Below are 72,089 nucleotides of genomic sequence, written 5' to 3' on the forward strand. Positions count from 1 at the left end.
AATATGGTAGTAGTGCCTCTGTGCACGGCTTCAGACAACAGTGTTCAGAGATTCACTAAATCGAAAGCCCCGCGCTCAGGTGGCGCGGCGGGCCCGAGGCGCTGCGCCGTGGCGGCGCGCCGTGGCGCCCCGGCGTGGCGCCGTCCCCTTCATTGTTCAAAACCGGGGCAAATCATGGACGAGTCCTCGTCGTTTCAGGTGGAGGGATTATTGGGTGGGAAGTTCATCCGGACGAGACCCCCGGCATAATCAAGATCGAACTTCACTTGGTAAGTTCGTTTGATCTTTAGATTATGCCGGGGGTCTCGTCCGGATGAATAATATGGTAGATGTTTAAATAATGATTTGCCATATCGGTGTGGATAGCGAATCTAGTAGCTGGTGTTTATATAAAGAATTGATCTTGGCTAGGAACATCAAATGCAGTTTATTATGTCCCGCAGTGGGGTTTTTCTGTGACACATTTGGAGTTGTGTGAAAACGAGAAGTATTAGTAGTATAAAGCATAAGGCGTTAGTCTGACAGGATAGCGTTCGCAAAGGCGTGGGTATCTACTATTGGGCGGTTATAAAATTTTGCGAACGTTCGGGATTCGGCGGACCAGCCCGCTGCTCTCTTGATTAGGTCTACAGAGACGCCTTTTTTGGCCGCGAAGGATGTGGATGCGTGGCGCGTGCTGTGGGCGGTGAAGTTTCCTTCCACTCCGCATTCGCTTAGCGTCTCGCGAATCCACCTGCTTATGGACTGTACGCCTACTGCTTTGTGCGGTCGCTTGAACGAGATGAACAGTTTGTCGCAATTATCTGGCCGTAGGTTTTCTGTGCGACGCAGGAAATGTTCCAAGAGGTTAACGATACAGAGATTGCTGCGTTCCGTGAACCGCGAAAAGGTCAGGAGTGGTTGGCGACGGCCTGGAGCAGACGTTTTAATGCGATCGGGGACCGTAATAATCATTTTTTCCCCCGTGATGGAAATTTGTGAGCGTCTTAACGCTGCTAGTGTTTGACAGCGTTGGCCCGAGCCTAGGGCAAGAAGGAGAACCAGTTTCTTTGTGACTCTTTCCAAGGAAAGATCTTCATGCGGAAAAAATGTTCCGAGTTTCGAGATTACGGGAGCAGGATCCCAGATGTGGTCGTATTTGGGCCGCGGCGGCTTCAGGACGCTTGCTCCCTTGCAGAATCTCTTTATGAGAGGGTCTTCGCCGATTGTGTTGCAGGATAGCAGGGAAATGGCCGATCTCGAGGTGTTGAGGGTAGAGAAGGAGCCCGCTCTTTCAAGTTCTTCTGTCAGGAAGCCGAGAACTTCTGATACCTTTGGGAAGAATGGTGAGGTCTTGTGTATCTGGCAGAATGACCACCAGTCCCGTAGGGGGCGTGTATATTGTTTCAGCGTTGATGGGGCAAGTGACGCTAATAGTGCGTCTAGTGAGGGCTCTGGTACCTGGCGGATCCTAAACGCCTCCCTGATAACCTGGCTGCTCCCAGGGAAAGCGTCCTGTGTGCTGGATGTTTCTTCCTAAGAGGGGCAGACAGGAGGAACTTAGAGGGTGCAAATCTAATTGGTTCGGATATTAGCAGGCGGCGAAAAAGAGGAAACCAGGCTTGTGAGGGCCACCATGGTACCACCAGGGTTCCCTCCGCTTCATCGTCGACGATTTTTCGCAGAACGCGGGGGATTAAAATAAACGGGGGGAAAGCGTAGAAATTGATTTCCTTCCAAGACAGGGTGAATGCATCTACTGCGAAGGAACCCGGGTTAGGGATCCAGGAGACATAACTCTCACATTTAGTGTTGAGCAGTGAGGCAAAGAGATCGACGTCGAAAGGGCCGAAGTGCTCAGAGATGTCATCAAATGCGTGGTCCGAGAGTGACCACTCGGTATCGGTATCCGAGCGCCTGGATTCCTTGTCTGCAATAACATTTTCGACTGAGGCAATGTAAGAAGCGAACAGGAAAATATTCCTCTCTTCGCACCACTGCCAAATATCTCTGGCGAGGGAGGAGAGAAGAGGATATTGTACTGAGCCAAAGCGGTTGATGTAAGACAGGGCTGTGGTGTTGTCAATTCTGAGCAGTATCTCGCAGTTTTGGAGACTTGTGGCGAAACATTTTAGGGCGAAGAAGGCAGCTTTCAATTCTAGCGCGTTGATGTGGAGGGTCCTGTCTGCCTCCGACCACCAACCGTGAGAGCTGTGGGGGCCACAGGAGGCTCCCCAGCCTGACAGAGATGCGTCCGAAAAAATTTCTAGCGCGTAGCTGCTAGTGCAGATACGATTATCCTGGTGTGGCCTGGACAGAGTTCTGCGCCACCATAAGAAATCTTCTTTCAGGACCTCGGAAATACGCATTACCGCCGCGTAGGAATTTGTCTGCGTTAGCGCTAGGAATTTCTCTCTTTCGAATCTTTTGGTGTAAAGAAGGCCGTAGCGCACGGCCGGGCACACGGAGACGAGAGAGCCGATCATCGCCGCAAAGTCTCGAATCGTAGAATGGGATTTTGAGGCAAAACTTGTTAGCATTTTAAGGAGTTTCTCCCTGCGTGTTTCGGGAATCGCGATGGACTGCCGTTCTGAGTCGAAAATGAACCCCAAGTATTTCCTTTTCCTTGCTGGATCTAATTCGGATTTCCTAAAGTTGATTATGAACCCGAGGGATGAGAGGAGGTTAATGTGCGCCCGTACATTGGCCCGGCAATTGGCTTTGGACGAGCCTAGAAGGAGGAAGTCGTCCAAGTAAACCACGGATTCAAATCCTTCTTCGCGGAGAAATGATGTCACTGGCCGAACGATTTTGGTAAAAATGTATGGCGCGGTGGAAAGACCGAAAGGTAATGACGTGAATTCGTAGGTCACCCCTCGCCATTGGAATCTGAGAAATTTTCTGTAAAGAGGGTGGATCGGGACATGGAGATAGGCATCCTCAATGTCCAACGTGGCCATTTCCGTGTTGGGAAGCATCAGGCGCACCACTGTCCTCCAGTCTTCCAACTTAAAGTGAGGAGGAGAGATGTATGAATTCAGTTCTTTCAAGTTCAGGATGAACCGCATGCCTCCTGAGGATTTTTTTCGTAAAAAGAATGGGGATAAGAACTGATCCGCTGATGGCTCTACAGTGACCACTGCGCCTCTGCTCAGGAGGCGATCGATTTCTTGATCGCAATACGCGGCCTCTGATGAAGACAGCTTTGGTTCGTCGAGGCAAGGTCTCATCTGTGGCGGGGAGGAGAAAGGTATTTGGTATCCCTGGGTAGCGCTCAATACTACGGGATCCATTGTTATCTTTTTCCAGTTGTGGAGAAAAAGAGCCAGACGACCCCCCAAGCTTACCGGAGCTATCGGCGGCGGCGAGAGCGAGAGCGGGATCTCCGGGAGCGGCTCGGTGCAAGGCGTGCCCCTGCTCGGCGAGCCGACGAGGTGGTCCGGCGGGCAGGGGCTCTTCCTTTTCCCGAGGTCTTCTTCTGCTGATCCGGCTGCTTCGTGGGCTGTTGTCGTGCTGGTTGCGGGTTGGGCTTCGTTACTACCGGTGCGGGTCTCAGGAGGTCACGCGCCGCTTTCTCGCATGCCTGGGCGTCTTTCAGGCCCTCCGCGAATGCGGTTCCGAAGAGCCACTCGTCGATAGGAGCGTCGTCCGCGACGCTTTTGCCCATGAGGCTGAGCGACGGCTTAATGAACGCTCGTCTTGCCAGGGAAAGGCGATAATGATGGTCTGAGAGCAGGTATAGCCCCTCTGCCAGCCGTCTTAGTACTGGATTGACGCTTTCGGGCAGCTGTTCTCTTACCTCCGGTGCCCGAAGTTCTGCGATGGCAGAGCCAAAGGCGTTCAGAGATGCTGCCACTTGAGTCTGTGCCGAAGCTTGATATTCGTCTCGTTTCACTACCGAGGCTGCCGTTTTCAGAGCCGGGGTCAGGAGTTTATTAAGTTTCGGTGGACCCAGGACGGCGAGGTGTCCCGTCGTCTCGTGCTGTTTTAACAGTCCAGTGCGCTGCTCGTCTGCTAGGCCCGTGCGGACTGTGTTCTGGACAAATTTGAGCAGTGCGGAGGGCCATGGGCAGTCAGGCGGTGGTTTCTCCGACGGACCGAACAGTTCGTCCATCAGCGGGTCATGACCCGTCGCTAGTTCTCCCTGGGCGGTTCGCGACCCTTCCAGGAAAGATACCGAGCGGTCCTGCGTTGCCTCGGGGGACCCTGAAAGCATTAGGTGCGTAAGGCGGTGCGGAGAGGCGCGGAGTCGGTTATGTCCCCCTCTTTGCCAAGAAGCCGACAGCGGCCGGGATCGAGGGTCGGTGAGGGAACATACCTGGTTCGCAGCCCCGGTTACTAAGAACCGTCTCCCCCTCTCCGCTCGGGTCCGTGGCCGAGGGCTGGGCTGCATCGGGCTCGGTCGACACGGTCGTCTTAACCTCGATGGACGTGAGACGTTCTTCTTGCTGTGCGAGCTTTTCCAAAATTCTCTCGAGTACCTGGCTGGTAGGAGGTGACCGCGGGTGCCTCGAGGAACAGCTAGATGATCGACTGGATGCTCGGCTGGGTGATCTGCTTCTAGTTCTCTCGCGGGCGTGACGGCGGGAATGCCGTTCCGTCTCGCGAGATTTGCGGCGTGATTTTCGGTCTCGCTTGCGAGATCGACGGGTCCGAGAACGCTGCCTGTTTCCAGGCGAGCGATCTCTCGACTTACTTTTAGCCATTGATGAAGAATAACGGTGAAAATTATCTAAAACACCAGCTAACGTGTTGTCGTTGCGAGCAACAAAACACAATGAAGGGGACGGCGCCACGCCGGGGCGCCACGGCGCGCCGCCACGGCGCAGCGCCTCGGGCCCGCCGCGCCACCTGAGCGCGGGGCTTTCGATTTAGTGAATCTCTGAACACTGTTGTCTGAAGCCGTGCACAGAGGCACTACTACCATATTATTCATCCGGACGAGACCCCCGGCATAATTGTAAAATAACTACACCAGATATAATTTTAGAAACAAAAAACCAAATTTATACTAAACATGTACAAATGTATTTACCAGAATTAAATATAACTAATACCATAGAAAAAAGTATAACCTTAGACAACAAATTAGATTCCGAAAAAGAAATAAAGTTAGAACCAGTAATCAAAGATCCGTCGGAATTAATAAAATTAAGTTTAAGTCTAGATGAAATTAAAAAAGAAGTGGAAAATAACCAACCCAGCGTTTTTTCGAATAAGAATATTGTATATCCTGTAGGTTCCGCGACCATAATAGTAATAGTAGTAAGCATTATACTTGTAATTATTTATGTAATAAAAAAAAGAGAATCATTAAGAATTTAAAAGGAGAAATCACAGCATACATATTAGCACAAAAAAAAAAATTAGAGTGTAACCTCTCAGGAAAAAGAAAAACACAAATAAATAAATAACGAAAAACTTCGAATACCTCAGTTTTTCTTTTTCCGCGGGGGAAGGGATGTTGTGAGCGCACAACGTATTCGCGATAAAGTATGGCACCTGGAAACACCGAGGGCCGGATTACTTGGTAATCCGACCCTAGCGACGAGGACCGATGACGCGAAAGCCAGCACGCGTCGCGGTAATGACCATATATGGTCATTCGGGATATCACCAGCCCGCTAGGACGTTGATCGCGAAGTCAAAATCGCTGACTGCTAAGTCAGCAATGCCGAGGCGATAAAAAGCCCGCCCTTCCAAGGAACGGCGGGCAGTCTAAGAACAGAGCGCGTACCGCGAGTCAACGAAACGTTAATTGTAACCCGCAAGTCAGGGTAGAGAATATCCACAAGTGCATTAATAAAACTATCTTTTATTAAACGTGACTGCTAACTAAATATCGCCAGTGTTCTCTCTCCCTCTAATCGGCGGATCCAAAGAACTCGGTGCCGGCCCTGATCTCCAATTCAAGGAGGCGGCACAACAATACTTAACGTCCACCGGTGTGCATTTAATTATATGTACGACTTCTCCAGAGATCACTGCCATATATCCGGGTCCTTTCATAATTTGGTACGCAAAATCATCTGGAGCATGGATTGCTAGGCTCAATGCATTCTTTATTACATGTCGTTCCAAATTGCAGCGTTGTGTTAATACGTCTGTGTATAAACGGTTCATCTGTGTGCGTATGTGTTTTTCCACATAAATGAATTTTGAGTTTACATAAGCAAAAATATCTAAATTTTCTACTGATATACGGCGCTTATGCGCGAAAGATTCTCCTTTTTTAATTTCTAAAATTACAAGTTTTGGATGCTCTGTTTTGATTAACGTATTGTATCTCCGCAAAGAAGCTCTTCCCCCATTTGTGTTAACGCAAAAGTTACATCTTTAGTTGACAAGGAATAAATAATTTGCAAATTTTTATCTACATCACTAACCATCTTATTTGCTTTTTCTTCATATAATACATCATAATGATTGAATTTACAATAATCGTTGGGTATTGTTTCCCAAAAAGTATATTTTCCTTCGATATCTATACAGTTTCCATCTGAATATTGACAGGTTGTTCCTGTTTTTAAATGTATCTGATTTGTTTCTATATTAGTTACTGGTTGATGAGAATTTAGACTAATGGTTATTATTCCTTACACAACTACATTTTGCCATGTCCCATAGGGATCTGAATATTGTGTTCCAAAACATTGTCCGTCTGTTGTTACTGATCCTGCAAAAGTGATTGGTCGCGACATTGTATGATTTACTTTTAACCCGTTGATTACATTGTTAACGTTTATAATAAGTGTTCCAGTTTTATGCATATTTTTACATTGATCAACCGTTGTATCGATAATATATTCTGCTTGTGCATTATAGTTACAGTCGCTATGTGTGAGTGCATTCCGCAGTAATAAATTGTTCTTGAAATCGAAATTTTACATTGAATTACATAGATTGTGTCAAATTTCGCAAGTTGTAATAATTGAATATTAGTTTCCTCTACATGTGGTTCTATTAACGGTATGTTACATTCTTCCATTTCTAATAACGAGACAGTCGTCACATTGAAGTTTGATGTCCCGCAGGCATATTATTGTTTTCTATTACCAATACTGTGTTAAATGTTATAATTAAAAATTATGTAACTGTAGTTAATATTAGGATGTAAATTCATTAGCTCAATAAGATAATGAAAGGATATTGTTGCCATGTGGATTATAATGTGCGATCACACAAGAGTGACGCCGTACTACATAGAATCAATCACGACAATTCCGATAATTCCTCGTTACCTATAGAAAAGGTGGCGCACCCGGCCTGACTGAAGCCACCGTTTACGTAGAAATCCGCGTGGCCATTGGGCCTCCATTGCCCCAAAATGCCGGCGTTTGTATGAATTACATCCACAAAATAGGCATCTGTCTCGTCTAAATCCATTGAGCGGTTGCCGTTCATGGAGAAAAATATCGTCGGATCGAGGCCTGTATGCGTGAACAGGAACGCAAAGTATTCGATTAATGTCCGATTCTATGATGAATTGTTATAACCGTCAAGACGTAAAAGGTATTCAATACTTTGCTAGGAGATAAATAATTTTGAATCTTGTAATTTAATAAATATGTTCTTCTTTTTGATTTTGTCTTAATCTCGGTGGGGTAATTATAGTTTTAGGCGAGTTAGCCGCTTTTCTCTTCTTGGTCTTCCTAGATTGGATTACCCAATCATATTGTCTCTTAGGAGCTTCGGATTTTTCCTTCCGTGGGGTTGTGAATTCTTCCTCATCCGTGTGGTAAGACCTCTCCTCCTGTTTCTCTAGGTTTGCAAGTCTAGCCTCGAGAGATTTAATTCTGTTATGCAATGCTTGGTTTTCTTCAGTGAGTAGTGAGCACTTATTTCTAAAGTCCTCCAGCTTATTAAACATCGTGTAGCTCCTGCAGTTTTGAGACTAACGTGTAATATTTTTATTAATTGTCGGGAACTCTCGTCAAATATAATATTCAACGCGTTTTGATACTTTAAAGGAGAAAGTCGTGTTAGATTCGTGCGAAGTTAGGACATTTTTTAAATTTTGATTTTTTAATATAATGAATGTGGAACTCGTTTTAATTTTTATCATGTTTTTATACGTAGAACCATGAAAAGTGCTATTTCTCTAGTGTGCTAGAAATCTCAGTATACTTTTGAAATTATTATCGTAGAATGTCGGGCCAATTTCACAGATCCGAGAAATCTATCGTAGTTCACATATATCTCAGGCGAAACTTCCCTCGATACGTAATCCAAGAAAGCGATAATAATAATCGCGACCGATCGTAATTCGTCCATACCAGACTCACCATTAAGACGTTTACGGGAGCGTTACTTCTGTAATAATTTACGATAATTCACTCATTTACGCGGAATCGAATTATTGTAAGTTGCTACAAATCTCCGTTTATGCGGAGGAATTATCGTAAGTTACTATAGAAGTAACGCTCGCGTATATACAATACGTGTCCGGTCATCCGAAAAAAGCGACGCCGCGACGAGCGTCTTCCAGGCAAACGACACCGACGGGAAACATGGCGGATGTGTCGCGCTCGCGGCGAAAACCGCGCGAGTTTCTCGACGGGACGACATGGTGGTCGCATCCGCGAGCGTGATTACTCGCGTTAAACGAATATAAAGCGTTGCGTACTTACAGGAGAGGCGAGGCACGATATTCGGGTGCCTCCGATGTACACATTGATGTAAAATTATCTCGAACGCCGGCTTCGATCGCGGATCGATATTCCAGGAATTCCACCGTCATGCGCGAGACACGGCGACGAGAAAACGTAGGCTCCGGATAGCACTTTAATTGAAGCAACAGCTTTTTTTTCTCTGTGTATATATCTATATATATAAATATTGCAAATTTGCCGCTGCGAGGACGGTTGACTATTTCAGAAGCAGCGCATCTGGAGGTAATCGAAGTACAACCACTTAACGACAGCGGCCGGCCACCTATTAAGCCAGCCATTGGTATTCTTTAAACAATTCCAGAATTTTTCGTCGCAGTAACAACGCGACATAGTATAGTCTGTAGGATTGTGTATCCCATTTACGTCGTATCGTCCCGACGCTATCGTTTCTGAACAGTGGTCATGTTCGCGGCAACAAGCATCTAAGGCCAAAAGTAAGCCCAATTCTTTGTACGAAGATGCCATGTTTCCTACTCCACACCACAAAGTGCTCGGAAGTATTTTAGGAAAGGTGCGCGCTTGATTCTGAAAAAAGGATCGTTGTTGATTTAGAAATTGAATATTGCCTTATAGTTATTAGATTACCTTAAACAATAGTTTTAAAGTGTCCAAATTTACCTTTAATTTGTTTAAGTTTTTCTCTAAAGTAAGTTTTAAGTTTTTTTTTAAAGATCTTTAAAGTAAATTTTCCCAAGGGTTTGCCGCTGCGAGGACGGTTGACTATCTCAGAAGCAGCGCATCTGGAGGTAATCGAAGTACAACCACTTAACGACAGCGGCCGGCCACCTATTAAGCCAGCCATTGGTATTCTTTAAACAATTCCGGAATTTTTCATCGCAGTAACAACGCGACATAGTATAGTCTGTAGGATTGTGTATCTTCCCAGTTACGTCGTATTGTCCCGGCGCTATCGATTCTGGGCAGTAGTCATGGTCTTGGCAACAAGCATCTAAGGCCGAAAGTAAGCCCAATTCTTCGTACGAAGATGCCATGTTTCCTACTCCACACCACAAAGTGCCCGGAAGTATTTTAGGAAAGGTGCGCGCTTGATTCTGAAAAAAGGATTGTTGTTGATTTAGAAATTGAATATTATTTTGAGTTCTTTTAACATAATTATTTCAAAAAATCAACACGTCTTAAAGTTATTTCAACATAAACAAAAGTTAAAGTAAATCTTCAAATAATCGTAAACTTTGACATACAAAATAATCAAATTTATTGTTTGTAAATTTGATTATTTGCTATGTCAAAGTTTACGATTATTTGAAGATTTACTTTAACTTTTATTTATGTTGAAATAACTTTAAGACGTGTTGATATTTTTTGAAATAATTATGTTAAAAGAACTCAAAATAACATTCAATTTCTAAATCAACAACGATCCTTTTTTCAGAATCAACCGCGCACCTTTCCTAATATACTTCCGCACTTGTGGTGTGAAGTAGGAAACATGGCATCTTCGTACGAAGAATTGGGCTTACTTTCGGCCTTATAGATGCTTGTTGCCGAGACCATGACTACTGCTCAGAAACGATAGCGCCGGGACGATACGACGTAACTGGGAAGATACACAATCCTTCAGACTATACTATGTCGCGTTGTTACTGCGACGAAAAATTTCGGAATTGTTTAGAGAATACCAATGGCTGGCTTAATTGGTGGCCGGCCGCTGTCGTTAAGTGGTTGTACTTCGATTACCTCCAGATGCGCTGCTTCTGAGATAGTCAACCGTCCTCGCAGCGGCTGCCGTTGGGTACGTCCCTTCAAAAACGCCACAGGATACTAGATTGCGAACCCTACGGGGATATGCAATAAAATAATAGTTTACGAGTTTTACGAGTTTTATATAAATAAAATACCTTTTCCATTGCGGGGACATTCGCGTTCCATTGAAGCATTGCGTCTTGAGTGCACCGAAGAAGATGCCCTTAATCACTATACCTCTTGCCTTAGCCAATATGGTATCGATATTGTCCAAACAGTTTTTAAAATCACTGTCGCAGCTACAGTGCGACATCGTATATGACATACTGTTGCACTGCTCATGTTTTTCATCTATTAAGCTGCAGTGCCCTGGCTCAATTGTCAAATTACAAAAATCATGCGCGCGACAGCACGCATCTATGGCCTGCGCCGAGCCTAAATCATCGTACGATTCAGCCAAATTGCCGGTGCCACACATTGTTAGAGCTTCTTGACAAAATTTACAATTTCTGTAAATTTTATTCTTTAATACTTGCTTACATAGATAGCCTGTAAAAGCAGTATATAATCATGTAATTTGTAAATATTTATTTAAAATTCGAAGCTATGATTTTAAAATATGTCTATACATGTTTTCCTTCTCTTATATAATTTCTGTTCGTATATACAGGAAAAATAATGAAAAGAAGAATTTAAGTTTTTCTCTAAAGTAAGTTTTAGGTTCTTTTAAAAAGATTTCTAAGGTAAATTTTCCCAAAGGGTTTGCCGCTGCGAGGACGGTTGACTATCTCAGAAGCAGCGCATCTGGAGGTAATCGAAGTACAACCACTTAACGACAGCGGCCGGCCACCTATTAAGCCAGCCATTGGTATTCTTTAAACAATTCCGGAATTTTTCGTCGCAGTAACAACGCGACATAGTATAGTCTGTAGGATTGTGTATCCCATTTACGTAGTATCGTCCCGGCGCTATCGTTTCTGGGCAGTGGTCATGTTCGCGGCAACAAGCATCTAAGGCCGAAAGTAAGCCCAATTCTTCGTTCGAAGATGCCATGTTTCCTACTCCACACCACAAAGTGCCCGGAAGTATTTTAGGAAAGGTGCGCGCTTGATTCTAAAAAAAGGATCGTTGTTGATTTAGAAATTGAATATTATTTTGAGTTCTTTTAACATAATTATTTCAAAAAATCAACACGTCTTAAAGTTATTTCAACATAAACAAAAGTTAAAGTAAATCTTCAAATAATCGTAAACTTTGACATACAAAATAATCAAATTTACTAAAATCAAATGTTTTTATTACACATTTTAAGTTAAAATAATTAATATTATGTATTAATATAACTCAAAATAAAATGTATTAATATACACTTCGTAAGAGTGACATTAAATGTATTACACGAGAAACTAAAATATTAACAAGTAAAATATTCAAAGCAACATTTCTCTTAAGTTAAAATAACTATCGTTTATTCAAATGCTGGCCAATCAGCAGAGACCGCCATGAGCGCGAACCTCGCAGGCTCGCAGTGCTCGCACGGTTAGGCGATCCCTGTTTGAGACAAATGATGCGAGGGAACAAAATTCATATCGCGGACAAGTTTCAGAGAGAAATAGAAAAGCCAGTTATACAAGGTAAATTTTTAAAAATATTTTTATCTCAAAATATAAGATATATATATATATATATATATATATATATATATATATATATATATATATAAAGAGCGCGACGACAAAACAAAACCAAATTAATAAATATCTACTAATAATTATACATAAAAAAATAGGCTTCCTCATAAGAGGCAGCTTTATGAGCGATTAAGCAACGTGCAAATTTATAATTTGCATACTTGAAAATTATGAGAAAGTAATGTTCAAATTTATAATTTGTACACTTAAAAATTATGAGGAAGCAATGTGCAAGTTTCTACTTGCACACTTTTTACATCTTCATAGATAATATATTTACATTTACCACATTTACGTATTAATGATAATACGTAGTCAGACTTACAAGTTGTGCTCGTGCGGTGTCTTTAGTTTGTAATAAATCTTCCAAGTCAAGGAAATTTTCCCAATTTTGTAAAGAAAAGTTTGGCAAAATATTTTCTTCCGGCTTTTGTTCGTCCGTTGATATCTCAGGATTGGTTTCTTTATATATTTTTCTCAATCCAGGTCTGGCTCAATGTTGTTATTATTTCCAGAACTGCTAGCATATCAAATTTGATCATTGTCAGATCCCTGACCATCTGTTTCTCGAATTCTATTAAAAAATTTATAAAATATAAAACTTGCAAAATTATGAAAAATGTTTATTATCGCAACAACAAAGTAATATACCTGTTTCCCCATTATATCGTGATTTTTCAGTTTTTTTCAGTTAACTGCGTCTGAATTTGTCCAGCAAGTTGATTAACCAATTGTTTTTGTCTGTCCTACGTATGAAGCGTCACAATCTTTACACGGAATTTTGTAAACGACATTATTATGTGATCCTGTAGGAATTGCGTCTTTATGTACACGGATGAATTGTCTGAGTTTATTCATACCAGAATTTCATTTTATTAAGTTTTTCTAGTTGTTCCAGACGGCTTATTAGTTATTAGTTTATCTAATGTCTCCATAATTTTCTCATTGCTCTTTAAATAATATTGTGATTTTTAAATAATAAAACCATTTTTAATCCTATTTCTTAATAAGAAATTGGGGCCGCAACAGTCTATTTGTGACTTCATTAATGTCTTTTAATCCGCTGATGTAAATTCGCGGTGGGGCGACTTCTTTGTTGAGTTTGTTAGCAGTTGTTTGCAAAACTTGTTTAGAAGGAAGACTAGAACTCGGTAAGGTAATTATAGTTTCAGGCGAATTAACCGCTTTTCTCTTCTTGGTCTTCCTAGCTTGGATTACCCAATCATATTGTCCCTTTAATTAGGTTCTGATCCGAAATAGGCACTTTACTCTATTGTGTTATTAGTAGCAGTACACTAATCGTACATATCCCAAATAGACAATTTAATTTAAAGTCTCGATTCAACCAGCTTGGATCGGTGTTAGTCCAGTCAAATTAGATCAAAATATAGCGAATAGAAAAAATAACCGGTAAAAAGCTATAAATTGGTGGAGACCTTTATCTCGGCATACTATTGAACATACTAAAAGTCCGGACCTCTATCTGCAGGGCTTGATCCGCCATCTTGAAAAAAAGGTGCTCCAATTAAGTTTTTCCCTCATATCTCGGTAATCGTTGATCCAATCGTAATAAAGGTTATTATAAAAAATGAAGCTTATTAAATTCTATATAAAAAAGGTCCAATACATTTTTTTCATACCTTTAATAGTTTTTCTGTCATAAAAATCAGACTCTCGGTGTAGAATTTGTAAGAAAAAATATAAATAGACAAAAAATATCAAATGTGTGCGTGATATTTCTCGTACATATGAAAATTTGGCAACTTTTACCATTTAAAATTGTTGTACATGACTAGTAATGGGGGTAGCGTCGTCTACAAGATTCTTCTGAGCCGTTTCCTGAGGTTGTGAATCTGCAGGGCTATGATCATCATCTCGATCTTCAACATCGATTACGAAGAAATCGTTCTCGTCAAGCTTCCAATGCTTGACAGCTGAAGCTTCCAATAATTGTACCTCATTATATGATGCGCTGAAGCCCAAGCTAGATAGTAACGTCATCACTAGATTTTTAGAGCCAAATTTCCGGTATAAAAAAGCAGCAACGCTGATTAAAAGTGGTGACAAGAAAGATCTTTGCCTGGTCGCCAACATAATAGCGTGCGCTATTATGTTGGCTATGTTGGCTATGAAATGCATTTTTATTTGAGCTGCTGCAATGAGCATTTTCTTCCTTTAGCTATAACGTTTTCCTGAAAAATATTGAAGGATTTCGGTATGTGGTTTTTTACATCTGTCAAAAAATCATCGCTTGAAGGATATGCAGACGTGTTGTTGATTTGTGAGCGAATATCTTCCCGAATTATGGCTGTAGAAGTTGTTGCGTTAAACATCTTCGCGATGTTCGTCTCGAGCTGGAAAAAGTAGTTCCCTATTCCCGCTGCATTGGCTTTCGCGTTTTTAACAATCTTTTTGTCTCCTATTAGAGGGTGTATAGTATAATAGATTTTAAAACCTGTATTTTGAAATGAGATTTTGTATCCTTTTTGAGATACAATTGAGATACAAAAAACATTTTGTATTACACGTGCATGGAAAGTAGCACTTTCCGTGTGTGTTTTCTGTGCGGAAAGTAACGATTTGCCAACATCTACCTACAAAATATTCCACACGTCATATCCAAAGTCATATTTAACGGGAAAACCGTGCCCTAAGACTTATACCTAACGGGTTCAAGCCATACCTAACGGGTATCAACGCCATCTCGCACCGCACACAGAAAACAACTACCGAAAATACCGCCACTTCGCCTCTTCCCAACACACACCTAACCTAACAGCTACTCATATGTCACTCTACTGTACATACTTGTACGCGCAACTCACATAATAAAGCAATTATAAAGTGAAAAAAATGGATCATATCATCCCAGAAACCAATAGTGACAACGAACTCACGCCTCCAGAAATAGTAGAAAGTGCCAAAACCGTAGTGCAAAATTTATTGCCACCAAAATCAAAAGAAAAATATATGATAACTTACAACAAATTTATGCAGTGGAAAGCTGAACTAAATATATTTCTCATCTATTTGCTCCTGTAATAAACGTTGCTTTTATCATAGGCGGGGGGAGGGGCTCCGCCCCTCCCCCCCGCGCCCCCATCCTCGCCTGCGCCCATACTCGGGGGGGCTTCGCCCCCTCGAACCCCCCCGTATGTGCCTATTTCTCTCAACTCGGGGGGGGCTTCGCCCCCCCTCGCCCCCCGCAAATCCTTCTTTAAACTAAACGCACTTGTGATATAAAATAGTGTGTGTAACACGTGCGGGTTAACACCTGCACTCGTGTAATATAGGTATCGCTCATTCGTGCGGGTAAACGCACTCGCCTTCGGCTCGTGCGCCTACCCGCGCTCGTGACCAATAGCCAACTTTCCGCACTTGTAACACAATATACTATTGTATCCTCCGTGCATTGATATCTCTGCGATGCAAGTATCTACTCTGCTTTGGAAGGAATTGGTTGCTCGAAGAATTTCATCGGCATGTAACGATCGAATTGCTTCTCTTATCCTATGGATCATATTGTCCCTTGTAGTCGGACGTTCACGGTATACCGTGTGGGATTTGTGGGGAAAGGTAAAAGACTTGATGTATCGTTCTACATTCGTTCTATATTCGTCTACATTGTACTATTCATTTCTCTGATGAAGTCTTCAATTCTCTCATGTGGTCTTAGCTCTCTAATTCAAATGCAGTGTTCTTTAAGATTTAATAATGGCTCCACTTTATGTAACATTTGCCTTTTAGTAACATTTAGAATATCACATTGCTCTGTCCTGGCTCTATCTAAAATTAGATTGGTATGCAGCAAGGTAATAGGTCCAGATTTGATTTAATGGTGTCACTCTATCTCTTATATGTATAACATTATCAACCGCTTCTTGCGCTCACCCCGCTAATGTGATCCGGGTGGGTCACTATCTGTGGTTCCACGTCGATAATCGCAGTCGATTTACAATTGTTGTTTTAATTTAATGAAGGTGAATTAATTCTCAATTAATACAAGAATTTAACAAGGTTAATAGGTTTTGAATAAGCAAAAGCCAGAGTTTCGATTGAAAATAGTTTGAGTATGATTTTGCTTGCAAATAAGCTGTCGGCAAATAAACTGATGCGCTCAAAAAAAAACTACTTTACGACAATTTTCGCGCCTATTTATACATAAGTGGTCAGAACTCCTCTTCTCCTCTCGCGCGAGCTTCTCACCACTTCTTTCGTATTCTAGTGGAAGAGGAAGGTCTTATCTCCGGGTGTAATTTTATGCTCGTCCGGTCTGCGGCTTGGGAACCGTCCTCCCTTGATCGGAAATTGGATAAATAATCGATATCTCTATAATTGATATCTCTCTATTATTAAGTGGTCAGAACTCCCCTTCTCCCCTCGCGCGAGCTTTTCACCACTTCTTTCGTATTCTAGTGGAAGAGGAAGGTCTTATCTCCGGGTGTAATTCTATGCTCGTCCGGTCTGCGGCCTGGAAACCGTCCTCCCTTGATCGGAAATCGGATAAATAATCGATATCTCTATAATTGATATCTCTCTATTATTAATCTGGTAAAATACATAAAACGAAGTGTCAATCGAACGCATATTACGTCAACTGGCTATTTAAAGGTTCTGAGTTTAATTTTGTTCGCACGTAACAACAACGCATAACAGTGAGACCGCTGTTTTCTGTGACGTGTTCTTCTTATTATTTATTATTAATAAGATATTTATTATAACACAACCTTTTCTAGTTAAAATTAAAACTTTTAACAAAAAAATGTAAGTTTTACATATTATTTTAATCAGAAATTTTAATGCTTTCATTTGTAAAATGTAAAATTAATTTCTTTCTCAAGTATTGTTGTGCCGTAACCGGGAGTTGGTGCTCAGGGTCGGCACAGGATTCGGGAATTTCGGGTCGGAGAATGAATTAACTCGTCGCACTGTGTAAATGAACTAATTGAAATATATTTCTTGTGTCAAGTTAACAATTGTCCCAATTACTATTAAGTCCCGATATTCGCGTTACACTTGAGTCGCTTAACGATTATAACGATTTATAGTTATTGTGACGGTAAATTATGAGACGCACGTATACGCTTAGATGTTGATTAGCGACAGCCCGCCCGATCTTACAATTCGGCGGTATTTATAATGTCGAAACCGACATCCTGTTGCTAACTCGGGGGCTCCCGATTTAGCGTTGACTTCTCGTTGTCAGCGCTTTGCGCTGAACTTCGTCTCAGCGCTTTTGGTCGTCTTGGAGTTGAACGCTCCTGGTTCCGGTGTCGGTTTGCATCGGACGATCGATCAGGTTTTTAGGTGGAATTCAGATTCGACTTTAGTTGTTAGGTTCGCATTACCTATTGAAGGCAATGTGAACCTAGAGCAACTCGGTGTTGCCAAGTACATTAACTAATCATTATAACGTTGTGCGTTCACAACAGTATACTTTACATTAAAAATACGTTAAGGTTTGTTTTATAAAACATCACCGGACTCGTCGCTCGGCGTGTACTCGTGTAATCAGTTTTGCGGTCTATGCCATTTCCTCTCGTCGCTCGGTATGTACTCGTGTAGTCAGTTGTGCGGGCTATGCCATTTCCTCTCATCGCTCGGCGTGTACTCGTGTATAGTCATAAGTTCCGTTCCGTTTGCATTTCTAAGGCATATATCGTTTGATACTGCGTTTGAAACATGCGGACTCTGTTCCCCCAAAAAATAGTCCCACCAGCGTAGCCGGTGCGGACTCTATCTTCAAAAGGGAACAGTCCCAGCGCCCACTGATTTGTTTTATAAAACATTACTGGTGCGGACTCTGTCACCCAAAAGTGACAGTCCCAGCACCCACCGGTGCTTTACTGAACCATAGCAAATACAAGAAAAATGTATATACATACATTATGTTTTCTGCTCAAACTCCTCTTTCATCTTCCAGTTCATTGGCCTTATCCCTTTTAATACACTCTATATATCCTTGTTTTCATAAATCGTTAATCGTATCGATGTTTGAGATATCGATACTGTATCGTCCATCTCTAATTTGATCAATTTCTGTGTTCCAGGCCACTATTTATACTCGGTGACTGCTATTATTATTTAAAATAAATTTTAACAAACAGTAATGTTAGTTATTATTTAACTCTCAATAGAAGTATTAGAACGAGTGATTTTGAACTATACAAATATATACTCTTTCGGATTACCAACTTGTTTTTTGCATTGAATCAACCAAACTATGCTCGCTGGACAGTCAAATTCGTCGATAATTTGATGAAAGTTGATGAGACGCACCCTAGATTAGAAAACATCTTCAAACAAGGTGGCTTTGGAGTCAAACGAACAAACAAACAAACCTTTTTCAAGACAGCCAATAGATTTAGTTTTAGAGCAAACAATAAATGCTGATGCTGCACGAGGTATGATAGGTATTATCAATCTTAAAAACTCAATCGCTGCTCGTCAACGTTGGTCAAAAAGTCATTCAATCCGTTCAACTGTTATAACTTACGTTTATGAATACGCTCAGATGACAAAAGCATAAGATGTAACTGCTGAATTTGAAAAAAATAGGGCCAAAATTAATTGTGAACAACTTCAGAAGTTCTTAGAAAGTATTGAGAATCATACCAATCCGTTCGATTCAAACTTAGATCCAGTATTTCTCTACAAAATCAATACTGGCAGAGCTGCGTCTAATGAAGTTTCCGATTTCCTGTTAAATATTGAAAAAGAAGGCAACAATCTACGCAAAGCTTTCATTTCTGAATGTTCTCAAGACGCCAACCGATTCGAAGGTTCAATAAAGAGAAATCTCATTTTCAATTTTGCCAGTGAAAACAAAAAGAAGAAAGTACAAATTGCTGGTAAAGTACAAGAAATAAGGATGCAGAGAGATTTGTTTGGACGTTTGCTGGGCATTTCATTGGAGCAAAATATAGATATAACGAAAGTTTTGTCATATTCATTAACTCCTGTTCCCATGTCCCTATGTCATTTAGATGGGACTATATGCAAAACAGACAAATCAACCTTGATGAAATATTTGGAAGCCAAAGTGGAGAGTCAAGCACCAACCAGCAAAGATGTAGTGCTTTTAGATGGATTTTTCATACTTCACTTGTGTTCGGGCGTGCGCTGACTTTGCGCGCCGAACGGAATGCCGGGCCTGCTCAGAGAGAACGCGGGATGTCCCTTGCCGCTTCGTTTGTTGTGTGCGCGAAGGTCGCCGTTTGAATTCGGCAACCGAGACTCCTGTTCCGACTCGCAACCGAAAATGTAAGCAAAATGTACCAAGCACCAGGTTTAACAATCACTGCGTTTATTAACTAAGTAACAGTCCAGATAGAAATCCAAATACAATGTGCCAGTCGAGGTGAAAAGAACCCACCGACTTCGAAGCAGTTCGCTTGAAGAGCGACCGCTCCAGCGGAGTAGCCGAAGTTATCCGCTCACGCTTCGGGCAGGATGCACTTGACGCAAATGCGCGCGGCGATCTGACTCGTTCGCTGGAAGCGGAGGTGGCTTGCGTGGAGTCGCGTATCGCGCAAAGAGTTGGACACGGGCTCGATATCGTAATCTTTACGTCGTGACTCGTGAAAAGTTCGACGCGCTAAGTGTACAATGTGCGAGTGTCTTCTGGCACGTAATACTGGCGACTGGCCTCGCTTTTCGCAAAACAATCCGCTTGGCCGGGATCTTAGCGCTGTAAAGCATCTAATTGGCGAAGCGCTAACGCGTGGGGCGAGCCACCTTCGGCGAACGCGGACGAGTCCGTTGTATCCTTAACAACTTGATAAAAGAGGTTCCTCAGACATTTGGAAAAATTTCAACGAAAATATTGCAAATTGTCACAAACTTTGGCAGTAATCGAGTGGATATCGTCTTTGATCGTTACTTTTCTCCGTCAATAAAAAATTATGAGCGTGATCTGAGGAACAATACTGACATACCCTACAATATTTCCGGACCAGATCAGTCAAGACCTCACGACATCACTAAAGAATTGAGAAATAATTATTTCAAGGAAGCTCTGGTGAAGTTTTTAATTGAGGATTGGGCCTCTGATGAAAAAGCTCCATTTATTGGCGATAAAGTTATTCACCTAAATTTCGACTTATGCTACCGTTTTGAATCATCCGGCAACCAAGTGAAAAGGACAATCGATGACGATTTTACCTGCGAAGACCATGAAGAAGCAGACACAAAAATTATTTTCCACTTGAGCAAAATTAATTTTGATGCCAACGTGTTGATCAGGTGCAATGATACTAATATCCTCGTTATAATTTTGGGTAATATGGAGAATTTTCTTTGTCAATTAAACATTTGGATGGAGGTTGGTACAGGAAATCATCAACGCCATATTGATATTACAAAGTTGTATACAACTTTGGGAGCATCCTTGTCCAGCGCTTTACCTGGTTTTCATGCAATGACTGGTTGCGATTATAATCCAGCATTTTTCCGAAAAGGGAAATCAAAACCACTGAAACTTTTGGAAAAATCGTTGGAATTTCAGACGGCTTTCCTTGAAAAGCGTAGATTCGAACTCGAGAGAAAATGTTTTTGATGAACTTGAAAAATTTGTATGCCGTATTTACAATATTCGAAATATCGACACAGTCAATGAAGCAAGATTTGAACTTTTTTGCAAAACATACAAGTTCAAAAATCTCAACGAGTCTTTCAAGCCAAAATTGAAGAATTACGATGCTTCGAGTTTGCCGCCCTGTAAATCCGAGTTGTTCCAGCAGTTATTGAGAGCACAATATATCACAAGCGTTTGGGGCAATGCTCACATGAAATATCCGACAGCTCTGCGTCCACAAGGAAATGGTTGGATAGAAAATAATGGAAAATATGAATTTGTCTGGTTTGAAGGTGTTACGTCACGGTTTTTTTGGACAAATACTCGTATTGATGCTAACCGCGATGTAACACTATTTTCCCTCTTTTGACACTACTACCTCGGCGTAGTGAAAAGAAGCCTCTCCTTTGTTATTTCAGGACAGTCTGCATACACCGACTATATCCCGGGACTGGCGAGAGGTGTCGTTATTGGAACGGTACGTGGAAAGGGGAGCGGATATCTTATTCTACAGGGTACAGTAACATATTTGAGCAGGAATAACTGGGGACATTTTCTTTATTAAATATCTTTATTTGATAGCCGGGAACCGGCTGTTGTTTATGGAAGTGGATTGTTTATAGTAATATGTAATACGAATATGTAATTCTGAAGAATAAATTATTATTGAATTTACTCGTCATACGACGTCTATTTTAATTAGATAAGGATGCAACAAAAAGGGTAATTGAAATTGGATATTTGCGAAACTAGAGTTCAATATTGAGTTTATTGGTTAAACCAGATTTTAATACAATGAATTGGGAGTACAATATTATTAATTCGCTCGGTTATTATAATGTTAAGCTTACTACTGTCACGCTGACTTCTCTGCGTAAGAAGCACCTTCAGAGTTCGTCGATCAACCCTCGGGGACGGAAGACCCACAAGTTCGTCAATCAGCCGGAGCAGGTTCAGGACGTGAAGTCCTCTTATTTCACTGACGTTAGTTTTAGAGACAAGGACTCGATGCTTAATGGTTCGACTAATTATGTTAATAAAAAGTGCGCTGAATGCTTTTTGCTCCGGCTGAGTACGGGGTTTTTATAATGGTACATTTGAACGCCTGCCGAATTTGTTGTGTTCTGATTCGCTAGTGGACGAATAGAGATGGTAATTATGGGAGGTTTCTCCGGCTTCTATTGGTTAGAATTATTTTCCTTCCAGAAGGTTCTAAGGAAGCTTTGGAAGGAGTCAAAGGACACTTAGGTCATGCGGCTATAGTTCGCGACTGGTAACCTGAGTATTTTTCTCGCGTTATCAGTTTGACGCTTATTCATTGAGATGAAACTAAATCTTTTTCATCCTTTGATTCCTACTGCCATTACGGTGCAGCCGAGGCATGAATCATTCATATGGTAGGGGGCGAATGCAACGTCCCGCAGAAAACAGTTAAATATGAACTTTATATGGACCTTAATAAAATCTCCATTTAAATTTTATTTGATTTAAATTAATGCTGAATAACTGCATTAATATGGCTTATATTTGTTCTATATATAAAACTTAATTAAGAATATAAGAAGAAATGCCGATATACATTTCGATTAAAAATCTCGAACATATGAATACATGTCGTATATTCTTAATTGACGTGTATACTCGTACGTATGTTTCGTAGTATACAAAGTATATATACGTACTTCTTACAGTATCATTTCATCATCAAAATATTCGTATTTAATTTGGCTTAATAAGGAATTAATTAGCTAATATATTCAATTTAAATATTAATCATATTGAAACCATATATGAAATTAATAAGTTGTACATTTTATTCAAATTTCATTAAATTCAAATAAAACTTTTATATGTTCTTAATATGTTGAATTCAAATAAGACCTTTATATGTTCTTAATAAGTTCTAAATCTAATTTAAATTTAATTAAATTCAAATAAGACCTTTATACGTTCTTAATGAGGCTTTTAAGGCACAGCGCGCGCGCACCTGGGGCTGGATCCTTGAATTTATTCGCAAGAAAAACGTATGCGGAAATTCTGCTCTTATAAAAAAGTTGCAAGTTGATTAACTAAAAGCCATGCGATCAACTTGCAACTTTTCTGTAAGAGTAGAATTTGCGCATACCTTTCTCTTGCGAATAAATTCAAAAATCCAGCCCCTGTTGTAGCTTGCCGAAATTTTGCGGTTTCAATCAACAGGCAATGTTTTTCAAACGTTTTGTAATATGTGTTTAAAACTGATTTTCAAATATTTTTCAAACGTTTAAAAAACATTGTCTGCTAATTAGGATAATAATGGGATTAGAGAATATGGTATCAACAGAGAATGAGTTATAAGATAAAAAAAACGTTTATAAATTACAATTATTGTGTTTATATTGGTTTGCTTTAAATCCAGTGGTACAAAAAGAAGATAAGTAAACTTCTGATAAAATTAACGAAATGCGCAACACTTGCGCAGTAATCGAATACATAAAAACAAATATTAATCGCTAGCAACAAAAAGATTGATGCAGTTGCACAAAATATTAATCACCATAAAAACCAAGAATACAATTTGCTAGCTCAAAAAAATAAAAATAGAGACATTTTTTATATACTTAATCAAACTGAACCCTTATGGAAAAATACACTCAACTTTTGGTGTTAACCGTTAAAAAAACACCATAGAAAAACTCTTAAAGTTGGGTGTGATTTCGGACCAATTGAAGGTTAACCATCATTTGAAGGTTAATCTTCAATTGGCGGTCCGAAATCACACCCAACTTTAAGAGTTTTTCTTCGGATGATGGTTAACCTTCAAGTGATAGTTAACCTTCAATTAATGATTAATCCTTAAAAAATGACGGTATAAACCCTAAAAATATGAACCCCCAAATGAAAGTAACAAATATGGCGTCCCAATGAGAATCTCTTAAGGAGGGTGGTTAGTCAAATCAATTTGATAAGAATTAGTTCAATGGAGAATATTCGTCTATGGGAATCTGTCGTCCATATATGCCAAAGTTGAAGATAATCGTCTGCATGGTTGTCGAGTAATTAATTATTGAAGTTATACTCTTGTCTCTCTCTTATACACGGGCGACACAGCAAAAATGTTACCTAACCTGTAATGTAACTCTCGAAAGCATATTAAAAATGATAAGAATTTAGTGAAAATAGGTGCAAATAACTCTTTACATATTTAGGAAAAACTTTCTCGAAGACTGAAATGATTCGTCTTTATAGTTATCAAGAAATTGTAAAAATAAAAAAAACAGGACCACATTTATTATTTCCACATTTCAATGTGGATAATAACGTATTTGGGTTTCAATTGTACAAACAACTCTTTTTAAACCTTAAGAAACAGCAATTAAATGCATTCCACATATTTATTTGCTAAAATTCGTTTATTTCACGCGACGAAAATCTAACCTATATGCTTTCCCCCTGCCGCGCCGCCTGCCTCGCACCGAGAACTAACCAACCTCCTTAAGGACTCCGCTCGCTGAACCGGATTCCTCGCCTCGATCCTCCCTCTCGGACGCTAGCTGCCGCAGCTCTCCCTTTCCTGGCGGTGAGCTCTCCCTGGTGATCCGACTCTCGCTCGGTTAGTCTCCAGAACACGCGCCGCAACGATCAATCCGTCAAGAAAGAAATAACGGACTCGACACGTTCGAAGAAACGCAAGCAAGTGCGGCCATGACACCTAACGAGTGAGGAAGGAGGCGGGGGCTCTTTGAGAGTGGCGACTCGCGCGTCGCGCCATCTATGTGAAACGATCGGGCGTTGTAAAACGCGAAAAGAATTCGAGCGCAATATCTGAACAAATTATTTAATTTTTAATAAGTCCAATTATTAATATTTATTTTTATAATTGAACTTATTTTTTATTTTGATAAATGTAAATACAAATATCTTATTGTATTAATATTTAATATTAATAATTTAATTAGTTGCTTAATTTAACTTCTTGTTTAATAAATGAGCGGATGTAGTACTGAAAATGTACCTATTATATAATATTTTAATTTTCAAAATTGTCAAATTACAAACAGGAATTTTGTTGTGACTTTTACAGTTATAAAGTAACTATTTAATGGAAATGGAAGCCTAAAAAAATTAATATTGTAACGCAATTATTATAATGCTCAAATTATAAAATATTTACATTATCCATGTCTGCCAATACAATATAATTTTTTATTCATATTGCATTCTATATAATGGCAATGTTATTATATATTTGACAGGCAAATCAAAATAGCTTTGAATCGATATCGAAATGATGAAATATCCATGTCTTAACAGAAAATACATAATTTGCCTGTTTTTCGATACATATATATTTAAAATGATTAAAAACCCACATAGCATGCATATCAAAAAGACGTCCCGAAGATATCCCGAGAAGATATCCTATCTCCTAAATATATCTTCGGGAATGACTCTCCGAATGGATAGGAGGGTGTTAGCGTACTATACAATTTACTTCTATATTTAAATTCGTTAGTTCTCATCCATCCATTGAGGGATATACCTCGAGGATTATTTTCTGAATTTGACCAACTAGTGTGTTTAGCGTTTAGATCACCTGCAATTATGTAATAGTTTTGTTCTTTTTCTAGCTAAAGCCTTTTAAATAGCAGATCCAGTTCCGGGATGAACTCCTTCTGGCTTCTACAAGGTGCATAGACTGAAATTAATATCAGGTGAGTATTGGGTTTGATTTTTATTTTGATTATTGTATACTCAATGAGTGTCTCACATTGCTGTAGTTGTATGTTTACTCTTTTGAATTCAATATTTCTTTTTATAAGTATCGCAGTTCCTCTACCCATCCTATTCTTCCTGTCATTCCTGACCATGTTGTAGTTTTGGAAATTTACTACACGATTCGCTCTCAGTTTTGTTTCCGAGAGAAAAACTACGTCGGGTTTTTTTGCCTTTAACAGATTTGTCAGGGATGACCTGCGCTGATTTGATACAATAGAATTTACGTTAATTGAAATAATTTTCAATTCTGATATAATTTTCTTGCTGCAATCTGTATTAGCCATTTCTTGCAGTTCCATTTTCAATGATGTTAAAATACATAGTTTATTTTTTTATCTGTATTTTCTATTAAAGTTGTTATATTATGTGACAAATATCACTTGCCCGCAGAGTTCGAGGAGGTGATAAAGGAGTTTAACTAAACTGCAACGTTAAACTTAATTTAGTTATAAGAAAGAAAAGAGCTTTATTACTCAAAGGAAATATACACGTGTCGTGACTTGAGCGAGTGAGAGAGAGAAGTCTGTAAGAAAAAAGGTAGGTGGCTTTCGGCAAAGCAAAAATATATATAGGTACAGCCACCTAGCGTTTGACGAGTGTCGGCACAACAGGCGGCGCCTGCTGTGCTTTCGTAACACTCCCATTACATGAGTCAATCGCGAACCCATCCAGCTCCACTAATCATCCCGATGCCTTCTCGTAGTCGGTTGAACACATCCTTCCTTAGGCCCTTAGTCAGTATATCCGCTAATTGCTCCTCCGACTTCACATAGTCAACTGCAACTGTCCCTTCTTCTACTTTGTCACGGATGAAGTGGAAACGCACGTCTATATGTTTCGTGCGTTTGTGGTATTCAGGGTTCTGGACTAGCTTTATTGCACCCTGGTTGTCGATTTTTAACTCGACACAGCCGATGCGATCTCCCATTGAATTCAGGAGTTTCTTCAACCAAATTGTTTCTTTGGCTCCTTCAGCTGCTGCAACGTACTCTGCTTCTGTCGTGCTCAATGCCACGATTCGCTGTCGCTGTGACATCCACGATATAGCAGCTCCTGCCTTGATGAATATGAATCCACTCGTTGACCTTCGAGTGTCCACACAACCAGCATAATCTGAGTCTGTATATCCTTGTAGGCTGTCGTTACCTGCCTTGTACAGTAGACCAAAGTTCATGGTTCCTTTTACATACCGTAAAATTTTCTTCACGGCCAGCCAATGTTCCTTGCCGGGTTTGTCTAGGAAACGGCTCACATTGGCCACCGCATATGCTATGTCGGGCCGACTCACCACCGCTGCAAACATTAGTGAGCCCACCGCTTTCTTCTTGCTCTTCCTTGTTGTCTGGACTCATCTTACTGCTCAGACCTGAGCAGGCCTCAGCTGGCACCGAACTTTCCTTGCAGTCCATCATGCCAAACTTCTCAATGACTTTCTTCAGATACCCGCGTTGACAGATAAAGATTTCCTTCGTCTCTCGCTTCCTAAAGATTTCCAGACCAACATAGTAATGTGCCTCTCCGACTGTCACCTTAAAATCCTTTTTCAGATTCTCCAAGACTGTCTCGATTGCTCTTTTTGACTTGGCAACCAGAGCCCATCGTCGACGTACAACACAAGCAGAACTTCTTCTCCGTTGACTTCCCCTCGGTAAATGCACGGGTCCGCCGAACTTGCCCCACGAAGTTATACTTGTCCAGGAACTCTTTGAATTTTTTATTCCACTGCCGGGGCGACTGTTTTAAACCGTACAAAGATTTCAGCAGCCGGCAGTACTTGTCCTGACACGCATTGTATCCTTCCGGCAGTTCCATATAAAGTTCTTCGTCTAGTTCACCATATAGGAACGCTGTTGTTACGTCGAACTGTCCCAGTTCATAATCCTTGGAAGCGGCGACGGCCAGCAGTACCCGAATCAATTCGTATCGCGCAACCGGCGCAAATGTCTCGCGGTAGTCGATTCCTTTTCGTTGCAGAAAGCCTTTAGCGACTAACCTGGCCTTATATTTGACTAGATCTCCATCTTTATCGCGCTTAACTTTGAATACCCACTTAGCCTTGATCGCCTTCCGTCCTGGTGGCAGTTTGCATACTTTCCAAGTGTTGTTCTCGGCCAGAGCGTCCAATTCTCTCTTCACGGCCGTCTGCCATTCCTTGGCAGCATTTCCCGACATTGCTTCCTCATATGTTGCCGGCTCTTCTAGTTCACAGAGCATTGCCATGTGCTCTTCAGCCTCCACGAGTTGAACCTGAAGCCTTTCCGGCGGCCGCAGCGCTGACCGGTCACGCAGATTTGGCCCTTGTGCAGTCTGCTGCGGTTGAATTTCTTCTTCCGAAGGAACGACATCTTCCTCGATGATCAGAGGCCATCCGTGCCTCTCGCCACCACCGATTGCCGTTGATTCAGTCTCGTTAAATTTTACGTTCCTTGAGACGGTGATCTTCCTTGATGTCGGGTTGTATAGCTTGTAGTTGGGCCCCTGTGACGTCACGCGAATTAAATTTTATTCCCTTTTTCAAAACTCTTCAGGATTTACCAATTATAACTGCCTTGTCTCCTTTCGCTTTCATATTAATCTTAACTTCGCTACGATTCTATTCGAGCTCTAAGACCACCTAAGATGTTGCAGCCGCCCCCTACCATATGAATGATTCATGCCTCGGTTGCACCGTAACGGCAGTAGGAATCAAAGGACGAAAAAGATTTAGTTTCATCTCAATGAATAAACGTCAAACTGATAACGCGAGGAAAATACTCGGGTTACCAGTCGCGAACTATAGCCGCATGACCTAAGTGTCCTTTGACTCCTTCCAAAGCCTCCTCGGAACCTTCTGGAAGGAAAATAATTCTAACCAATAGAAGCCGGAGAAACCTCCCATAATTACCATCTCTATTCGTCCACTAGCGAATCAGAACATAACAAATTCGGCAGGCGTTCAAATGTACCATTATAAAAACCCCGTACTCAGCCGGAGCAATTAGCATTCAGCGCATTTTTTTGCACAATTAAGTATCGAATCCTTGTCTATTAAACTAACGTCAGTAGGCCTTCCGTACCAAAAGCTGCTCCGGCTGGTTGACGAGCTTAGGACCATCCGTTCTCGACGGTTGATTGACGGGTGCTCCTTCCGTAAGAATCAGCGTGACAATAGTAAGTTTAGTTCTAATAATCGAGCGAAGTAATAATTTTGTATTCCTTATCCTTATAATAAATTCAATGTTAAACTTTAGCTTCGCAACATTATAAATTACCCCCTGTTCCGTTCCTTATCTACTAATTGAAATAAACATTGCACATGAATCAAAGTCATAATAATTTATTCCTCAGAACCCCTACTATAAAACAACAGCCGGTTCCCGGCTACTGAATAAAGATATAATAAAATGTCCTCAATCACGCCTGTTTGAGACGTTATTGTATAATAAGATCCTTGCTTCCGTTTCCACGTACCGTTCCGATAACGACACCTCTCGCCAGTCCCGGGATATAGTCGGTGTATGCAGACTGTCCTGAAATAACAAAAGAGAGGCTTCTTTACACTACGCCGAGGTAGTAGTGTCGAAAGAGGGAAAACAGTGTTACATCGCGGTTAGCATCAATCCGAGTATTTGTCCAAAAGCCGTGACGTAACACCCCTCACCTTCGTAGCCAATGAACACCCGTTTTGCTGCCTTCGCCTCCCATTTGTTCCGGTGTTGAGCAGGCACTTGCTCATACGCATCACACCCAAATGTCCGGAGGTGATCAATCTTTGGCTGGCTTCCTGTCCACTTCTCGAATGGTGTAGTATCTTCTCCTTCCGACGGTGTCCTATTCAGTGTGTAAACAGCGCAGTCTACGGCGCACGACCACAGCCGTTTCGGAAGTCCGAGGGCATGCAATCCAGCCCTTGCTGCCTCAACAATCGTCCGATTGTCGCGCTCGCTTCTTCCGTTTTGCTCTGGAGAATGTCGGCCAGTGAGCTGAGCCTCGATCCCGTTCTCCCGCATGTACGTTGCAAACTGCTCATTGACGTACTCGGTCCCTCTGTCGGAGCGCAGGTACTTCACCGGTCTGCCGAATTTTGCCTTCGCAATGGCTGCAACCTGTTTAAACTTTTGCAACACTTCATTTTTCTGATACATGAAGTATACGAACCTGTACCCGGTTGCCTCGTCTTTGAACAGGACGTACCACTTAGCTTCACCAACGGACTTCTCATGTGGGCCACTTACATCCGAATGAATGAGCTCGCCGGGCAAGTAACTGCGTCTATCTTCTAACCTTTTGAACGTCGCTCTTGTCAATTTACCATACATGCATGCCTCACAGAACAGCTTCGATTTAGCCGGTATTTTCAGGTTGAGCAGACCAACTTCCACCATCTTACGCATCTTTTTGAGTGAGGCATGGCTTAGCCTCTGATGGGCCAACATTAGCTCCGAGCTTGCCTTTTCACCATTCGCGGGTGTCTCGCAAGCGTATGCCGTGTACTCGGGTTTCACCACCTGCGCGTTGAGCTGATACAAACTGCCTTTCTTTCGGAAAGCTTCACCGATGACCCTGCCGTTGCTGCCCAGAGTCATTCGATTTTTCTTCGAGAAAGTTTCGCAGCCGCGGTCGGCTGCAGCTCCGCTACTAAATAACGATTTGGGCAACTCTGGTACCCACAATACGTCAGAAAGTACTTTCTTCGTCCGCTTACCCTTGTACAACAGCTCCAGCCGTACATTGCCGCGACCCTTGGCCACCGCAAAGCTCCCATTGGCCACCCTGATTTTTGCACTATATGGTTCCATCGTCTCAAACCAGTCCTGACGAGGTGTCATGTGATGTGTCGCTCCGCAATCGATGATCCAGCTGTCCCCGGCACTTGACATCATTGCCTCCGCACCGATTTCCGCCGACCATGCAGACGCGTCCGTCTCATCCTTCGTTTGACTGTTTGCCTGACTTTGTTTTTTCTTCTTTTGAGCTTGTCCTTTACCTTTCTTGACTTTCGGACAGTCACGCTTGAAATGTTCTGTACTTCCGCAACCGAAGCACATCTCCCGCGGCTTTCATTCGCCGGTCGACCGCGACTGCCTTTCTTCTTCTTGCCCGATCGCGCCTTGCTCGCCGAAAACGCCTCCGTCTTCTCGCGCTGTACGTGAGTCATCTCCTCCTCGCTTAGCCTCGCTGTTAAATTCACAAGTGTCCTGTCCGCTTCCTTCTGCATCTTCCATGCCGACACGAACGCACCGTACCGCCCAGGCAGCGTCGAGATGATTCTACTGACGATCGCAGCTTCACTCTGCTTCTCCTTCACAGCTTGCAACTTCGCCGCAATATTCTTCACCTTAGCCACATGTTGCGCCATGCTGTCTCCCTCCTGGTACGAGTACGTGAAGAACTCGTGGAGCAGCCCTGATTTGCACGCACTCGACGCCTGCTCGTTGATCGAGTGCAACGTCGCCCATACTTCCGATGGATTTGTGCAGGTGATTACATGATCCAGCTGATCATCGGCGATTGTACTTGAGAGGATGGCCATGGCTTTGTTCCTTTTCAACGACCATTCGAACCACTCCTTCGTACGTATTTCCGGCTCTCTGATGTCCTGTTCGACGTGCTCGAAAACATCCTTGGCTATCAGCACCGCGGTGACCTGAAATTTCCACCGTTGCCAGTTGCTACCGTCGAATTTCGAGATCGGGCTTCGATCGGTATCCATGTCGGCTTTTCACTCGCTGACTTTTCCGGACGACTGACTATTCACTATAACACGCCTCGTGCACACTCTTACGCTTCCACGCGCCCTTCACGTGAACGTAACCTCGTCACGCCGGGCTAGGTAACAGTCTATTTTCTTGCGCAGTGGAAGCGTGCTGGGCCCATAACCTGTGACAAATATCACTTGCCCGCAGAGTTCGAGGAGGTGATGAAGGAGTTTAACTAAACTGCAACGTTGAACTTAATTTAGTTATAAGAAAGAAAAGAGCTTTATTACTCAAAGGAAATATACACGTGTCGTGACTTGAGCGAGTGAGAGAGAGAAGTCTGTAAGAAAAAAGGTAGGTGGCTTTCGGCAAAGTAAAAATATATATAGGTACAGCCACCTAGCGTTTGACGAGTGTCGGCACAACAGGCGGCGCCTGCTGTGCTTTCGTAACATATTATTTATTTGTTCTTGTTGTTTTTGTATTATTGTTAGCATTTGAGTTTTGAATTCATTTAGCATGTCATTTATTTCTACTGAAGGGAAGCTATTAGGTAGAGGACCTCTCTTAGATTGTGACTCTTCTTGACTTGAGTTGCCTCTAAGTATTTCCGCAAAACTAATGTTGTTTTTTACATAGTTCTTCATGCTTATTAATTTTTTGTCTTTTTTTTTCTTTAACTTCCTCCTTCTTTTCCATCATTTTTCTTTTTAGATCTAAGAGCACCGGGCATCCTCGATAAGATGCCGGGTGGCCATGGCTATTACAGTTTGCACAGAACAATTTAGATCTGTCAATTATGCTATCGGGAGTAATCGGACATTTTCCCGGCATGTGGATTCGCTGCATTTCACGCATCGATATCTCAAGTTACAGTTGGAGGCTGTATGTCCTAATCTTTGGCATCTTTTACATTGAATTGTTTCATTATTTTTAAGTTTTTCCCATTTTATGACATGGTGACAAATTCTATTAATTTTATGCAGTTTTTGTACTTTACTTCCTGCCTCCAGCTGTACCATAAACATCGGTAGTGATATGTTCTCATTGACCGATCTTTTCGTTTTAAACGGCGTTACTTTTTGGAACTTTACTTCTTCAATGTTTAATGCGTTTAGCTCGTCAAGAATTATTTGCGGATCATATAAGTGATCTATGCCTTTTAGAATAACTGAAATTGTTTTTTCTTTTTTGGGGGTAAACGTATAAAAACACGTATGCGCTGACTCTAATAATTTTTTCGCTCGGTGATAATCGGCCAACGAGAACATCTGTAGCACATGCTTTTTATCGTTTACGTGTTTTATTACAAAATCTGAGTTTTAAATTTGGCTTACTATAAGTCGCTCTGTATCCATGGGGTCTTGGTATAGTATATTGAGGGGCGGGGGCCTCCCTTCTTTGCTTTGATTCTTCTTACTGGACTGGCTTTTCCTTTCTTCGTTCTGCTTTTGAGTGCCCGAGGGTCCTGGCTGTGTATTTCGCGTATGCTGTGATGCTTCCTCCTGTCCGTCTGTACACGAGCTCTGCGAGATGCTGTCTATGTCCGCATTACGGGTTTGATTACGAGATCTCAGCTCCTTAATTATATTTTCCGCTTCCTCTGAATCGGTTTCCATTTGATTTGTGATGTCGATTAATGGTGAGTATTTGTTCGTCACCTTAATATTGTATTCCGGTGTGCTTCCCTTATTGAGGTTTCCGTTTCTTTGATCTGGTTCGCCTTTTTGTGACAGCGTTATGGTACGAGTAGATTCAGGCGACTCATTTTCATTGTCTGGCCCGTTAGATTGTCGTAACTTTTTCATCCTTGGCGGGTTGATATTTGGCATCGGGTTATGACGCCTGTCTTTTCGTTTCCCTAATATCTGACCTTGCAGCCTTTTTATTGCTGCTCTGCTTATTCCAGAGATATTTAGAGGCTTTCCTAGTGGGCCTCGTAGAGTGGACTCGTCCAACTCTACATGCGAGGTTATGTCGCTAGCTTTTATGTTATTAGGCTCAACGGCCGTTGTATCTCTATCACTTACATTCGTGATTGGCTCCACCTTCGTAGTGCTGAGGCACTGAGTATTGAATTACGCTCTCTGCTATCTGTGTGCTTGTTAAAGCGCGCGGCTACGCCGCTTCGTCGAAGCTCTGTGCTAGCGAACCGGTAGACTTGCGTCGCAAGGTTTCCACGAATTTCTATCTCGAAAACGGCTGAGAGTTGCGCGCTAGCGCTTTACTATGTTTTACTGTTAGTGAAGCGTTATTATAGGAATAAGTTTCATTCAGATCCGTTTCCCGGTCCTCGCGCCCTCCCCTTGTTAGCTTCGGCCGTGTCTGAATTTGAACTGACTTACATTTACGAGCTGTCCCTCGGGCAGCCTTCTTATCGTAAACCGAAACCTGACTCAAATGATACCTATTGTTGATTTCTTAAAGAATTTAGAGTTTATCTTTCTTTCGTTTATAATCGCGGATATAGGTTTTGAGTTTCATTGTGGATAACCGTTTTATTCTTAATATCTTTAATTTCAATCTCAGGAGCAGAGCAAATAATATTACTTGTATGTTGTTGTGAATGTAATGTATTTGTTTCTGAGTTTTCATTTTCTGTTATTACTTGTGTTAATGTTGCTTGTGTTTTTGTTATTTCTGATGACAAGGATGTTTGATCTTTTTCTTTTCGTGTTGTTCCTCTTGTTAAATGTAACAGCAAATTCGTCACTGAGTCCCATAGCGCTCCAATTAAATATATTGACCTATCCATAAATAGTATGAAGTGCATAGCCATGTATGATGGTATCCACTATTAATTTAGTTGTTCTTAGGCAGAAATATAATCCAATTACTCCCGCACTTGCATTGCCGATGGATAAAAACGTTCCCCAAATTTTCTTCCAAGCATTTTCCGTTATTTTTTCCAATGAATTGTCATCCCGAAGGTGAGAGAGTGATATTCCTTGTGTTAGTACTGGTTCTCCCTTTACAGCCGCGCGCCATCGTGTTTAAAATTCCATTTCTTTCTGCTGGGAACGTTATTTGATCCCTTAAATTTTCAAGTTCACTATTAGTATAAATGCCGCTTGCTGCCAAAGGTCCAGGATCATTATGTTGCCACGTAGGTTTACTGTTCGGTTTTATAATCGCTGGTAATTTGCTGTATTCCAGAATTGGTGTTATTCGATACCGTCCGTCATTTAAAAGATACAATACATTGTTGGAATTATACGGCTACATGTAGTCTGTGTTCCTGTTTTAAACAAGATGTGAGTCCTCGGCGCTAAAAAATATGTTTCATTTCCTTTAGATACTGGTTACTGTTGATAACATTCTTGCGTGTGTCGATACTTAACGTCCACCGGAGTGCATTTAATTATATGTACGACTTCTTCAGAGATTACTGCCAATGTATCGACTACTGTGATTAGTACGCCACCCCATATAGGAATCCTGAAACGTAACTTTCTCTTTCACAAACCTGCATATTTACGTGCGTTATTTACAATTATAAATTCATGGTAAAAAAAAGAGAGAAGAGAAATGAAGATAATAATCGAAGAGAGGTAACAAAATGCATAAAAAGTATGCAATTTAACGTAATAATATCTGCAAAATAAGTAAACGTAATTTGCAAACATACATACGTATATCACGCGGATTATGATCCATCTTTCGTATATTATATTCGTATATAATACTTTTTATTCTCCATGTATTTTGCATTTAGTTAGAATGGTTTTTTAGGTTCTTTTAAGTAGAGATTAAATGTATTCGACACCGAAGGGATTAATCGCGAGCTACGACGCTTTAAAATGTTCCATACTCCAAGGAATATTTTGTACATGTTAGCTTGCGCGTGTTAAAGATAAATATTTAGCAATCGTATCGGCCACTTACGCTTTGTTAGATAAGAGGTAAAGGGCAATAGCCGTTCCTATTACCTCTTGCATATCACTACCAATAATCGCTATTTCAATCATTATCCGACTCCTTTCATAATTTGGCAGTCCGGGTCCTTTCATAATTTGGTATGCAAAATCATCTGGAGCATGGATTGCTAGGCTCAGTGCATTCTTCATTACTTGTCGTTCCAAATTGCAGCGTTGTGTTAATACGTCTGTGTATAAACGGTTCACCTGTGTGCGTATATGTTTTTCCACATAAATGAATTTTGAACTTACATAAGCAAAAATATCTAAATGTTCTACTGATATACTTATGTGCGCTTATGTGCGAAAGATTCTTCTTTTTTAATTTCTAAAATTACAAGTTTTGGATGCTCTGTTTTGATTAACGTATATCCGCAAAGAAGCTCTTCCCCCATTTGTGTTAACGCAAAAGTTACAAAAGTAACCATCTTATTAACTTTTCCTTCATATAATACATCATAATGATTGAATTTGCAATAATCGTTGGGTATCGTTTTCCCAGAAAGTAATTTTCCTTCAATATCTATACAGGTTTCCATCTGAATATTGACAGATTGTTCCTGTTTTTAAATGTATCTGATTTGTTCCTATATTAGTTACTGCTTGATGAGAATTTAGACTAATAGTTATTATTCCTTGTACAACTACATTTTGCCATGTCCCATAGGGATCTGAATATTGTGATCCAAAATATTGTCCTATCTGTTGTTACTGATCCTGCAAAAGTAATTGGTCGAACGTTGTATGATTTACTTTTAACCCATTGTTAACATTACATTGTTAACATTTATAATAAGTGTTCCAGTTTTATGTATATTTTTACATTGATCAACCGTTATATCAATAATATATTCTGTTTGTGCATTAGTTACAGTCGCTATGTGTGAGTGCATTTCGCAGTAATAAATTGTTTTTGAAATCGAAATTTTACATTGAATTACATAGATTGTGTCAAATTTCGCAAGTTGTAATCATTGAATATTAGTTTCCTCTACATGTGGTTCTATTAACGGTATGTTACATTCTTCTATTTCCAATAACGAGACAGTCTTCACATTGAAGTTCGATGTTCCGCAGTCGTATCCGATGATTCCGTATATATGTTGAATGTTGAGAAGTAGAGTGATTATTGAGATTATCATCTTCATCAGGATCATCTTCATCTGTATTAATTATAATTTAAGAAAAAGGTTTATTAATTACTAAATAAGAAACAAGGGCCAACAATCGAGCAAAAACAAAGATGTCAATATAAAGTTAATTTAATAAACATACCTATATACAACGGAACGTTTCAACCGCACAGGGTCTTCTTCAGCCGTTATAAATTACAAAAATACATAGAGTCGCGCAAAGTGTAAAATTAACATGTTAAAAAGTAAAACAGTAAAAAATAAATAAAAGTAGCCGTTTCTCGAAAGCAAATGACAAAGCCATCTGGAGTCACATCTAACATGAGAGCATTAAATATTAAAAGTAAAATTGTATATAAGTAATAAAATTGTATATAAATAAATATCTGTGAATCTATTGTAAATTGTAAAATTATAAATATGAGAATGTCTAGAGTCAATTCGCAAATATGCAGTCAGTGATGAGTCCATGATCTATTATTCGTTGGTTGGCGAAAACAAACCAAGTCAGCAGTTAAAAAGGCAGAGAATCTTATGTCCATCAACGTTGTAGTCACGTATAAAAACGTTCTGAAATTCGATATCACGATAGTGGGAGGACGTCTATGTGGTTGTTAAAAATAATCTCCGTATGGACTTACATATTACAGAATTGAATCGTGGTCCGAAACTAAGTGCTCTCGTGATCGATGTTCACTCCTATACGTCTCAAATAATAATGACGCGCATTCACATTAGGTTAACCGCGAAGGTTAGTCTTCGCAATAATAAGAAATAGTTAGATGTCGGTGAGTTCGCTAAGAATACCGTTATATGACTCATCCAGATACTCTGTGTCCTTGTTCAAATTAATGCCACTTTTTTGTTCTTTAATATGTAGCATTTCCGAGACGAGTCTTTTATAATAGTTAGGTTCCGTATCCATTATTTTGACGTTGTCCCAATCAAAGGAATGATTCAATTCTTTAGTATGTTCGGAAATGACCGAGTGTCTGGATGGGTCCATTTTTATATTATTTTTATGTTCGTTAATTCTAGTTTTTAATTGCCGCTTTGTCTGTCCCACATATGAAGCCTCGCAATCTTTACATGCAACCTTATATACAACATTACTATTAGTGGCTATTGAGTTCTTGTCTTTTTGTGCTTTGATTATGCTACTTAATTTGTTAAGGCTTCTATAGCCAATTATGTGTTCCTTTTTATTGAATAATAATGTTGCTTTTTCAGATATGTTGTTGACAAATGGGATCACTATAAATTTCCTATTAACATCGCTCGAATCTATCGAGTTATTTACATTATTTCTAAGTTTACCATTAATCAGATTGTCGAGCCTGGTGTTAATTTTTTTAAAGATTAATTTGAGGGGATAACCGTTGTCCAGTAATATTTCGATAATCATTTCTAGATTATTCTTAGGATATATAGGGTGAGATAACAAAATTGCTCTGTCCACTAAACTGTAGATAGAGCCTATTTTATGGCAAATCGGATGATTTGAAAAATATGACAAGTATCTACCCGAGAACGTTTTCTTGTGAAACCAATCGATTTGTATGGCATTATCTACTACCTGCAGCGACAAATCTAAGAAACTAAGACAACGATTATTCTCATATTCTATAGTGAATTTTAGGCGCTCATGATAGCTGTTAAAAGTATCCAGGATACGATCAATCATGTTCAACGGCGCGGACATAAATATGTCATCAACATATCTGCGATAAATAGACAAACGTACATTTAAAGAATTTAACGTTTTTTGTTCCAAGTCTTGCATGACCACATCAGCAATTATTGGGGAAAGGGGTGATCCCATTGGTGATCCATGGGTTTGCTTGTATATAACGTTATTGAATGTGAAGAAAGTTGACAAAAGAACAAATTCTATCGCCATCAAAAATTCTTTTTTGGATACCTTCGTTCTTTTTTTGATGTGATCCCATCTATTGCTGATGCCCTCAAGTGCCAAACCTATGGGGACATTCGTGAAAAGCGAAACTACGTCCAACGACACCAACACTTCGTTGCTTAAAATCTTTTTGCCGGAGAGTTCGCTATACAAGTCAAAACTGTTGTTAACGTGACTGTCAGTCTTAGGTATGCTTTCAGAGATAATTTGGTGTAAATAGTTAGCAAAGCTATATAGTGCAGTATTAACGGAAGAGACGATAATTCTGAAAGGATAGTTTTCTTTATGGATTTTCGGAAGACCATAGGATTTAGGAAGGATTGAATCGCTCGAGCGGAGAAAATAAACTTCCTTTTGGGAAATGTATCCTCTCCTTACCCATGTTTTTAATAGGTTATTTAACTTGTTTTCAATAATTTTAGAAGGGTCTTTTTTTACAACGGAGTACGTACTAAGATCTTGCAACGCGTTTTCCATCTTCTGTATATATACATTTTTATTCATGGCAACCGTGACATTCCCCTTATCCGCTCGTGTAAAAATAATGTTCGGGTTCTCACGAACAAAGTGTTGAGAATGTTTGTGCATTGCAAGAATTTTATCGTTGGTGATATTTTTTGGTGGAGTGGTGTGTAGGAAACGATGGAACTGTGGGATAAAATTATTTCGTATCTTTATGAGATTACTTATGCTACACCGTTTCGAATTTCCTTCCACATCTTTAATAAATTCGTGAATGGCTTTCTTTTTATTCAAGCTGACTGGAAGGCAAAAGTTTCCACCTAATTGTAGAAGGTTTGTGACCTCTGGAGGGATAACCGTATCTGAAAGATTTATAAACCATTTGTCGTTCGTATGGCTCAAAGGATCAGATGTATTATTTATAAACTTTACGGGATCAATATAAGTTTTCACAAATGTTCTATTACTGTATCCCTCCGGAAATTTTTGTGCATAATGTATGTGACTTGAGTTGTTGTTATCGATGGCCCAATAGTATGCAATCGGTTTAGAACCTCTTTGTTTAAAACATCTTTAGAACATCTTTGTTTTTGCTCGATTGTTGGCCCTTGTTTCTTATTTATTGACATACGAGCGTTACTTTATTTATCTATTTATTAATTACTATTATTCTAAAAGTATATTATTCTATAAGATTAAAAATGTTGCGTGGTACACCTTTAATCTTATTTACATTTTTACTTTTCTGATTCTATTTGAATGAACAATTTTTGACTTTCCTTTAAAAAGGAGTTTAATATTTCCATTAGGTAAAATATCTGTTATTATATGTGGACCAGAATATTGGTCTCCTAATTTACCTTTCTTTGGTTCATTTAGAAGAAAAACTTGATCATTTATTTGAAAGGTTTTGTGGATTAATCCTTTTATCATAATAATATTTTGATTTCAATTTTGATGCAATCAAGCATTCTCGAGCCAATTCTTGTAGATCATGAATATTTGTCATTAACTGATATAAATAATCATCATATGTCTTTTCTTTTCCAATGTCATTAACAATTTCACTGGATGGTTGTCTGGCTGTTTTTCCAAATACCAACTCGTATGGAGTATATCCAGTGGATTCATGAGTGCTTGTATTATACGAAAAGGTAGCATATCCTAATAAATCATCCTATTCTGTAAATTTATTCACATATTGTTTTAAATATTCAACTAATATTAAATGTGACCTTTCCAAAGCTCCATTTGCTTGTGGATAAAAGGCAGTTGTTCTATATTGTTTAATTTTGAATTGTTTAGTAAATCTTTTCATTAAATTACTCATGAAATTTGTGTGCATGCGGTGCATGCCATGGAAATTTATAACGCCTCTATCCGAATATCTCGCGGAACTAATCTCCTGCTATTTTTCGCAATGCACGCATACCCTAGTAACTATCACCGATAGAAAACGATTAGAAACGGCTATATCTGTATCGTTTTTAATCCTAATATTCTTAATTCTAATATATGGAATTCACTTACGTATGAGGTGTATCCTCCCCCATCAGGATGTACTCTTCTCTCTTGGGGTTGCACCATCCGATCAGGTAAAAGAATAGATTTGCGCAAGGGGCTGCCCAAAATCCCTTCTTTGTCGTGATTGATTCGCTGTAGTACGGCGTCACTCTTGTGTGATCGCACGAAATCGTTTCTACAGAGGAAATTTTCAGTTTACCGTCGGCAGAAAAAATTTATCAATTTATCACGCTTATATGTATATACGCGCACGGTATGACATGAAAGCAAAATATCTTTAGCTGCAATATTGCATTTTGCCATTGCATCTTGCCCCTGCGACCAATTCTCACTCGTTACTTAGTAGGTATTGTGCTATTACTAGCATTACTAATCGTATATATCTCAAATAGACAATTTAATTTAAAGTCTCGATTCAACCAGCTTGGAACAATGTAAGTTGTTGCGTTGAACATCTTCGCGCTGTTTGTCTTGAGCTAGAAAAAGTAGTTTGCTATTCTCGCTGCATTGGCCTTCGCGTTTTTAATAATATTTTTGTCTGTCCTACGTATGAAGCGTCACAATCTTTACAAGGAATTTTGTAAACGACATTATTATGTGATCCTGTAGGAATTGCGTTAGATTTAAACTCAATAAACATTGGATAATAATAAGTGTATAATGAGTTATTTTTAACATCACTAAACGCACATGACCCAAACATACAATTTTTTTTAAAGCTAAACATCTTTGCGATGTTTGTTATGAGTTGGTAAAAGTAGTTCCATATATATATTCCCCCTGCATTGGCCTCGATTTGCGAATCATTAGTTGCCGATAATTCCTCTTTACCTATAGAAAAAGTGGCGCACCCGGCCTGACTGAAGCCACCGTTTACGTAGAAATCCGCGTGGCCATTGGGCCTCCATTGCCTCAAAATGCCGGCATTTGTATGAATCACATCCACAAAATAGGCATCTGTCTCGTCTAAATCCATTGAGCGGTTGCCGTTCATGGAGAAAAATATCGTCGGATCGAGGCCTGTATGCGCGAACAGAAACGCAAAGTATTCGATTAATGTCCGATTCTATGATGAATTATTAACCGTCAAGACGTAAAAGGTATTCAATACTTTGCTAGGAGATAAATAATTTTGAATCTTGTAATTTAATAAGTATGTTCTTCTTTTTGATTTTGTCTTAATCTCGGTGGGGTAATTATAGTTTCAGGCGAGTTAGCTGCTTTTCTCTTCTTGGTCTTCCTAGATTGGATTACCCAATCATATTGTCTCTTAGGAGCTTCGGATTTCTCCTTCCGTAGGGTTGTGAATTCTTCCTCATCCGTGTGGTAAGACCTCTCCTCCTGTTTCTCTAGGTTTGCAAGTCTAACCTCGAGGGATTTAATTCTGTTATGCAATGCTTGGTTTTCTTCAGTGAGTAGTGAGCATTTATTTCTAAAGTCCTCCAGCTTATTATACATCGTGTAGCTCCTGCAGTTTTGAGACTAACGTGTAATATTTTTATTAATTGTCGGGAACTCTCGTCAAATATAATATTCGGTAATTATGCAGTAATAGGGACCACCCTCCGATGACCTTGACCTTGACATATGTTGTCAAGGTCACCATCCTGAGTGACCTTCGGAAGGTTTAAGCCGTCGCTCGTTATTCGTTAAAAAGTTATTAACAAAAAAAGTTTGGAAAATATAGCAGTTATTTTAAGTATTGAGAGGCATTAACGATTAATATTGCGTCTTTTTTTTTAAGTAGAGAATATCTCGTTTTGCGTGAAAGTTGCTGCTTTACCAAAACACAACATTTAAAGCAGTAAATTGTTGATAAATTGAAGTCTTTTTGTTAAAGCAGAGAATACCTCGTTTCGCGTGAAAATCGCTACTTTACCAAAACACAACATTTAAAGCAGTAAATTGTTGATAAATTGAAGTACTTTTGTTAAAGCAGAGAATGACGAAATAGTTATTACTCGGAAAATATCCCGTAATACACTCATATATTTTAAGCTAGCTCTTCTAAACCAGCTAAAGCTTTCATATAAATAAAAGATGAACGATAACGATAATAACAATTTTATTGCTACAAATTATGAACGTTGCATCAAAATTTCGATTTAGATTATAAAAAGTGTTGATTAGAATAATGCAATTATGGATATTTAAATAAATGATGAATCTAGTTAATAATCTATGCTATTTCCCAATCCATATTACCACATTCTATTTTTGAACTTTCTATCGCGGCATCGTTAATTTTCAAGGTAAAAGAAACGTGATAATAGTTCAATATTAATTTTTCGTTTTAAATAATGTGACGTACGTTCGCAAATTCGAAATAGGTATAAATGTACGAAGTTTACGTGTTGGTACACACTTTGCAAGATATAGTCACGCGTATGAATGAAACAATGCGGCCATAAATGTAGAGGTATGCGCGTGAATCATCGATAGGGCAAAACCGTTTGCGGAATGGTAAGTACGGCCACCGTTTTGCTGTACACGCATCCGGTATCAGGTTCGAGCACGATATCAGCGGTCGATGCCAATGAACCGACATCGAATTCCGATTTCAATCGCCGGTCTCTGTGCGAGTAACGTTCGCTTTTTTGCAGAATGTTTCAATTGCAAAACGGTATATCGACACGCATTAAAATTATTTCTTGAGATCGATCGTTGTATACAGCGAGAAAAAAAAACAGGTTTATATAGACAAAGAACGCATTAAAATCATTTCCTGAGATCGATCGTTGTACATAACGACAAAAAACAGATTTATTTAAAACTTCGAATTTTAATCAACGTTAATTTTATATACAGGAATTATGTATGAATGAACCAATCGACTTCTCATGTTCAAGTAACTTTTAATTGGAAATAAAATTAATATAAGTATCAAAGAGAGAGAATCTTGTTAGAATATTTTTCAGATAAATTATTTTAAATATTTAATCAAAATTTGCTTTAATACAAAGCTGGCCCCGTAATGCAACGAACTTTCGAGGAAGTGCTATTTCGTGCATTCCATACATGCATATCATTATTGAGTTTCGTAATCGTGCGTTTTACAACAAACGGAAGTCCGCGCGCGAATCAAATTGCGTTCACCCGAATCCTGATGATCGTTTTACAGTTCTTTTGCGAGCTGGCTGTTAGGCAAATGCATGGTATTTACGACATAACGTAAGCACATGCTTTTTTTGCCAAATAGCAAATGTAGCACTTTGCATCAACCATATTTTTAGAATTAGAATACATATATGAACATAGTTTTTTAAAATTTTAATGACGTCTGTACTTTTTGTCCCGGGACGGTTTCACAATGTGCAAACTGACGAAATCATAGAATGCGCAAAATTCAACATAACGTCACCGATTCTTCGGGTTATTTATAGTGAAACTGAGGAATCGCGTTAGTCTCATCAAGTGAAACTGTAAGAGCAACACGATGTTTTCGCATCGAGGATTAGTGAGTAAACTTTTCTGATATATATATTTTACTTGAAGACTCATAAAAATATTAAATAAATGTAAAATATATATATCCAGAAGTTGAACTTCTGGAATTAGAACTTTTTAATAATAAAGCCATATGTTATCAGCGTTAGACAAAATTCTGTAGAAATTAATACAATAAAATATTTATTTCTCTTTTGTATTTTTTCTCTAAATCGATTTTTACGGAATGCGGTGTTGTACGCAAAACGAAAATGTGGCAAATGAAGATCCCACTCCCTATAATCTTTCTCGATGAAAGTTACTATCATGGTCTTCAACACCCGATTGACCCTTTCCATGCAATTTTCGTTCTCTAAATATGGGTTCCACCCAATAACGTTTTTTGCAATTTCCCTTTTTCTTTTTCTTTATTACGTTAATCAAAAATGCTATTAGTATTTTTTTTTCATTTCATGTTTTCTGATTATTTCATTGCATTGGTTTAACCAAATCTGATGTTTAGTAAGTGACATTTTTATAACCTTTACACTCACCAACACTCACTGACTTTGACACTGAAATGTCTTTTCATTCTGCTGAGATATTTTTGGTCACGTGATGTCTTCTGACGCTGAAATAGAGCGTCGAGCGTCAGCATGAAAAGGCACCTTTATGGATAGATCAGTCATTATGTCTTTTATTTCACGGAGGAGCAGAGTTTCTTTCCGTAAGGGCATCCTGTCTTGTGGTTCTTTTTGGTTGTTCCATTATCTTTTGAGTAGGTTGAGGCATGTGACGGGGTCTTTTCCTTGCCTTTGGTCTGTCTGGATCCTCATCGTCGTCATCGTCCTCATCGTCCTCATCGTCTTTCTCCTGGTAGAGCCCTATGTCTCCTCCTGATGGTAATGGGAGGTTCTCCGCATCCATGGGGTCAGGGGGTTCATAGCTTGCACCCGCTTTAGTGATCATCTCTTCAGATGCGGGTTGTCTCAGGCTTAGAGAGGAGCTTGTACTTCGCGAACTTTCGCTCATCTTTGATTTTGATTTGTTGGTCTATGTCCGCGGGCGTATATCCGATGTCGGTACGCCGTCCGACATTTATCGGCGCCCGCGATTTTATTTTCGACACTCGCGAATGTCGCTCGCAATCTTTTCCGTCGCTCGCGAATTTTATTTCCGGCGCTCGCAATTTCAAATTGGATCGGACTTACATTAACGCAGCGCTTCGCATGGTGTCAGCTTTCTCGGTCGTTGGCCGCTGTGCTTGGCTGCTTGGTTGCTCGGCTGCTCGAGCGGCTCGGGCTGGCGAGTCCGTGCGTGTATTACTCGCGACCTACCCGCAAGTCAGGGTATTCGAAGTAACCAAGACAAGTGTATCCATTAAAGTGTCTTTATTAAAAAGTATTAAAAAGAAATATGGAGTGTTGTCCTTTCCTCGCGCATTGACGGACCCCAGTGCCGTTACGACCGACCTGATCCTCGTGCGGCACAACAAAACTGGTATAATACGATATATATATATTTCCGTTGAAAATTAGAGGTCTCCGTTGCAGAGCCAGAATTAATCCCAGGTTTTATTGAATTTAAACCCGGATTCTTGAAAGCAGTGGTTTCGGCATGATTCGGCGACGACAGCTATAAAAGTCGAGTCACGAGATTTCATATGTACTTTTCTTTTATAAGAATAGATCATATTCTTTTCGATAAATATTCTCCCATTGATGCTATGAATAGTAGTTTTATCTCATTGATGAAAAGACCGTAATAGTAAAGTAAACATGGATATAATAAATAATAATTTTTTTTTAAATAAAGAAAAACGGAAAATAGAAAGAAAGTTTAAAAGAAAAAAGTAAAGATATTAAAAAATAAATAAAAAATACGTTTATCTTTAATAAAGAATGTGGTTACACAAACGGGTATATTTTATTTTTTAATTTTTGGTTTTTTATAAAAAACCATCACTTGTAAATCCTGTTAGTTTAGAATCAATTGAGAGCTTTCATACAAGAGGGATGTAAATCAAGAAAACTCCGTTTTGAGGATAATAAAATAACTTCTTAATATTAACTGTCAAATTACTAAAATAAAAGCATGCTATAAAATTTGTTTCGTTTTTTTTTCTAAAACTTATAAATTTTTGCAATAAATAAAAATATTTTAATATATTGCAAAAAGTGTAAAAAAAAAATTTTATTTAATGATACTTACATCCTATAGCAACAGTAGTTTTGGGGGAAAAAATGGAAATAAATCATATTATTTATGTCACTTTAAAATAAAAATTTATTACAAAAAGCAATTACAATATAAATATTATTTAAATATCAAGATCAGAGTCGTTATTGGCGCTTGTATCAACATCTTTATGGGCTTCTTCCGTGTAAAAAAGCGTTTTTCTTTTTTTGGAGACGTATCGCAAGAATGTAAGACAGTTCTTACATCTTTCTGTTTTTTTTTTTTTTTTTTTTTTTTTTATTGCATTTGGCTCCAGTTTACAGTGCCCCAACTCTGAAATAGCTTTTTAGCATTCAGAGGATATGCTTTAAGCAGTAGACCATTGTAATCCTCCCATACTTGAATGCTGTTGGAGGAATATTTCAACTGCACAGCCTTGGAGTACTTCGTGCGCTTGTCGCGCCGAACTACTTTAAGTAGAAGTTTCTCCAAATCCATAATGATCTCAGCACCATTTGCTATTATAAATAGCATGTTCCGTGAGATCTTAATCTTGATTATGTACTGTTTCATAATCATATGGAGAATCATAATCGTCGTTATTTATGGCGGCCGCTATCTTGCTGATGTTTGTTCACTGCTTAAAGGCACTGAGGGTCCGCTCAAAGGCACTGCTCAAAGAAACTGACAATGAGAGTCAAGCTACAAAAATTGAAAAACGCTTTTGGCGAGCTTTTTTAACGCACTTTTCGCTGCCAATCAAATTTATAAGGTATTAACTTTAAGGTTTACTGATCTTCTTTTTTGCAACAAAAGAAAATAGAGATGTAAGTCGATTTACATTTCTTTTGTATGGAAATCCTCAATTATTAAATCGTTTTATTAAATATATTTTTTGTAGCTACTTTTTTTCTTAAGAATTATTCTATCCGTGTTTGTATTTATTTTTTAACAAGATAGATATATATCTTGATAATGGATATATATCTTCATTACATACGGGAGAAAAAGATGTATCTCTCCTAATAATGGAAGAATATTTTTTCTCGCGAATATATATTGAAAAATTGCATAATTTGCATTCATGAAGAATGGTGTTTGTTTCACTGCCGAAATGACCGCTGTCGAGAGACAATCCGAAAGATCCGAGATTCGTTCCTTCCTGCAGTTGGGGTTCTTAGTATTCAATGGGTAATGATATATGTATGTATGATTTTATCCTTATCGACGGGAATTGTTTCTCGTTGATTTGGTAATATTTCCGTTGAAAATTAGAGGTCCCCCCCTTTGCAGAACCAGAATTAATCTCAGATTTTATTTAATCAATTTGACTCGGATTCCCGAAAGCAGTGGTTTCGGCATGACTCGGCGATGACAGCTATAAAAATCTAGTCGCGAGATTTAATATGTTATAAGAAAGATCTTATCCTTTTCAATAAATATTCTCCCATTGACGCTACCAATGATAATTCCATCTGACTGACGAAAAGGCAGTAATAAAGTAAACATGGATATAATAATTCTTTTTAAAATAAAGAAGGATGAAAAGTAGAAAAAAATAAAAAAGAAAAAAAGGTTTAAAAGAAAAAAAAAGATATTTAAAAAAATGAAAAATTATATTTTGTATTCGTCAAAGAATACGATTACAAACCCTATACTTTATTTTTTAACTTTTATTTTCTGTTTATAAAAACCATCTCCGGCATTGTAAAATCTTGCCGGAAAATCAATTATTAAATATATTCTTTTGTAGCCACTTTTTTGGAGAATTATTCTATGTTTGTATTTATTTTTTTAACCAGACAGATATATATCTTGATAATGGATATATATTATCTTCATTACGAGAGAAAAAGATGTATCTCTCCTAATAATGGAAGAATATTTCCTCCCGCGAATTATATTGAAAAATTGCATAATTTGCATTTATGAAGAACGGTGATTGTCGTTGTTGTTTCACTGCCGAAATGATCGTTGTCGGGAGACAATCCGGAAGATCCGGGATTCGTTCCTTCCTGCAGTGGGGTTCTTAGTATTCAATGGATAATGACATTATGTAATATATAAAAAAATAACTTCCTCCGCCAGTATTAAAAAACCAAAATCTTTCCTTTATTCTCAACAAACTGGCAAAAATATAAATAATGTGCATTACGTTTCGGCTCTAGGTTTGAGCCTTTCTCAAGTGCAGTCTAAAAATTAGGAACGTAGCGTTGTGTAATACAATAAATAAATAATAATCATTAAATTAGAGAGCAATACCTAATCGTTAGAATTGACTCGTCATGTGGTACTCAAAAGACATCCTTGTGTTTATGGGAATGTTCCAACATGGTCATAACCCACTCGGCATGTTATGTTGCTGAAATATTGAAATATTCGGAAATGGTGCAGAAATATTTCGTTAACATTTCATTTGTAACTATGCATCTGAAATATTTCAGAAATGTACCTGCATCATGTTTTTTATAATATTGCATTAACAATATTTCTGAAATCTTTCAGAAAGTTGTTTACAATATTTGTAAGTTTCTGTAATATTGCAAAAAAATGTAGCAGATGCAATATTTCAGAAATATTTCTGAAACATTATAAAAGTAATATTACGTTTGCAGTGCACGAATAATATTTCTGTAACATATCAAACGCAACATTGCATTTAAAATATTTCTGAAAAATTTCTGAAAGATTGCGTAGGTAATGAAAAATTGAATTGCAGGCAGTGAATTTCTACAATATTGCAGAAGAAATATTGCAGATGTAATGGTTCAGAAACATTTCTCTAATAAATGATAAACTATTATTACGTTTACATTGCACGCGTTATATTTTTAAATGCTTCACATACAACAGTGGATTTGTAATATTTCCGAAAAGTTGCTGACAGACTTTAGAACTTATAAAAAATTAAATTTATTATTATATAATTATTGCATTTTATTGCATTTTGTTTCTTTTATTAGGAATTTTCTGATATTCCAAATTTTGTCATATGGCATTTTTAATATAAAATATAAAATATTTAATAATATTTAATATAAAATAATATTCGACGCTGACTGGCAAAAAAGATTTATTCGTATATCTGTATTGTTAATATTGTTATGCGATAGCTTTATGCTCACCAAAATAAGCAAGTATAAGAAAGAAAGAAGCGTCAGAGTCAGAGGATCACCACTACCCTGTTCGATCATCGATGTCAAGCAACAAGGCGCCGGTATACTACTTGGAAGGGTGACCGGCTGAGAGAGCGGATTTCTTCGGACAAATGCGCGGCGGCTATACGCACATGGCTTAATATATTTTTTTTGTTCCGGTAACAAAATATTTCATTTTTCACATATCAACAAATAGTTTTTGCGTCAGTAACAAAATTTTGTTTGCTAATACAAAACATTTTTCTCAGTGTAAAATGTATTTGAAATATCTCTGAAGTGTTTCTGCAATATTTCGTAGATATATTTCAGAAATATTTCAGAAATATTGCCGAAATCTTTCAGCAAAGTTGCATTTGAAATAATTGTGCCGATTGAAACATTGCAGAAATGTTGCAGAAACGGTCGTGAAATATTTCTGAAATATTGATGAAAGGTGTAATATTTCAAATGGAATTTTGCAGAAATGTTTCTGAAATATTACATGCCGAGTGGGAAAGTACAACTGTAGACAATTACTTATATAGAAATGTTGTGCCCCTTATTGGGACACCGGGGTTCCTTCAATCCACGGGGAGGCGAGATGGAATTAAAGACACTTTTTGATTTGAATAAAATGATACTTTAATAACTTTAGTTTGGTTAATTGCGCGAAATGCCCGTCACTGCCTCTAACTCCAATCTGTCCTGGCTTCTCCTTCTCGTTCTCTTTTATTCCCTCGTTCGTCCTTCGCGAGTGCGAGAAACGGCTGTCCATGTGCGCGACGGTCTCGTCATTACCTTCCGCGGCTTCTTTGGCCCCGTCTTTATTCGGTCATTATTCGCGTACGTGCACGCGAGCGAGGACAAGAAACGATCCGCGAGTGCGAGAAACGGATATTCTCTACGAGTGATTATCGAGTTCATCAAAGGAACTCGCCCCGAATCTCTGTGATCGTGTCGCGTTCGCGCTCGGGGTCTGCCTCGCGAACAAGATTCTCCGTTCGACAGCAACGTACGACAGCACGTACACGGATACGTGTCTCGTGTGTCGTCCTGAAATATTTTGCTGACGCAACGTTTTGTCTTTTGTGCATTTCATTTTAACATTTATAACGAACGAAGAAGATTGGTAAGTTTATTACAATAATACGTAATTAGTAGATGTGTAAACTATTAAAAAAGGAATAAAATCGAGTGAGAATCTGTACAAATTTAATGTCACTCTGGTCTTCGTTTCTGCTGAGTTGGTTAGTAGGATGTAGGTCGGTCGCGCAATTCGTCAATTTTGCTGACTGGGCTTTCGCGTTTAATACATTGTTATAATACTTTATTTCTTAATCATAAGTCCTATTTCTTAATTGAGGCCGCAACAGAAACAATATGTGGTATAAATATTCTCGTCTTTAGTTGAAAGATATAACTAACATTAACATTTTTCTGGTTGTGGTTACTCTGGCATTATATAAAGCTGAATAACTTTTATAATTGCAAATGGATGAATAATGATGAATTTGGCATATGTCGTTCCGTGCCGTGAAATGCATCTCAGGGCCGGCACCGGGATCCGTCAATCCGCAGGGAACAAGGACAACACTCGCGAGATTTCTTAATACTTGCTTTTTTATGAATAAAGTTGATTCTTAGTTACACTCGTTTCGGATTATTCAAGTACCCTGACTTGCGGGTAGATCGCGATAACATTCATGCACAGGTCGCGGTACGCGGTTCGATTTAGACTGCCCCCGGTTGATTTCGGACGTCGCCAAGCGTTCGCCCGTACGTAATGTCTAATGGACCATTACTGCGTACGCGTCGGGCTCTGTCGTTTAAGCGTTCAAAATTTGCGGCCTCTAGTCGGTTCGTACGATCTTGCACATCGCGTATCGCGTGTAAGAGTTCGTCGGAGCGTTCGAAACTTGCGGCCTCTATTCGATTTACGCGATCCTGTACGTCACGTAAAGCGTTTAAGAATTAACTCCAATTGTTTGCTTATGCATAAAATTGGTGACAGAATTTCTACTATATATATATATATATATATATATATATTGTAGACTTGATTTTATCATGCAGTTATTCACGACTTAATTACTAGATTTACTGACTTCAATTTATATAGCTACATTGCTCATCCATATATATCATAATGATAGTTTAGTTTTAGAGTTTAGAATTAATGAGTAGTTTAATTTATGGAATCATCTTATTGTACAGATTAAATTATTTAATAAAAATTAATTATGATTATTAAATTATTTAAGATTCTTGGTGAAATAATAATTAGTCATGAGAAGATATGGCACCAAGTGGTGTGGAGTAGGCAACATGACCAATTGGTCATTCTTGCTAGGAGAAAGGGGTGATATCTATTTGTCGTAATTAGATTTCCTTTATATAAAGGATAGAGGGGATAGAAAATCGGGTTTCAATAACGGATACTGATATTTTTAAAATAAATAATAAATATTGAGAATTGAGATTTGAGAATTAAGAATTGAGACTCTCCTTACGCGCACTCACGGCTTGCCCGCCCCCATTCCCCCGATCAAGCTACTCGATCCACCCGACACGGGGAGAGGGCTGAAGCAAACACGCGAGTGCCGCGTGTCGCAACCGCGTACACGGAGACGAAAGTCGGGTACGAACTCGATTCAAACTCCGATTCCTAACACTCTGCGTATCGGCCGATGTGTCTGAATGTTCGTCACTTACGGTTGGGTGCAGTCTTAGTATGTCACTTTCGTTATAGTTATTGTTTTCGTTTCGGTTTCGTTATTAATAGCGTTATTGGCGTTAATTCGGGGACCGTTATTTTCGTCTAAAAGACTAGTGTCTAAAAAGGCAAATTCGCGCTCTAGTATGACGTTAAGATGTAATTCTAATACTGGCGAGTCTTTGTCCGCGTAATCTAAGCTACATTGCACGGTTTCTGCAATGTCGCGAACGGCTTCCTCTACTATTCGTACGAGACTTATTGGGTTGATTCTAGGTGTTCGTCGCGCTGGCGCGCTTTCGGCTCTATGTAGCCACGACGTTTATTATATAAATATGTATGATATAAATGTGTCGAAGTAAGTCAAATTTGTAAGTTCTCGACTTTACTTTTGTATACCTTTGCCACTACCACCCGTACTGCGAGTACAGTCGTCCCTCTTTGAAGCAGGTAAACTGAAGCCAATTAAAGTAAAACGCGCCGAGGATATTGGCCACATTGGTATTGAGATTCTATAAACATCTGCGTAATTTGTTGTCGCAATCGCAATGCGAGGTAGTATATTGTGAATTATTGCATATGCCATATATGCATTGTTTCGGCGCTATCGTGAATGAGCAGTAGTCGTGTTTCCTGCAACAAGCATCCTCCGCCGAAAAATAGCCCAAATCGTAGTAATAATTGGTCATGTTTCCTACTCCACACCACTTGGTGCCTGGATATATTAAACTAAAGCCGCGCGCTTGATTCTGAAAAAAGGATTGTTGTAGTTGTAGAAATTTTTATCTATCGATTATCCCACACACATAAATTATCTTTCGGGAGAAAAAAACTTCAGGAGAAAGCCTTTTAAAAGAAATTAATCCTTCGTTTTTTTCTCTTTTTTTTTTAATATCATATGATATTTTGTATCATAGCCCACGCAACAATCCGACGTCCTTTGGACGTCCAAACGACGTCCCGTTTGTCATGCATGGATATCCACATGACGTACCGAACATGTTCCGAAGACGTCCAGTAGACGCTTTTTGTACGTACAATGTATGAAATCTCAACTTGAGAGTTTAATACTCCTACGGGTGCTCTGCCAATAAAGGGATATTGATTGCACTTTCACAATTTAAATGTTGATTAAGGATTGCCATATTTTCTCTTTGAAAGAAAACAAAAAAATATATATAAAGAATAATAATCCTTGTTTTTGTAGCATATGCTAAAATGCATTATAATATCGTATATTTAAAATTATTGTTCCTCCGTGAAAAGGTCACTTTTTTTCATAGGGGCGCAGTGTGGTCTAGCTGTAAAGTGCAAACTTATAACCCCGAGAAATCGGGTTCGGGTCCCCTTTGGTCATAGTTGGAATTTTGAAAGAGAGTGGGACTCTCGTTCGGAGAAATTTATTTCCGTCTTTTGGAGGAGAGACATTAAGCTGGGAACTGCTACGTGTGATTTGGGTTAAAAGAGGAGACAGACCATGTTTGTATACTTCGTGTATATACATATACAATATACATACCTTCTATCGTGTTGCTCTGGTTTAACAATCATGTTAAACAAACTTTTTTCAATTTCATTATAATCAATATGATAGTACCGATCATACTCTAGGAAAAATGGAGTATTTAATTTATTATTGGACATTATTTCTCTTTTAATGGATTTGATTAAAGAATCCATTTTTTCAGGTTGGACCATCTGAAGATGGAGATTACGTGTAAAGTTTTCACGTATTTAGGATTTTAGGCAACCTTCTTCTTAAAATGAGTTATGGCTTATTATATTAAAATGGGATACAACATTTATTTACAATTTGCTGTTATAAAAAAATGCCATTGTTTACTTACAATAATATTTATTTGGATTCTGTACTTTGTGTATATGTACTTCTTATATACATACTATACCAAGGGATAGAATTTGTAATATAGCACTTTTTCTTTCGGGTGAGAAACGAATTCAAATACAATTCACGTAGTACACACGCAAAGTGAGTTTGTCCCTCAAGCTGCATTTGCAACTCTCGCGTACATATAATTTAATACTTGACATGTTATCCACTTTTAAGTAGAAAATATCATCTGTAAAATAAACTTATGTTAATGAAAAGAATAATATTATTTTTCAAAGATTACATTGTTACTTATTGTCTGTATCACTCCAGAATATTTATTACATTCTTGACACATAAATGTGGGAACATATAACTTGCTATTTTTACATATCCTTTTATTTCGACCTGTTCGACGGACGGCATCTTCACGACGTGCACGCGAAAAGAGAGCGAAGGAGTCAAGGAGAACCGAGAAGAAAAACGCCGAAACAGAAACGTCAGAACGTCACTCTCTCGAGCGGTAGCGGCTGGTGGCGGCGACCTAACCCAACGTGAACCCAACCCTTTCGTCACTGTTCGTCACGACTGGTTTGCCACTTCCGGGCGCAGGATCCGTCGCTTCCTGTCGTCTCTCGTTCGATCTGGTTCGATCTGTCGAGAGTGTCGAGTCGGTCGCGTCGGTGTCGCCAGTGTTGTTGTTGACTTTAGGCACGCGTATTCGCCAGGATTGAGGATCGGACAGATCGAATCCGCGGCCACGTGGGTCAACGCGTCCCGTTGAACAGAGCGGCGCCGAGCACGTTCTTCCTCTCGCACGCCGATTTGTCCGTCGGCTATATTCGCTCGCGCGTTGTGCAAGACGGGGGTGTCCAAATATAAATAAGTTTCGCAACACTCCGGGAAGGAAAGGAAACGCGATGTTGACTCCACGCTTCGAGATCACGCAGACCGACGAGAAGGTGACGATAATCATCCACGCTCCCTACGCGAATATCAAAGACGCGGAGGCATCCGTCGACGGGACGGACTTCCGCTTTTATTTTACCCTTTTAATCCAATTGTTCACACTTGCTGTCATGTCTATATCGGGATGTCCAAAACATTTCCATAGACCAGAAAGTTCTAGACGCATCTGGACGTCAATATCACTGCAAATTGGCTTTGTGAGCAGCTTATAGAATCGTGTGTGGCAAAAATTAACTAGTTCTTTCTAAAGGATTTGGAGGAGTTCAGGTTTACACTCCGTATCCTTAAGAATACATGCGATAGTAATAGAAGGCCACATCTTGAATACTTTATAAGCAGGCCTTCCGTGACAAGCTAGGAGCTCCCTCCCTGCAGACAAGACATCCATAACAACCTCATGAAAATTGATAGAAGGATATTTATGTGGGTAGATAAGACTGTGTACAGGCAGGCATCAAACCATGAATTAATCATATCTCTTAAACATACAATATGCGCATGTGTAATCAACCAGCATGATTTGGAGTTTTGCCAGATGAGATGAAGATTACCATACGCATCACAGGTGTATTTCCCTAATTGGTAAGATTGGTGGAACTCCACACTAAAGGTTATTTTCTTTATGACTTTATCTAAATTCCTCTTGCACTTGTACAACAGGGTTAGATCCCCATCCGGAACGCAAGGCAATGTTAACTCATCATCTGTGTAATCAAGAAGTGAGACTCTCAATGCGTGTTGAGCTACTCTTTATGGCGGTTGTTAATGGGGTAATGGCCTCATTTGTATGGGCGAAGTTCTGCCAGCAACCTGCACACCAGGGCAGAAAATCTACACCACCAAGAATTTTAACTACTCTAGAATCAAGCTTTTCTAAGAGGTCCCTTTTTAGAGCATGAGGGTTTGCTCTGTTTTCTAACATGTAGTCTATTTCGAATGTTAGAAGCGCAGAAGATAGATGTCTATCTTTTCTAAAGATCGGATGTCTTATTTGCTCAAATGTACGTGTATATTTAAACGTATGTGACATATGTGAATTTAAACACGCACTCGTTTTTTCGTATATCTTTCAGTACGGGGCCACTAACATTTTTATTTTGGTTTTTGTTGGGAGATTTGTTTGCGGGGAATCTTTTTTTGCATATGCACGTCATATAAGTGAACTTCCCGAATCGATAGATTGTCAACCCATAGCATCTGTAAAATGCAGAAATTACATATCCTTTTATTTCCACCTATTCTCTTTTTGTGAAGTAATTCTCATGTTTATAATTTGTTATTTGGATTTCTAGTTTATAAATACCATCAGTTATGGAACCGTAACCGTATGTTTTAAAATTATTCAAAAATGTACGTGTATATTTAAACGTATGTGATAGATGTGAATTTAAACACGCATTCATTTTTTCGTACATCTTTCAGTGCGGAGCCACTAAAATTTTTGTTTTGGTTTTTGTTGGGAGATCTGATTGCGGGGAATTTGCACATGCACCATGAATCGGTAGGTTGTCTATCCACAGCATTTATAAAGTGCAGAAAAACACGGGTTAATTTTATAAATTAATTTTATACATATAATTTACACTTCACTCGCGAATCCAAATTATCGTACGTACCCTATCGACGGGATACATTATTTTAATAATATGTTTTGGGCCATTTTTTGAATAATAGAGATGATGACGAACAAACGCAAAGACGGTTTTTAATACTGAATGGCAAAGGACTGTGCAAGAGCTCATTATAGGGGTATAATTTAATTAGATGGTTATACTCCGGGATGAAATCAGATAGTCTGGAGTTAGAGACAGTGACAGGCATTTCATGCGAATAACCTTTGTAAAACAAAGCAATTATTAAAGTCTATCTTTTATTTAACTTGTCGTGTACATTGTTTCGTTTTCCCCCTGGAATCAAAGAACCCCGTGTCCCACAAAAAAGGGACACAATAAAAGGTATTCATTGCTTGGAGATAAATAATTTCGAATCTTGTAATTTAATAAGTATGTTCTTCTTTTTGATTTTGTATTAATGTCACTCTTTGCATTGTTTTAGAAATAAAACAGCACAAAAACATTTGTTGAGTAAACAATATAATATATAAAAAAATTATTATATAATAGTCTATTCTATTAGATTGATATGATAGTGTATCGTTATTACTATAACGATAAAAGGCTCGTGTTACGTCTGGACGGTTAAATTGCGAGACGGCGATCGGCTGCATACGAGCAATTACCCGTAATTCTCCCGAGTTTGTCATTGGGCAAGTAATTTGCGATGAGTCCACCGATATGCGCACCTACGCTGTATCCGAGCACGTGGACATTTAAATTTTTTTTCTTTTGATTTTTCTTTCTATCTTCCGAGTCCACGAAACTATCTTTAATTCCGATAACGAACGAGACTCTAGCCTGCTAAATAGGCGTACCTTTTGGTATCTCGAAGGTCCCCGGCTTCGGCCGGCGGGTTTTTACTACCAACATACAAACAAATCTTCTTAGAGGGACAGGCGGCTTCTAGCCGCACGAGATTGAGCAATAACCCTGCATCTGTTTTTGTAGTTATTTCTTCTTGTGCTGCGTCGTATTGCGACAGCATATTATAATATTCTAGTCTCCGCTCCTGGACTCGCTCATCGGTGAAATTATATACAACTTCTCGCATGAACAACAGGTTTAAATTGTTCTCCACCCTCGTGCCCCGTGGGTGATCTCTCAAGTAATTCACCAGCTGAGCAATGTATTTGGAGCAAAAGTCCGGGCCCCATGAGATCTGCGAGAGACAGGGCTCGCGTACCAACAAACCGTAATTCACGATTATAATATTGTAATTGACTAACTTCACCACTCTTCGACCGGTGGTGACATCCACAGAAACCTGCAGGGGCAAGATAGGCACCCACGTGCCAGAGCGGCCTCCCTTCTCATAGGGGGGTGGGGGCGATAAGGGCCCCGCACTCGAACGCGCCACAGAGATCCTTCCGCGTGAGCCTCAGACCGAAACCTTCCACCGCCTCCATACTGTGGAAACCCTTGACACAAAATTATGATGTCACAAACTTATGTCACATCACACTCCATTATTTTTAATATTAATATTAATATGCACATTTACCTGCTGCTCCCGCATCGCTGCTCCCACGCACTGAATTTTTCCAGCGCACTGAATTCTTCCCACGCATTGAATTCTTCCCACGCATTGAATTCTTCCCACGCACTGAATTCTTCCATCGAATTCAGTCGATCGGATTGTTCCATATTCTCAAGTTGCTCGCTTGCTTGCTTGAGCATACTATGATTTTAACGCTCTTCTTCGTCGTTTTCTTCTATCACTTTTTCTCTTTTCTCTATCATTTCTTCCTCTTCTACTTCTACGTCACAGAGACGTGACATCCCTTAGACGTTGAGTCTCAATTGTAAGCTATTTGCTTATCTCGAGCTCTTCAAAGGATGTGACAATTGTAGGTCATAAATTATAGCAGTCTGTCATCGGCGCTCAATTCTATAACATTTGTATGGCTCTTTCATGAATAATTATCGGCCGGATGTACCTCCATAGAAAAAAAAAACAAAGAATTTGTCCGTCCCTGTTTTTAACCATCATGTTGAGAGATACCCCCACCAACCATAGTATATCTACACATCGGATGAAGCAATCTCAAAATCTCAGGTACTTGCACTCGTGCGTTCGTGCGTAAAAGTCTCGTGCTGCGCGCGTACTTGACGTGCCTCGCTTTCCGAGATATTCGGTCTCTAATTCGCGTTTCAATTTCTCGAAGCTTTGAATATCTCGCGTATCGAAATCGGTCATGGCTTTCCCTTTGAATTTGGTATATAGAATGGCCTCTAGCAGCATTGATTCGTCCGCGGGATGATCAGCTAAAGTTGAAAGGAAAGAAAGGAGATTAAAAAGTGGAAGAGTAGAAGGATGTGATTTTAACATTCAAAATTATTTTTATTTTCTTATCTAAAAGATAGAAAAAAGGGGGGACGAAATTTTTAAACGTGTAGGGAATGGTCACGGATTATTAAGAATGTCAGAAGTGTATTTAATGTTCTTACATGTCACTTTATTCAAGACAATTATATAACGCAGGAACGATGCTCCGCCTCGCAGGTCGACTCCTCGGATCGCTCGGTGTCCGGGTCCAGGATCGTATTCTTGGCGTTCAGATTACTCCGCTGGCTGAGAGGACTCTGACTCTGCTCAGCAATTAGCGTTCTTATATAATATTCATAATGTCTCGGTTTGTTCGTCTTATTTGAATTCGTCAACAGTGACTAACAAGGAAACCTCACGAACTCGAAAATTCTGATTTTAATAAAACTTCCCACATGTAGGGGAAGTAAAGAGATGAATTTAGATATTTTTTGTAGCTGCCCAAAAACGGTTTTAAGGGGTGAAACCACTCCTCATATGTGGAGCGGTTTTTACTTTTCTCGATATATCTCGAAAAATATTTGAGATATCAAAAAATGTTTCTTATAAAAGTTTTATAGTAAAATCTTCTCTATTCAACAACATTGATATAATATTTTTTAAAAATTTGTAATCAAAATTTTGATTAAAAATTAGAAAAAAAATTCTTTTTTAAATTTCATTAATGTGGTTAAATAGAGATGTTTTTATCATAAATATTTTATTTGAAACATTTTTTGATATCTTGAATACTTTCCGAAATATATCGAGACAAACAAAAAGCCGCTCTACATATTGCTACATATATTGCTACATATTGCTACATATTGTTATAATATAACAATATTATAAAATTGTAAAATAAAGATACTTTTATTCTGAATGTACTTATAATTCTTTAAACAATTGTTGTGCCGTTCCTTGGATCGAGAAGTCGGCACAGAGTTCGTTTGGATCCGCCGGGAGGAAGGAGAATAACTGTGCCAGATTTTTGTTTGAACGAAGTTTTAATAAAGCCTTTTTTAATTTGAATGATACAGATATCTTCTTATTTTACTGCCCTGACTTGCGGGCGTGCACTATAGAATACGTTGCGTTCGGTCGCACGCGATTAGCCTCTCGTTCTAGACTGCCCGCCGTTCCTTGGAAGGGCGGGCTTTTTATCGCCTCGGCATCGCTGACTTAGCAGTCAGCGATTTAGACTTCGCGATCAACGGCCTAGCGGGCTGGTGATATCCCGAATGACCATATATGGTCATTACCGCGACGCGTGCTGGCTTTCGCGTCATCGGTCCTCGTCGCTAGGGTCGGATTACCAAGTAATCCGGCCCTCGGTGTTGCCAGGTGCCATACTTTATCGCAAATACGTTGTGCGCTCACAACACAATATTGTAACAATTTTAGCGCCAACTAAAAATTTCTAAATCTATTCACCTGTGTGTACGTGCGTGCGTGCGTACGTGTGTGCGTGTGCGTGTTTTATAAAATATTTTAGTTTCAGGGGTTCTTTTGTCAATTTAATCTACACAATTAAATGGTTAAGTTTGTTTCATTTTAATTCGCTGAATTTAATTTGCAATAAATTATTAACTTTATTTATATAAAATATTGATTTTATTTTGTCATTTATTTGGTTTTGTTTTTATTTTGTATACAAAAGTTATGATTATTTCGCTTGATAGAACGTGTTTTTTCATTTCTTAACTTACGAAAGATCATGATAAAAAATTGCACATAATTATCGCAAGTGAACAAAATATAAATAGTAGTTATACGAGTGAAGGATGTGACGGACAGCGTGCATTAATTCCATAGTTGATGTATCCAGCGAACGTTGACAATGCTTCCACATCTAACTACTTAACATCTTGCTCTCACAACTTTGCAATATATAGAAGGGAAGGATTTATATTATACTCTGTTTAAGACTTTTAGTGATGCCGCGTAAAGTCGATAGGTTTATTGATAAATCGCATCACCTCGTATGGCGATACAGATTCAGATGTTGGACATAATTGTCATTTATTTATAATTTAAATGATATTAATAATTTCAGTGTCTTAAGCCGCTTCGAAGACCTATGAAAATCAAAATAAATCTATTATAAATTTGAATTTTCACGGATAATATATATATATATATATATATATATATATATATATATATATGTATATTGTCTGCGTACGGTTAAACTCAGAAACATTCGGGACGCTCGACAGCACACGGATGTGCCTTCGCTTCTTTTACAAGGTGTCGTTTCTTTTACAAGGTGTTGGCTGATGATGAGCATCCTGTAATAAGACGTGGTATCTTATTTTATCTTTCTTTTCGCTGAATGCAACTGTGCTCATAGCGATTTTTGTTGGCTCATATTTTCTCTTCTATCTTTCGGTCGTGGCGGTTTTTATCCGCTTCAGTCTGCGTCTGTCAATAGTACAGAGTAATTCGTTTTGATCATTTTAACAGTATAAGAATTCTTTGACGATAACTGGCAATTTAATTAAAAAGTCAACACGACGTTTCGACTCTAATTCGAGTCCTTTTCAAATGTAAAATCTTTCTTGGAGATGGGACACCATTTTCAGTCAAAGGTGTATAATTAAACAATGAGGAAAATTGTCTTCGCCAGTGGATAAATAACAGTATAAGAATTCTTTGACGATAACTGGCAATTTAATTAAAAAGTCAACACGACGTTTCATCTCTAATTCGAGTCCTTTTCAAATGTAAAATGCTTCTTGGAGATGGGACACCATTTTCAGTCAAAGGTGTTTAATTAAACAATGAGGAAAATTTTCTTCGCCAGTGGATAAATAATAACAGTATAAGAATTCTTTGACAATAACTGGCAATTTAATTAAAAAGTCAACACGACGTTTCGACTCTAGATCGAGTCCCTTTTAAATGTAAAATCCTTCTTGGAGATGGGACATTGTTTAATTACAACTACTGGTAAATATTCCAAAGAACAAAAACAAAATTTGTGACATCTTCAAATAGTAATCTAATGCACGGAAATCACAATCTCAACCACCTATCTATATGCAAAATCAGTATTACAGAAGTAACAAGGAATTATCGGCAACCAATGAGATTGTCGGTGTGCCATATGACACAAATGACAGACCGTTCCCAAATTATAATTTTAACTATTTATATGATTATCTGTACGATTGGAACAATGATTGGGACAATGTAGGGGGAATGGAGGTATATAATTATCCGTACGATTGGAACAATGATTGGGACAATGCAGGAGGAATGGAGGTATATAATTATCCGTACGATTGGAACAATGATTGGGACAATGCAGGGAAAATGGAGGATTTCTTTATCCAGCTCAGGAAGAAAAACGACACAACCTTGGATTAATCTTCTAATAATTAAATTAATTATTAGATATATAATTTTAAAAATTGTATGTTTTAATATTATAGTTTTTGTTTTAAACAAAAATATAAATTTCATGTATTTAAAAATTAATATTATTCAAATAATATCTTATATATATATATAATAATGTAATACTATGTTATAAATATATATTAAAAGAATTATATTTGTGATTGATGATGATGATAATAATGTTGATGAGGATAATGATGATGATGATAATGATAATGATGATGACTATATTATATTATATTATATTAATACACCTTTGACTGAAAATGGTGTCCCATCTCCAAGAAGCATTTTACATTTGAAAAGGACTCGAATTAGAGTCGAAACGTCGTGTTGACTTTTTAATTAAATTGCCAGTCATCGTCAAAGAATTCTTATACTGTTAAAATGATCAAAACGAATTACTCTGTACTATTGACAGACGCAGACTGAAGCGGATAAAAACCGCCACGACCGAAAGATAGAAGAGAAAATATGAGCCAACAAAAATCGCTATGAGCACAGTTGCATTAGATTACTATTTGAAGATGTCACAAATTTTGTTTCTGTTCTTTGAAATATTTACCAGTAGTTGTAATTAAACAATGTCCCATCTCCAAGAAGGATTTTAAATTTGAAAAGGACTCGAATTAGAATCGAAACGTCGTATTGACTTTTTAATTAAATTGCCAGTTATCGTCAAAGAATTCTTGTACTGTTATTTATCCACTGGCGAAGACAATTTTTCTCATTGTTTGACCATTTTAAATCTGTAATGGCTCCGAGTTGTTCGGAAGCGTCGGATCTGCAGCACAAGGTGTTGTTTATTGGTGAGCGGATTCAGGCTGCTATACGCGAACATATGGCAGCTGCAATACACAGGCGAGCCGAACCGCTGCTCGTCTATCCCCGAATTGTATTTTTGGCCGGCATCATTATCAGCTGTTAAAGGATTTACGTCCTGGTCGTGGCAACAGCCCTAGAGCCGCTTTTTATCGAGACTGGTACGATCCTTCGGATCGCCCTGGCATTGATCGGGTCGAGAAGATGGCCCGGGTAAGAACATTGTTGCTGCGCCGCGGTCACGGGAGTCCCATCTGATAATAAGGTAGGATATTTTTTAAATTTCTTTAAACATTTTTTTTTAAACTTGTAAAAAAATTAAAAAACTTAAAAAATTTAAAAAAAAAAAATTTTTTTTATTTTCTTTTGTTTTTATGTTTAGTTTTCTATGAATGCTTTTAGGTGATTCTTTTGGATCGCCCTGGTATTGGTCAGGCTGAGGTGTGTGTCCGCGTAAGAGCATTGTTGACGGATCGCGGTTACGAGAGTTCCATCTTCGAGATATATATGTATATATTTTTATAGACAAAAGGTATATATATTTTTGGACTCTTTAAAATTTTGTTTCTTTTCTTTTGTTTTTAGTTTTCTATGAATGCTTTCAAACGGTTTGCGTGTACGCGTAATGTTTTTCGACTCATCTTAATGATTGTTATATCGATATAAAACTGTTGTTATACTATATTATGTTAAGGTCAGTCTTTATTTTTTTAAACAAAACGTTACAAACAATATTTAACTTCTAAAGTTTAACCAAAACTTTTACAATTGCACAGTTATGAATTATCCTAAAAAAAATAAAAATAACAATATTAGTCACAAAAGTAATTGATATATTATACTAACTATAGCAATATTAATGTTCCTAACAGTAAATAATAATGTTACAAAGTAAACAAACTACATTGTGCAAAATGAAATATAGCAACAAAATGCATCGTCATTTTTATCAAGAGCAAAGTAAGAAATGTCATAATTGATATCCTCAAAGTAATGTAATATAAAGTAATTTAATATCTGTAAAAAGTAATCATTTTCCATGATTTATATGGCAAATCGGAAATCAAATTAAAAACAGCAATTTTTTCATAAAAAAAGAGAACATTAAAAAATTTAATTCTTTACTTGTATAACTTGTTGTGCCGTAACCGGGAGTTGGTGCTCAGGGCCGGCATAGGATTCGGGAATTTCAGATCGGAGAATGAATTGCTCGTCGTACTGTGTGAATTGAAATATATTTCTCTTATTTAAGTTAACAATTGTCCCAGTTATTTAAGTCCCGATAATCTCGTTACACTTGAAAGTCGAAACAAGTGAACCTTCTTTCCTACGGATTGCCGGACCCCAGTGCCGGCCCTGAGATCCAATCCACGGCACGGCACAAAAAAATGTAGTAACTAATTTCATGAATTGACCTGAAAGCATGTTTGATTATCAACATTTTAATGTTTGTAATAGTCAGTATTGATTTTTTATTGATAGTAAAAGCTTATTTTATACCTTCAGATAAACTTGTACTTGCTCGCGATTGTGATGCTGTTGCTGCCATCAGTTTTTCTCACGTAGTTGTGGCTATGATCGGTGCCCGGTACGTCACACGGAGTTCCCTGTTTCACAGACGAGTGGGCGTCGTCCTGTTCCAAGTCAGAGCCTGGCTGGATAATCTGGACAGCCACGTGGCCAGGACGAGGCCACGTAACCCGATCAGCCATCGGGAATAAGAACATGCTTAATAATAATCAATACGCAACCGACAATGGAAGGCCGCAGCCGGATGCCATGTACACATTTAAAGTCACCATCGAAGACGTCAATGACAACGGACCCGTCTTCGACAAAGTGGATCAAAATAGAAAATATTAATATAAGATGAGACAATTAAAATTATTAAATTATTAAAGAAGAACGTAAACGATTATTAAAGACCACTCTTGCCGTGGTCTTAGTAAGTACAGAAGAATGCGAAATCATTTCTTTATTTATAAACATAAGTCAAAAAAGGCTATCAAAAAATTCTATAATTTACTAAAAACATAAAAATATTTGTTTTATGTAACTTACTTTGGATATTATTATTATTAGCCGATAACTCAATAGGTTCTGGTTCAGGTAAAAGTTTACTTTTTTTTATACCTTGAAACTTGTTCTTTGAAATAAAATTCCGATTTTTATCTATCTCATCATCAGTTTCACTAGATAAAGATGCTTCATCAGATAATATTTCAGATCCCTATTGAAAAATCTCACATGAAAACTCATGTGGTAATATAGGTGGCAATTCATGTGAGAACTAATGTGAGAACTTATGTGAAAACTTATGTAAACACTCGTACCAAAACATCACATGTGTTCTCACATGAATTCTCATGTGAGATCTCATATAGCAAAAGAATTTAAATTGATATATGAAAAATCAATACAAAAGTTCTTTCAATGATTATAATATTGCGTTGTAAATCATAAAGAAATGCGTAAACGATAGTAGCAATAAATATTTTTGAATTTTTAAAATACAAAGAATATGTAGAAAATAAATAATTGCAGAAAGAAATATTTTATATAAGTATATCTTCTGAAGTAAAGACAATGTTTTTAATTCAATAAAAAAAATTTTATTTTCCGAAATAAATTTTTCTAAATGTTATACATAATACTATACATAGTTTTTATTAATTATTTGGTATTTTTTAAATACAAACGTAAAAAAGTTATAGTAAAAATAGGAAGAATGAAAAAGTAAATATTAATGTTATATACATATCGGAAGTCTAATCTAGTGATTATAAGAATTCGGCAATACAGCTATATAACAATCATTTTCTATTTTTATGAAAACGCAAATACGTTCAATTTGATCAGTTTCTACCGCTATAATTTCATTTCCTATACTACGGATCAAATTAATAGAATTGCACACGGGAGTTGACGTATTAACAACATTACAAAGGGTTAATTCTTTTTTATGTTTTTGATCAACTGTAAAATAAATTATTTTAATAAAAGTATCATCTGATAACAGTGCGAAACTATTATCAGAACGCGTATTTTTCTTTTGTGAAGACGTAAAGAGACAACCGTCTTTTACAGCTTTTTGATAAATTAGTGTACATTTTACAGACAAACCATACTTTACTGCAACTTTCTTATCTATAAGTACTCCGTCTCCAAAATAAGTTACTGATGATAATTTCAAACTTTTTCTAATCCTTTTAACAGAAATTTCTTGACAATAGTTTAGTACTACGGGTGAAGCATGCGGGTATATATAATGACGTAAAGTATGAACACTATGTTGCATATTAATGTATCGAACAATTTGCAAATTTACACCGTTTGCGCAATGAATAGCCTGGAGTACTTCGTGATTGGCTGATTCAAAGGGGAAAGAGGAATGAGCCCAAAGAGGCCCCCAATTCATTACACTTTCCGCAATATGAAGTAGTTGGTGAACGTTGTATGTCATCGCCTTTTTTGAAAAGAACTGTTTTGTTTGAAAAACGAATTTATGTAAATCCTTGTCGGCTTCGTTTAATTCATCGAAACTTATATCACATTTCAGTAATATGTAAAGGCTATTAACAAATAAAGTCCAATACTCAACCATTTTTTTATTTAAAACTAATTTAAATAGAGGTAGGCTGTAGTACAGTATGAAATTTTCCCATTCCTTTGCTTTCCAATCACGTATGTCTTCAAAAGATCTAGTTAATCGTCCTAATTGGCGAGGGACTTTTATTTCTAAGAGTAATTTGTTCAGTTTATCTACTGTTGATGTTGGTATACAGTTGAGGAAATTAATTGTTATTTGCTTTCCAACACCAGCGAGACAACAATGCATGTAATCAGGCACAATTCCATGTACGATATCGAAATGAGGTAAATTTATGAGAGGTGTCACATACTGTACTCCATAAACATCTTCTACGGGATTATTTTCATCAGTAAGTCTCTTCATAAACTCAATCATATTTGTTTTAGTTCTTTGTTGTGGAGAAAACTCAAGAATGGGATATCTCATACTGCCTTCATACCACTCGCCGTTATGTAAGCACCAACTACAACCGTATTTACCGTTAAATAATTTTATTCCTTGAACAGGTGCTCGCGCTTGTGAGTCAACGCAACAAGTCAGAGTATATACTTTGATTAAACGCATCTCATTGTTAATAGTGCATTTAAACCCCTTTGTCGACAATCGAATCATGGTTTCGGTAAATGGTTGTAAAAATGATGTCATTTCTGGTTTGTTTTTACCAAACCACATGCCACATGTAATTATTCTTTTCATTCTTACTTGAATAGGAAGTTCATTTACTTGTAAGTATATGGGCCAAATAGAATATCGTGAACTCTCAAACCGTGGTGCACCATCAGTGTTGAAAATTGTTGTAGCGTAGCTGTATCTTTCGTTTGCAGGTAAATTTCTTATAAATGTTCTATAACATTTACCATCAAAAATATCTCTTATTTTTCCATTAAATAATCTTTCCTTTACAATATGATCATAATATTTTTCATTTTCTTCTATTAAAAGTTTGATATTTTCCGTCGGATCAATAATTATAAAAATATTTGAGGACGATGGATTATTCAGATCAATTATCTCAGAGCACACGCTGCAAGTAATAAAGGATTTAAAATCTTGTATTCTTCCTACATAAGTACAGCACTTCGGACAAATTCCATGAAACTCTGATCGACTTTTTGGATTCAGAATATTGTCCAGTATCCAACGTGTATCGGGTAATATTGGACGAGGAAACATTATGTTAATAAGTCGGAATAGATCAGAAATTTCACTTAAAGATGACTTATACTTTAAGGCGTGTTCAACAATCATTAAAAATAATTCACCTGGTGATTTATTCGGAGAAATGTCAATACAATCTTGAAAATCTTTATTTAACACCAGATCTTGCAAATTACGTGATTGATTAACATTTTTTTCACTACTCTCATCTCTTAAATCATTTATTAAATCTGTATCCAATTCCATGAATTCATTTCTCGTACAGTGAATCTAGAATAATATTTCTTAATTTTACCATATATATGTACATGTATATACATATATGTATATTAATATTAATAAAATTATTGTTAGAAATTTATTGATATACTAAATATTATATATTTGCTAAACATAACAATTTTATTCTACATAGAAATATTCAGAAGCTTTCCTAATGAAAAATCTCTTATAAGAACTCATACGATCTCTCTTACTATCTAAGATGCTATCTTAATAAAAAAAATATTATGTTCTTATATATGAAATATTGCGCACCTCGTCTTTATCTGTGGTATCAGTTTCCTTAAAAAATGCCTCTTCAATACGATTAACCACTTCTGTATTGTTGTTTTCTCTAATAATGTCGAGTATGTTTTCGTCAACATGTTCAGTTTCCATATTTTCGTTTATCTTTAGAGTAATGTTTTCGTTGGTATTTCTATTGTCTGAAGAATCGATTTCCTGAAATATTATATTATGAAGAAATATTGTATTTAATAAGAGAAATATCTAATACATTTTGGCGACTTATGCAAATAATGCTATAAAAATAAAATGTTTACTAAAAAAAAATCGTATAACAAAACCATTCACAGCAAAAAAGAATCAAATACAATGACAAATTATAAAAAAGTTTTAAGTTTTTCAGAGTTGCTCCTACTTTTTCATAATTTGTCATTACAAATTTTTCCACTAATGATAAAAGTCTTAAATTGTTGATATAATTATACATCAATTTTTTTAGAATTATGTGATGTTTTTTACAATTATGTAATTTTCGTGTAGTATTGCAGTACATTGAACAGTTTAATACAAAAAGTATAACAACTATGAGCTTAAAGTTTACATAGTTGAAACGCAACGAAAATTTTTTAAAATGTTAAATATATTCTTGATTTATCAACACATATCACATTTGGCTACACTATTTCTTAATATTAATTTAAAGCTATTTGACGAATAATTATGAAAAAAAATATGGTTCTGAAATGACAGAAGTTTTATATATAATTTTTGCTGCGATTGAATGTTGAACGTTAAAATAGTATATAAGAATCGATGCAAAACCACAATTTTTCCAGATAGTATTTATAGTGTTCCAGTACAATAGAACAGGTGAGACAAGAAATATTACAGAATAACTACTGGATATACAATATTGTGATATTAAAATCAATGCAAATACAATTTTTAATAATGTTAATCTATAGAATTTATAATATTGCAAAGTTTAAATGTTATTGGAAAAATTTGCAAATATGTGTTAAAACTGAATTACAATATTAGAATGTATTCAGCAATATAATTACTACCCTGAAAAAAATAAAAAAATTTAATATTATCAAGAACTACACGAGTATTAAATAGGCAAAACTGATAAAATGTTACAAAATGAGGTGCTACAAAACAAATGAGTGATAAATAATAATTTTTTCCTAACGCGAGCGTGAAACGGGCCGCTTTTCGCGTTTGTTTTGAGTGAGCAAAACGATTCATTTCGCAATCGATGACGTAAGCGTTGAGAAATGGAGCCATTTCTTAACTAGTGGAGAAATGAAATTGAAAACAAACGCGAAAAGCGGCCTATTATTCACGCTCTTGTTAGGAAAAATAGTATGAACAACTCGTGGGAAGAGTGGTCGAGCCCAAATGAGTGTGATGGTCGCTTCGCTCGTGCGACCAACTTCACACTCATTCAGAATCGACCACTTTTCCCACTAGTTGTACAATATACTATTTCTTCTTAATTTTATCGTACAATCAATTGATAGATTCAAAAATATTATATCAAGTGTTAAAACTTTTGAGTGAAAACTATAAGAAATAATACTGACTTTTAACATGATGATTAATCATACATGAAAAATAAAAGTTTTTGTGAAGTAGGAGAGCTTTAACATCTACAACTCCACTTGTAAGTATAACTAGGTAAGACAAATTTAATGCAAAACTTTGGGTTATATGGTACTCTCCTTATTAGTTGTAGTCAATTTAAAATAATGAATAATAATATTTAAATAAATCTTTACATCTATTAAATTAAATCATTTCAATATGTTATACATTTTTATTGCACCCGCAATTGAAACTAGTTTATAAATATTAATTTATGAAGTCATTATTGAATGAAATTTTGCTTATAAAAATAAATTATTTAAATAATGTATATATTTACAGAATTGTAGAGGTAATAAATAAAACTTATTGTTATTATTATTATTATTGCTGTTGCTGTTGTTAGTAGTATAGTATTTTAAACTATTCTAAAGCACTTACAAATATATGTGTTGGTGTTGGAAGAGTGGAATTTAATCTTCTTAAAACCCTTGGGCTAACATCATCAATGTTACATGAATGCAAGTAATTTTTATAGCCTCGCCCGTATTTCTTTTGCTGTCCATCTACCATTTTTTTGTTATATTACAAATCTCTGCAGTAATATGTTCATGAAAAAACTGATTACTGTCTGAAATAAAATAGGAAAAATGACGTTAATTATATTTTGCTTTCTTTAAACATTAGATAGCCATGATATACGGGTAAGTACGTACCGGCTCGTAAAAACGTACCAGGTTGTAAATAGAAGGTGAACAGGATGCGTCACCACCATGACACTTCTACGGTCCCAGCACCTTCTTCTTCTTCTTCTTCTTCAGTTTTTTTCGGCACCTGGTATCTGACGAGACACTATACGGTCAAATATCAACATCTAATGTGTCCTTAGGAGCGAGGTTAAACAAATGCGGTTAGTTGCATCAGTTAGGGTTGCCAGACTGGCGGTTTTCGACAGCCACTGCCAGCCAGTGGTGGGGATGGGATAAGAAGTGTCAGAGGGGTGGCTGCGTTGCTGAAACGTAAAGTTGGCATCTCTGCCCATCCCCACCACTCTTTAACTCATTTCTAGCGGGACGCTTTAACTCATTTCTGAACAGTCAATTCGCGGACACCAGTGCTAGTGAACGTGTTTCGTTTGAAAGAAAAATTTGTGAAGGTTACTGATGCAACCTTACGCTTTGAAGTAACCTCGCTCCTAAGGGTGCGAGCACATGGGCTTATATTTTCGCGTAACGCGTATTGCATAACCAAATCAGAAGCGTTATTCGAGAAATAAATAACATAAAACGTTACGTGATTGGTTACGCGATACGCGTAACACGGAAAATAAAAGCTCATGTGCTTGCACCCTATCTAAAGGGGGCATAAGATACCCACTCGGCATGTAATATTTCAGAAACATTTCTGCAAAATTCCATTTGAAATATTACACCTTTCATCAATATTTCAGAAATATTTCACGACCGTTTCTACAACATTTCTGCAATGTTTCAATCGGCACAATTATTTCAAATGCAACTTTGCTGAAAGATTTCGGCAATATTTCTGAAATATTTCTGAAATATATCTACGAAATATTGCAGAAACACTTCAGAGATATTTCAAATACATTTTACACTGAGAAAAATGTTTTGTATTAGCAAACAAAATTTTGTTACTGACGCAAAAACTATTTGTTGATATGTGAAAAATGAAATATTTTGTTACCGTAACAAAAAAAATATATTAAGCCATGTGCGTATAGCCGCCGCGCATTTGTCCGAAGAAATCCACACTCTCAGCCGGTCACCCATCCAAGTAGTATACCGGCGCCTTGTTGCTTGACATCGATGATCGAACAGGGTAGTGGTGATCCTCTGACTCTGGCGCTTCTTTCTTTCTTATACTTGCTTATTTTGGTGAGCATAAAGCTATCGCATAAAAATAAACAATACAGATATACGAATAAATCTTTTTTGCCAGTCAGCGTCGAATATTATTTTATATTAAATATTATATTTTATATTAAAAATGCCATATGACAAAATTTGGAATATTAAAAAATTCTTAATAAAAGAGAAAAAATGCAATAAAATGCAATATTATATAATAATAAATTTAATTTTTTATAAGTTCTAAAGTCTGTCAGCAATTTTTCGGAAATATTACAAATGCAATGTTGTATGTAAAACATTCAAAAATATAACGCGTGCAATGTAAACGTAATAATAGTTTTATCATGTATCAGAAATGTTTCTAAACCATTACATCTGCAATATTTCTTCTGCAATATTGTAGAAATTCACTGCCTGCAATTCAATTTTCCATTATCTACGCAATCTTTTAGAAATTTTTCAGAAATATTTTAAATGCAATGTTGCGTTTGATATGTTACAGAAATATTATTCGTGCAATGCAAACGTAATATTACTTTTATAATGTTTCAGAAATATTTTTGAAATATTGCATCTGCTACATTTTTTTGCAATATTACAGAAACTTACAAATATTGTAAACAACTTTCTGAAAGATTTCAGAAATATTGTTAATGCAATATTATAAAAAACATGATGCAGGTACATTTCTGAAATATTTCAGATGCATAGTTACAAATGAAATGTTAACGAAATATTTCTGCACCATTTCCGAATATTTCAATATTTCAGCAACATAACATGCCGAGTGGGTATTGATATTTGGCCGTATTGCATTTCAGCAGGTGCCAGGAAAATTAAAGAAGAATTAAGAAGAAGATTTCTGAACAGTCGTCGGTCAACGAATTATAGACGCTTAGTGAAATTTGGAAAACATACTTTTCGCAAAATGACAGAAAATACGAGAAAAACACAAGTA

At 37.9% G+C, this 72,089-nt stretch overlaps 5 protein-coding genes across 6 annotated transcripts in view; 1 reads left to right on the forward strand and 4 right to left on the reverse strand.

Annotated features, from left to right (window-relative positions):
- Nucleotides 1-9,376: 9,376 nt before the first annotated feature.
- Nucleotides 9,377-10,166, reverse strand: LOC139780770 (phospholipase A2 large subunit-like). The gene is made up of 2 exons (XM_071719486.1): nt 10,059-10,166; nt 9,377-9,703 (listed from the first exon to the last, which is right to left on the reverse strand). The coding sequence occupies exons 1-2, from the start codon at nt 10,164-10,166 to the stop codon at nt 9,377-9,379; spliced, it is 435 nt and encodes a 144-aa protein (XP_071575587.1).
- A 160-nt stretch (nt 10,167-10,326) lies between these two features.
- Nucleotides 10,327-10,833, reverse strand: LOC139780771 (phospholipase A2 large subunit-like). The gene is made up of 2 exons (XM_071719487.1): nt 10,511-10,833; nt 10,327-10,447 (listed from the first exon to the last, which is right to left on the reverse strand). Exons 1-2 carry the CDS (start codon nt 10,831-10,833, stop codon nt 10,327-10,329), a joined length of 444 nt encoding a protein of 147 aa, XP_071575588.1.
- Nucleotides 10,834-35,945: 25,112 nt separating this feature from the next.
- On the reverse strand, nt 35,946-57,555 carry LOC139780772 (uncharacterized). The gene is made up of 7 exons (XM_071719489.1): nt 57,380-57,555; nt 56,947-57,221; nt 56,502-56,588; nt 40,840-41,028; nt 40,015-40,183; nt 38,029-38,215; nt 35,946-36,137 (listed from the first exon to the last, which is right to left on the reverse strand). Exons 1-7 carry the CDS (start codon nt 57,553-57,555, stop codon nt 35,946-35,948), a joined length of 1,275 nt encoding a protein of 424 aa, XP_071575590.1.
- A 9,012-nt stretch (nt 57,556-66,567) lies between these two features.
- LOC139780774 (uncharacterized) lies at nt 66,568-70,070 on the reverse strand. Its single transcript, XM_071719491.1, has 5 exons — nt 69,974-70,070; nt 69,699-69,888; nt 67,698-67,883; nt 67,265-67,430; nt 66,568-67,026 (listed from the first exon to the last, which is right to left on the reverse strand). The coding sequence occupies exons 2-5, from the start codon at nt 69,828-69,830 to the stop codon at nt 67,010-67,012; spliced, it is 501 nt and encodes a 166-aa protein (XP_071575592.1). The 5' UTR covers nt 69,831-69,888; nt 69,974-70,070; the 3' UTR covers nt 66,568-67,009.
- A 1,882-nt stretch (nt 70,071-71,952) lies between these two features.
- The window catches only part of LOC139780777 (uncharacterized), a 3,997-nt gene continuing 3,860 nt past the window's right edge, over nt 71,953-72,089 (forward strand). Inside the window, exon 1 of one of the 2 annotated variants that reach the window (XM_071719493.1) lies at nt 71,953-72,086. In XM_071719493.1, the coding sequence (XP_071575594.1) occupies nt 72,060-72,086 (27 nt within the window). In that variant the 5' untranslated portion in view covers nt 71,953-72,059. The remainder of the gene's footprint in view (nt 72,087-72,089) is intronic. The other variant, XM_071719494.1, reaches the window with a different exon arrangement.

This window comes from Temnothorax nylanderi, unplaced genomic scaffold (genome assembly GCF_030848795.1).
Source record: "Temnothorax nylanderi isolate EJ_2023f unplaced genomic scaffold, tnyl_v1.0 TNYL_tig0297_pilon, whole genome shotgun sequence".
Taxonomy (NCBI): domain Eukaryota; kingdom Metazoa; phylum Arthropoda; class Insecta; order Hymenoptera; family Formicidae; genus Temnothorax; species Temnothorax nylanderi.

Bases quoted from the DNA above. Each gene is read 5' to 3' on its own strand.
- LOC139780771 (XM_071719487.1), bottom strand. From the start codon at position 10,833: ATGTGTGGCACCGGCAATTTGGCTGAATCGTACGATGATTTAGGCTCG. The intron at 10,448-10,510 runs GTATTTTATTTA...ATATCCCCGTAG, and splicing joins ATGTCCCCGCAATGGAAAAG to GGTTCGCAATCTAGTATCCT.
- LOC139780774 (XM_071719491.1), bottom strand. From the start codon at position 69,830: ATGGTAGATGGACAGCAAAAGAAATACGGGCGAGGCTATAAAAATTAC. The intron at 67,884-69,698 runs GTAAGTGCTTTA...ATAATATTTCAG, and splicing joins CAACACCAACACATATATTT to GAAATCGATTCTTCAGACAA. The intron at 67,431-67,697 runs GTGCGCAATATT...ATATTATTCTAG, and splicing joins ATACCACAGATAAAGACGAG to ATTCACTGTACGAGAAATGA.
- LOC139780770 (XM_071719486.1), bottom strand. From the start codon at position 10,166: ATGGTCTCGGCAACAAGCATCTATAAGGCCGAAAGTAAGCCCAATTCT. The intron at 9,704-10,058 runs GTGCGCGGTTGA...TCCTTTTTTCAG, and splicing joins GCGGAAGTATATTAGGAAAG to AATCAAGCGCGCACCTTTCC.
- LOC139780772 (XM_071719489.1), bottom strand. From the start codon at position 57,555: ATGCTCAAGCAAGCAAGCGAGCAACTTGAGAATATGGAACAATCCGAT. The intron at 41,029-56,501 runs GTAATTGCTCGT...TCGCGCATACAG, and splicing joins CAAACTCGGGAGAATTACGG to GCCTCGATCCGACGATATTT. The intron at 36,138-38,028 runs GTATCCAAAAAA...TAATTAATACAG, and splicing joins ACATCAAAAAAAGAACGAAG to ATGAAGATGATCCTGATGAA.